The following is a 61100-nucleotide window of genomic DNA, read 5'->3' on the forward strand; positions in this document are numbered from 1 at the left end:
GCACCCTGAACTCCCCAGAGGGATTCAGTAAAACCTTTTTAAGGCCAGGTAAGGGAGGGGTTTGGTTGTTGTTGCAGACTTGCTGGCACAGGCCGCAGAGCATGGGGTTAAACAAAGAAGCAGATGTAATGTGGAGTTAGATTTGTTTTTCCCTGTCACACTGTAACCCTGAGACCAGCAGGATTTGAGCCTGAAATGTTGTTGAGCCTCCGAACCTGGCAACCCTGGAGCCCTCTGTCTGGGCTTCCCGTTACTTGACACATTAATTCTCCTGGGAACTTGGGGGGGACTCTCTTGTGGTCCAGTGGTTGGAAATCTGCCTGCCTTCTCAGGGGACAGGGGAGTCGATCCCTGGTCCGGGAAGATCCCCGTGCCACAGAGCAGTAAAGCCCGTGTGCCACAATTACTGAGCCTATGCTCTAGAGCCCAGGAGCTGCAACCACTGAGCCCACATGCCTCAACTACCAAAGCCAGCGCACCCTGGAGCCCACCGTCCACAAGAGAAGTCACTGCAATGAGAAGCCCAAGCACTGAAACCAAGAGGAGCCCCCGCTCACCACAACTAGAGAAAAGCCAGTGCAGCAATGAAGACCAGCACAGTCAAAAATTGTTTTAAAGAGCTTGTATTCCTCCTTGGAAGTACATTTCTTAAAAAACATAAAAATTCTTTTCATTATAAGAAAAAAAAAGAGGAAGAGGACAGTGATGGTGTGAAGGATTCAGGGTGGGGATTATAGACGGGGACATTACTGGTAATGTTCTCGTTTGTGGGTGTTCTTTACAGTATGAATGAGTGGATGGTGGGATGGATGGGTGAATAGATAAGAGAGGGTCACATATACACAAATGAACTTGTCTATGAAACAGAAATGGACTCACAGGCATGTGGTTGCCAAGAGGGGGTGGGGGAGGGATGGACTGAGAGTTTGGGATTAGAAGATGCAAACTATCATACACATGATGGATAAACAACAAGGCCTTACTATATAGCACAGGGAACTATATTCAATATTCTGTGAAAAAGTGTAATGGGAAAGAATATGAAAGAGAATATACATGAATAGCTGAGTCACTTTGCTGTACAGCAGAAATTAACACAACATTATAAATCAATTATACTTTAATAAAATAAAATTTTAAAAATGAGCAATTGCTTGAAATCCCTCTCAAAAAAAAAATGAGGGTCACATAAGGGGAGGGGAAGGAGAGAAGAGGAGAGAGGCAAGCAGTTGGGTGACCACTCTCCTGTCTCTCCAACTCCCTCCACCCAGTTTATTTTGAAACCACTCCACATTAAGCAGGAACCACAGAAAAAGGGCCCCTGGAGAACGGCATGGCAATCCGCTTCAGTACTCTTGCCCCAGAGAATCCCACAGACAGAGGAGCCTGGCATGGGCTCCTCTGGGTCCCATAGGGTCCATAGCGTCCATAGGGGTCCATAGGGTCACAAAGAGTCCAACACAGCTGAAGCGACTTAGCACAGCACAAGCAGAGAAAGGCACCCCTGATTTGGGGAGCACTGAATACATCACTCATTTCAAAATAGGGAAGCCAGGCGTCGGGAGGCAGAATATGGACCGGAAGCAGAATATGGACCAGAATCGAGGGATGCTGCCTGACATGTGGCCATCTGGCAGCTCCCTGCCCCCACTCCCAATCCAAGTGGGGGTGCTTTGACCAGCAGGATGGAGCCGAAGTGAGGCCCTGGGCCTGACTCCTGCCTCTGCCCACTGTAAGGGTCACCAGGGAGGAAGGCTGACTACCCTGCATCCACCACGCTGGGTGGAAGTCCAAGCAGCACACCGAGGTCTGGATCTGGAAGGTCTGGGTCAGTGCCCAGTGAGACTCCCTCCTCCCAGCTCGGAGCCCGACAGTGAGGGGAGAAGCCACATCCAACACTCCAGCCCCAGCAGATATGGTGTGTCCAGACAGACAGCAGTCCCGCTGAGAGCGGCCCAGGGGCCAGACACACAGGAAGTAACAGACTGTGAGTTCAAGTGGCAACTTGGGGCTGTCTGCACCCGACAAGGCATCACTGAAGCCCACCCTCCCCATCCAGTCCTGGGTCCTGAGGGAGTTTGCCGAAGTGGCTCAGGAAGGTCTGCAGGGTCCCTGCCACCCGCCACCCTGCCCCCATCACCCTGCAGGGGCCCCCTCCGTGCCCCTCATCCAACTTTTTGCGGCCCAAGGCCAAGCTCCTACTACCCGCAGCACAACAGGAAAATATGAAGGGTTGGGGCAAGGAGTAGCGACTGTATCTGGAAAGCTAGAGAAGACAGTGGACTGTGCCCCAAGAACCATCTTACCTGAGTTAGGATTCAAGCTTCTTTTCTACTAAAGGGGAGGGAGTAACAGCAAGCATTTCCTGGTTCCCGGCAGCCTCCGACTTCTTCCTCTTGCAGCTGTTCATAGCTGGGCCTGGTCAGGCAGTTTTCTGTGAGCTAAATGGAGGTATTTTGGCTTAATTCTCATTACCTGGGATGCTGCGCTCCCAGAGATGGACCATTGTGTGTAATTTAAGTTTAGAGGCAACATCCTGCAGTGATTAGCTTGTAATAGAATATGAAGTTTCTCCCCTATTCCACCAACCTGTGCACTCATCCTTCCCTTGGTTTTCATGTGAATGAGTTCCCCAAAAGGCACCTTAGATATCACCTCCTCCAAGAAGCCTTCCTGGTCACCCTTCTCAAGTACAGCTTCCTTGTTTTCCTACCTAAATTTGTTGCTGTTGTTGAACGGCATTTACCATGACCTCACATAGTGCATTTTTAACACAACTGTTGTCTTGTTAGCCCATTAGGATTGAGGTTCCACTGGAGCCAGATGCTGCCTGGACTCCCCGCAGCAGAAACAAAGCTCCGTGAGCGCAGGGAAGAGGCTGCAGTATGATGTGATGGACACAAGATGTCGCTGCTCTCAAGGGCACGTTGGTCCCTCCACCCGGGCGTTAACATTGGACCTCATGGACTTCCCAGTAGCATCTCCTTGAAGGCCCACCAGCCACCCCCCCACCACCTCCCATGCGCACACACACACACACACACACACACGCACACAGTCCTTGCAAGGTACGCTTTATCATCATCATCCCCATTTCGCTTTCACCCAGAGAGAAACAGGATCAGAGAGGCAAAGTCATTACCTAAGATGGCACAGGGACTTGAACCCCCAGCATTCAGAGCTAAGCTACTTCCGGTGGTGCCTCCAGCTGGGGCCGCATTTGCAAACTTCATGGGTGGTGCGAAATGCCCTTGACCAAAGATCAAAGATGTATGGGCCTTCCTGAGGCTAAGTTAATCTCCCTGGAGACCAGCCACACTCTTCCCCTGCTCAGTAACCTGCCCTAGCTCCCACCTTCTACAAGAATGTTTCCCAAAGCAATGACAGGGGGCTTAGTGTCTTCAAGGTGCCACTGAGTGGGATACAGTCCCTCCTTCTTCAAGAGATGCGAATACCAGACCACCTTATCTGCTCCTGTGAAACCTGTATGTAGGACAAGAAGCAACAGTTAGAACCAGACATGGAACAATGGACTGGTTCAAAATTGGGAAAGGAGTACATCGAGGCTGTATATTGTCACCTTGCTTATTTAACTTATATGCAGAGTACATCACGGGACATGCCGGGATGGAGGAAGCAAAAGCTAGAATCAAGATTCCCAGGAGAAATATCAATAACCTCAGATATGCAGATGAAACCAGCCTTATGGCAGAAAGCAAAGAGGAACTAAAGAGCCTCTTGATAAAGGTCAAAGAGGAGAGTGAAAAAGCTGGCTTAAAACTCAACATTCAAAAAACTAAGATAATGGCATCAGGTCCCATCACTTCATGGCAAATAGATGGGGAAACAATGGAAATAGTGACAGACTTTATTTTCTTGGGCTCCAAAATCACTGCAGATGGTGACTGCTGTCACCTCAGCATGATGACCAAAATCAGAAGAAAGTAGCACTGATACGTTCTTGTTCAGATTTCACAGGTTGTCCAGTAATGTCCTTTACAGCTATTTCATTTTTTGTGTCCTGGCCCGGGAGCCAGGCCTGGTGTGACAAGATGTTTCTGTCTCCTTGGTCTCCCCAAATCGAACAGCGCTTCACTCCATCTTTCATGATCTGAACCATTTTGAGGAGTTCTGGTCGTTTATTTTACTGCCCTGGGTCTTAATTGTAGCAAGATTGTTGCAGCATGCAGCATCTTTAGTGGTAGCCTATGGTATCTAGTTCTCTGACCAGGGATTGAACCTGGGCCCCCTGCATTTGGGCGTGGAGTCTTAGCCACTGGACCACCAGGGAAGGCTCCCTGGGCAGTTATTTTAGAGGAGATCCTTCCACCTGGGCTTCTTTCTTGTCATCTCGCGATCAGTGAGAGGTGTTGTGTGTACTGTGCCCTCCCGGGAGGATGGTGTCCAGAACACCGGGTCCCCTCACTGGAAGGGTGACTTCATCCTCTGAGTTAGGTGGTCATCCCGGGCTTCTCCACAGTCAAGTAAGTGCTTCCCCTTGAAATTAATGCCATCCTTACAGAGCCACCTCATCAAGTTTCCTCCACTAGTTTTGACACCTTGGGAGTTGGTGATGGACAGGGAGGCCTGGCGTGCTGCGATTCATGGGGTCACAAAGAGTCGGACACGACTGAGTGACTGATCTGATCTGATCTGATTTCTTCTTTTTAAAAATATCTTCTATTTTTTTATGGCAAGTGGTACTGGTTTTCCATTTATGTAGACAATACACTCCTTTTTGCACATATTTATTGAGGTGAAAGATTTGAGGACATATAACAGGCCATAGGTATACAAGTGGACATGGCCAAAATCATGACAGGAAGTCAGAATTCAAACGCAATGCATCAGGCCATGAGATACAGGTGAACATGGCCAAAACAGGGATTCAGAATTCAAAGACTGTGTGCTCCCCTCCCAAGGCTCCTCCTGCTCAGTGGCCACATCACTCCCAGACTGCAGGCATCCCTGGGGCAGTTCCGTACTGCAAGAAAGGGTGATGGGTCACCATGGAACCCGGCACCTGGTGACATTGCACGCGTCTCCTGCAGTTGCTGTAAGAAATCACCCCAAATGTAGTGGCTTCAAAACAGACATGTTCATTGTTTTTACAGGTCTGGGGTCAGAAGTCCAACTGGGTCTCACGGAGCTAAAGATAAGGTATGGCGGCACAGCTTCCCCCACACAGATCTGAGAAGGAAAATGAGGTGAGGAGACAACTCAGAGATTAGCTCCATCCAGGAGATATGACCACCAAGAGTGGTGTTGGAAGGGTGGGAGCAGAGGCCACCTGGTGGGAGCTAGGACCTTGGCCGGCCGCTCCCGGGAGCTGGAACCACAGGGGTGATGCTGTCTAAAGCAAGGAGAAAGGGAAACGGAGACCTTGAGGGAAAATCTGAGCTACAGTAAAAAATCCTCAGCGTTTTTGCCTGTGGCACGATTGCATTTTGCTGAAATAATTAAACTTGTCCTGCCCCACGGCATCTTTTACAGACCTTTATGCCCACGGAACATGGCCTGCACAAAGGCCCAGTGCTCACCCTCCCCTGCACCCACACCCTCTGTCATGGGACCTTGGGGCTCTCTCCCTAAAGCAGAATACAGTTCTCCCCTCTGGACTAGCTCTGGCAGGGTCAGGTGGAAGGGGTGGTGTGTTTCCTTCGCCATCGCCATAGAAACGTGTCTGGAGAATGAGACATGGACCACGGGCAGGCAGGCAGCCGGCCAGGCCCAGGCACGTGGGCCAGCCCAGGTCAGGCCAGGCCAGTCAATGGTCACTGAGTTGCAGGTGCCTGTTCTGAAGGCAGCAGCACCCCAGGGAGGCAGATGGCTTGCCTCGCACAGTTTAGTGACAGAAGCTGAGGGACCCACTGCCCTTCCTGCTTCTGGGGGGCTGGACTGTGCAGTGTCCATCTCCTCGGGAAAGGGGTGTCCCAGAGGAGGCAGAACTGAGGTTTCAGGGTCCCAAGCCCTCCACATCAGGATTTCAAAGTGCAGTCCAGTTCCTACAGAGATGCAGGAAAGGAAACATATGACCAGCAAAGCTCCTGAACTCCACCCCCTACCACCGAGACTAAATTAGTTTCTCATGAGTTAGAGGGTCAACAAGTCTGGTGAGAGTCCACCCTGGGGGCCCTGGGAAAGGCAGTCCAGTCCTCCTACCTGCACTGGTGTGGGGGAGATGATGGGGGCGCGGACCCGGTAAGGCTAGGGGTGTGTTGTTGTTGTTCGGTTGCTCAGTCATGTCCGACTCTTTGTGACCCCATGGGCTGCAGCACAGCTGGCTTCCCTGTCCTTCACTGTCTCCCAGAGTTTGCTCAATCTCGTGTCCATTGGGTGGTGATGCCATACAACCATCTCATCTTCTGTCATCCCCTTCTCCTCCTGCCTTCAATCTTTCCCAGCATCAGGATCTTTTCCAATGAGTCAGCTCTTCGCATCAGGTGGCCAAAGTATTGGAGCTTCAGTTTCAGCATCAATCCTTCCAATGAATATTCAGGGTTTATTTCCTTTAGGATTGACTGGTTTGATATCCTTGCGGTCCAAGGGACTCTCAAGAGTTTCCTCCAGCACCACAGTTCAAAAGCATCAGTTCTTCAGCATTTAGCCTTCTTTATGGTCCAAATCTCACAACCATACATGACTACTGGAAAAACCATAGTTTTGACTATATGGACCTTTGTCAACAACGTAATGTCTCTACTTTTTAATAGACAACTCAGTGACCATTGACTGGCCTGGCCTGACCTGGGCTGGCCCACGTGCCTGGGCCTGGCCGGCTGCCTGCCTGCCCGTGGTCCACGTCTCATCCTCCAGACACGTTTCCATGGTGATGGCGAAGGAAACACACCGCCCCTTCCACCTGACCCTATCAGAGCTAGTTTAGAAGGGTCTAGGTTTTGTCATAGCTTTTCTTCCAAGGAGCAAGTGTCTTTTAATTTCATGGCTGCAGTCATTGTCTGCGAGGTGGGGCGCAGATGGTGACCAGCATCTGAGAAAAGCCTGAGGAGGTGGCGTGGGGCCTTGCATCTGCTGTGTGTTTCATTTGTACGTAGCAGGGTCTCCTGGGCACTGTGGACATTGGGTCACCCTCTGTGGGGCTGTCCTGACTCTGTGGGTCTTGAACACAGCCCTGGCCCCACCTCCTCCATGCCAGAAGCTCCCAGTTGTGACAACCACAAATGTCCCCAGACATGACCCTGCATCGTCTGGGGCAAGACCGTCCCCAAGAGGAAATGACTCATGACAGTGAGGCCCAGTGAGTGGTGTCCTCGTGGCAGGATCCTGCCATCTGCTCATGCCTCAAATAGCAAACATCCTCCACTCGTGCTTAAGAAACTTAGTCCTTCCTGAAACGGACGCTGCTCTTGGCTTGACTTCTCATCCCTGAGGAGGAGCATCTGACTTCTTCCCACGGTGAAAAACTCTGGTGGGAGGTGTGGTTGAGAGATCACAGCAGGCCCCCTGCACACCCGCTGGTGATGGGTGACACGCATGCTTCCTGCCTGACTGGAAAGGGCACTGGTGTGAGCAGAGAGAAAGTCGGGCCTCAGCAGACAGCATGTGGAGTCTGGTTCCTGGGAGCAGCCAAGACCCAGAAGGTGCTGGCTTATTCAAATAGCAGCCTGCTTCTTCCCACAGACGTCTGGGAACAAGCAGCCCATCCCCAGCTTGAGCTGTGGCTGTGCCCTGCCCCCTTGGTACTTTTCTACTTTTTAGAAGGATTGAAGATCATCTGTCCTAAGTGTGGAGCACAAAGAACTTTCACAGCAGACCACACCCAGCTCACAGGACCCCCTCAAGCCCTCTCCATCTCCTCCCTCTTTCCTACTCCCCTCCTTGCCCTCCACACACATCTCAGTATTGGAACTTAGTCACGTGGCCACACCTGGCATACCAAGGTGGGCTGAAGCAATGAGGTTTGGAAGCTCTCTCCTCCAAAAAGAGGCTCCTGGACTCCTCCCAGCAGGACTCCCTCTTCAGAGCCTCCTGGCTCTGCTTCTGCCTTGACTCTGCCTCCTTTCACATTTATTCATCCTAAGATGGTCATCAGGGCTACAGATGCTCCAGACATCTCATCATAAAGCTGCAGTGGCCACAGGCAGAAGGGACCATTTTCCTGCCCGCCCCCCCCACCTTAGGAGCAAGGAAATGTTATGTGGCCAGCAGACTTACAGCCTCCAAAATGTCTACGTGGGAATCCCCAGAGCCTGTGAATATGTCATGTTGCTCCACCGAGGGGTGGAGGTGGGGGAGGGGTGGATGGAAGCAGACTTCTAATCAGCGCCTTTAAGGTGGGGAGATTATCCTGAATCATCTGTGTGGTTCAGCGTGATCACAGGACTCTTGTAAGTGGACACAGGAAGCAGAGGAGAGAGACCCAGAAACTGCAGCTGGAAGGATCAGTCCATGTCTCGGGGTGGTGAGGGGTCAAGAACCAAGGAGCCCGCCCCTCACTGCCCTCACATCTCGCTGGCCAGAGCGGGGCGCACATCCACTCACAAAACAGTCTCCCGCAAAGGGGTAGGATGCCTACAGGGATTCATGCCAGCACCCAGGCAGGGTGGGGAGTGGGTGCCAGACAGTCGCCAGGCTCCTCCACAGGAAGAAAGGCCAGCAGGCATGTCTGCTCCGAAAGCACAAGGGTTGGCGCCAGGGGGGCAACATGGTGTGCAAGGGGCATAGTGGGGGCTACCAGGCCAGGGACAGCTTGGAGATGCCCAGGGTAGATGCCCACCCATAGCCTTGCCCAGCCATGCCTAACCTCTAAAACCCATCCCCCAGGAACTTAGGCTCCACTTGTGCTATCTCCCCAGAAAGACATGCTCAGGTCCTAGCACCACCCTATGATCTGAGAAGACCAAGAGGAGCCTCGCTCTATAAAAGCTCAGTATTGGAACTTAGTCACGTGGTCACACCTGGCACACCAAGGTGGGCTGAAGCAATGAGGTTTGGAAGCTCTCTCCCCCTCCAAAGCTCTATAAACTCTCTCCCAAGACCAGCACCATCTCCAGGATTGGGGAGGGGTGCTTTCCCTTCCTCCCACCAAGGCTGGCTCCTCAGAGCTGGTGCCTGGTGACCTGGCTGCCAGTATCCACTGCCATGGCAACCTGCTCGGGTACCAAGCCCCCCCTCCCTGTGGGGCATCACTGGAGCAGCTGGTGACATTTTGAATATGGACATGGGCTGGATATGAGTACCGTATCAATGTGAGATTTCCCCATCTTGAGAACTGCACCAGATTATAAAGGAGAATCCTGGTTTTTAGAAAATACAGAGTGATGTGGTTATGGATGAAGGCGCACCACACTTCTAACACAGTCGTAAACAGTTCCGAAAATGTATATAAATATCTGTATATGCGTATAGAGCACAGATATAGACACAGGTACAGGTAGTAATGGACACAGAATGTGGCAAAGATAACTGGGCAAAATGCAACCAATTGGTGAAGACTCTGGTAGGCTGCAGTCCATGGGGTTGCTAAGAGTCAGACACGACTGAGCGACTGGGCAGACTCTATAGGAGTTTCTGGCATTAATCTTGAAATTTTCTCTAAGCTTGAAATTATACCAGAATTAAATGTTATGAAAACAGTATCCAGAGTGCAGCATTCTAGACTCCCAGAGACTTGACTCTGCTGGTCAAGGTGGGCTCAGAATCCGACTTAACCAGCAACCAAGGACCAGGAGAGTTCGTGGGTGAATTGTGTCCCCAAACAGACAGGTTCGAGTCCTAGCTCCCAGCTCCTGTGAATGGGACCTTATTTGAAAATAGGGAGTTTGACCATAACAGAACAAAAAGACAACCTATGAACTGGGAAAAATATTTGCAAATGATATGACCAACAAGAGCTTAATTTCTAAAACACAAACAGTCCATACAATTCAATAACAAAAAAACAAATAGCCTAATCAAAAATTGGGCAGAAGACCTAAATGAATACTTCTCCAAAAAGGACAGACAGATGGCCAATAGGACATGAAAAGATGCTCAACATCACTAATTACTGCTGCTGCTGCTGCTGCTAAGTCGCTTCAGTCGTGACCGACTCTGTGCAACCCCATAGACGGCAGCCCACCAGGCTCCCCCGTCCCTGGGGTTCTCCAGGCAAGAACACTGGAGTGGGTTGCCATTTCCTTCTCCAATGCATGAAAGTGAAAAGTGAAAGTGAAGTCGCTCAGTCGTGTCTGACTCTTAGCAACCCCATGGACTGCAGCCTACCAGGCTCCTCCATCCATGGGATTTTCCAGGCAAGAGTACTGGAGTGGGCTGCCATTGCTTTCTCCCACTAATTACTGGAGAGATGCAAATCAAAACTACAATGAGGTACCACCTCACGCCCATCAGAATGGCCATCATTAAAAACTCTAAAATAATAAATCCTGGAGAAGATGTGGAGAAAACTCTCCTACACTGTAAGTGGGAACCCAAACTGGTGCAGCTACTATGGAAAACAGTATGGATGTTCCTTAAAAACTAAAAATAGGGACTTCCCTGTGGTCTAGTAGTTAAGAAGCCACCTTGCAATGAAGGGGTCACAAGTTTGAGCTCTGGTCTGGGAACTAAGATCCCACATGTGTGGGGCAACCGAGCTCAGGCACTGCAAATACCGAGCAGGCGTGCTCCAGAGCCTGCACACAACAGGAGAGTCCGCGTGCCAAAACGAAAGGTCCTGTGTGCTGCAGCTAAGACCCAGTACCCCCTAATTAACTTTTAAAAAACTAAAAATAGAATTGCCATATGATCCAGCAATCCCATTCCTGGGCATATATTCCAACGAAATCATAATTCAAAAAGACACATGCACCCCAATGTTCATAGTAGCACTGTTTACAATAGCCAAGACATGGAAACAACCTGAATGTCCATTAACAGATGAAAGGATAAAGAAGATGTGGTGCATACACACAATGGAACAATACTCAGGCATAAAAAGAATGAAATAAAGTCAGCGCAGCAACATAGATGTAACTAGATATTATCATACTAAGTGAAGTAAGTCAGACGCAAACGAATACCATATGATATCACTTATACGTGGGATCTAAAATATGACACAAATGAACATATCTATGAAACAGAATCAGGGACATGGAGAATAGAATGATGGATGCCGTGGAGGAGGGGGTGGGAGAGGGTTGGATTGGGAATTTGCAATCAGCAGAGACAAACAATTGTACAGACAACAGGTAAACAACAAAGTCCTACTGTAGAGCCCAGGGAATTACATTCAATATCCTGTGATAAATCATCCTGGAAAAGAATATGAAAATATATGCTTGGTTGCTCAGTCATGTTCGACTGTTTGTGATCCCATGGACTGTAGCCCACCGGGCTCCTCTTCCATGGGAATTCTCCAGGCAAGAATACTGGAGTTGGTTGCCACGCCCTTCTCCAGGGGATCTTCCCAACCCGGGGATGCCACCCAGGTCTCCCGCATTGCAGGCGAATTCTTTACCATCTGAGCCACCGGGGAAGCCCATATATATGTAAAACTGTCACTTTGCCGTATAGCCGTAATGAACACAGCATTGCTATTCAACTATACTTCATTAAAAAATAAATTTTAGAAAGAGGTTTGGTACGCATATACAATGGAATATTACCCCGCCCCAGGCAGTCCGCCCCTCCACAAGCAGCCGCCCCCGCTCCAGGCTCCTGGAGCACGTGTCTGGGAAGGTTTCCCCTGCAGGCCGCGAGCGTGGACACGTGAAGGACCACGAGGGCCGGACTGCCCCCGCACATGGGCTGCGCGTGCTGATGTAATTTTAGGTTTCCTCGCCCAAGGCCCGCCACTATTATTGTGCAATTATAGCACAGGAGGCAGCGGATCAGGCGGTAGAAAATAGCCCGTCCCCGTCAGCCAGAGCGGGGAGAGGTGGCGGGAGCCGCCTGCAGCCGCCTCGCGGGAAGGAGGAGGCCTGCCCCGCCCCTGCTGGCGACTTCCCCATAAAGTCCGAGAACGGGGCCTCTCGGTGGTTCCGAAGGCTGGGGACCAGCAGCCTGGCCCTCCTGGGGGAGAAAATAAAGAGGGGAAAGTGGGCGGGGGTGCATCTTTCATGAATGTGCACCAGCGACGGGGGACCAGCAGCCTGGCCCTCCTGGGGGAGAAAATAAAGAGGGGAAAGGGGGCGGGGGTGCATCTTTCATGAATGTGCACCAGCGACGCCCTTTCTGCGGTGAGAGCCGTGAAGAGACCAGTGGAGAGTTTAGGGGGTGCTACTGGGACAGCCCTGCGCCCGGCGGGTGGGAGAGGCCGCGGGGAGGCCCGCCCGTGCGGGCCGGAGTGGAATCAGCGGGGGACGGGGGCAGGAGGTGAGAGCGAGGACAGGACGGGAAGGAGCAGGGCTTGTAAAGCCCGGGGGCGCGGAGGGCTCGACTCCCACCAGAGAGACACGGAGGCCCGTGGGCCAGGGAAGGGGGCAAAGGAAGGACGCGACCCGCTCGTTGCTCACTGGCGCCCTCTGGCGGCTTCGGGGAGAACAGGCCGTGGGCGGCACTGGGACACAGGCGAGGGGACTGCGGGGGTCCCGGATGGGTGGGGGTGGGGGGAGAGGGATGATGGAAACGGAGGATGGGAAGGTACGGTGCAGGAATGGTGGGGAATGGGGTGGGAGGTGGGGATAATGGAAGATGATGGGTGTTGGGGTGACGAGGGGGAAGGATGATGGAAAGGGCTGATGGGGTGGATGTGGGGGCAGCGGTTGGGAGTACGTCCGTCGTCCGTCGGGGAGGTATGGGGGGTACGACGGTGGCATGGTGGTTGGATGGTGGGGGGCCTGGCAGGGAGGGTGGAGGTGGATAGTGGGACTTGGGTAGGGGCCAAAGAGAGAGCAAGAAATGGGCAGGTTCTGGGAAATGATTTTTTTCATGTCCTTTTGTAATATAGCTTATATACATAATGCACAAATTGTTAAGTACATCAAGCTCTGTCAGCTTCTTGTTATTTGATTTTATTAAAATTCATCTATTTTTGGCTGTGTTGGGTCTTCATCGTTGGGCAGGCTTTCTCTAGTTGCCTCTAGTGGGGGGTACTCTGAGTTGTGGTGCACAGGTTTCTCACAGCAGTGGCTCCTCTTGCAAAGCACGGGCTCCAGGCGGCCAAGGACTTCAGTAGTTAAGGCACAGCACGTGGGTTCAGTAGCTGTGGCTCCCCGGCTCTAGAGGCTCAGTAGTCCTGGCACACTGGACCTAGTTGCTCCACAGCACATGGGATCTTCCTGGACCAGGGACTGAATTCATATCTCTTGCTTTGGAAGGTGGATTCTTCACCACTGAGCTGCCAAGAAAGCCCTCAATGAACTTCTTAAAAAATTAAAGTACAAGTTACACAAAATACAATCATTTGGGGAATTTCCTGGTAGTCCAGTGGTTAAGACTCCTGCTCCCAATGCAAGGAGCCGGGGTTCAATCCCTGTTTGAGGAACTAGATCCCACACGCTGCAACTAAGGCCCAGCAAAGTCAAATAAATGAATATTTAAAAACACAATCATTTTAACATGAATAATTCAGTGTCATTTAGTACAGACACAATTTGCAACCACTACCTCTAATTCCAGAACATTCCATCACTTCAAAAGAAAGCCTCATCCCCATCAGCAGTTATCCCATCCCCTGCCCAGCCCCTGACAACCAGAAACCATCCCCTGTATCTGTGGATCTGCCTGTTCTGAACGTTTCCCATCAGTGGAATCACACCCTGTGTGTCCTTTTGTGTCTGCCTCTCTCACTGAGCATCAGGTTCTCAGGGTCTGTCCACATGGTAGTGAGTGTCAGAGCTTCTCTCTCTTTTATGACTGAAGAATATTCTAGTGTGTGGAGGGACATGCTGTGTGTATCCACCATCTGTTGATGGACACACTGGCTGCTTCCACCTTTTGGCTGCTGTGAACAATGCTGTTATGAACACTAATGTCCAAGTTTGGGTTTGAGGAACAGTTTTCAAGTCTTCTGAATATATCTAGACATGGAATTGAGGGTCATATGGTAATTTCATGTGGACATTTTTGAGGAAATGGCAGTCTGTTTTCTGGAGCAGCTGCATAATCTCACATTCTCCAGGCAGCATGGAAGTTTCCAATTTCTCCACATTCTCACCACCCTGTTTTTAGCTTCCATTTTCCTGATCACAGCCATCGTATGTGTGAAGCAGTATCACCTGTGCTTTTGATTTTCACTTTCCTGATGACTAATCATGTCGAGCATCGTTTCATGGAGTATTAGCCATTTGTGTATCCTCTTTGGTTGTTGTTCAGTCATGAAGTCATGTCCAACTCTTTTCTACCCCATGGACTGCAGCATGCCAGGCTTCCCTGTCCTTCACTATCTCCCAGAGTTTGCTCAAACTCATGGCCATTGAGTCGGTGATGCCATCCAACCATCTCATCCTCTGTTTTCCCCTTCTCCTCCTGTCTTCGATCTTTCCCAGCATCAGGGTCTTTTCCAGTGCATCAGCTCTTCACATCAGGTGGCCAAAGTATTGGAACTTCAGTTTCAGCTTCAGCATCAGTCCTTGCAATGAATATTCGGGACTGATTTCCTTTAGGATTGACTGGTTTGATCTCCCAGCTGTCCAAAGGACTCTGAATTCAGAGTCTTCTATAGCACCACAATTCGAAAGCATCAGTTCTTTGGTGCTCAGCCTTCTTTAGGAAAGCTCTAACAAACCTAGAGAGCATATTAAAAAGCAGAGATATCACTCTGACGAAAAAGTTCTATACAGTCAAAGCTATGGTTTTTCCAGTCATCATGGACCAATGTGAGTTGGACCATTCTCCTCTCTGGAGAAGTGTCTTTGTGGGTGCCCCACAAAGAAGCCTCAGTGGGCTTGCCCATTTTTAGCTGGGCAAGCTGTCCTCCTGTTGTTGTAAAATTTTAAATGTCTTCTGGATAGTTGACCCTTAAAAGCCCAGTGAACATTTATAAACTCACTGAGCAACTGTCACCCAGTGGGAATGTCAGTGGGAGTGACAGCTCCCCAGAGGCCATCATCACCCCTGCTGGTCACTACCCCCCAGGTGGCCATCACCTTGACTTCTGTCTCTGCAGACCGTTATGGCCTGTTCTTGACCTTCTTTCTTACCCACAGAATAGCACAGTGTCCTTCACATGACGCCATTCCCACCGAGACACCCCTGGCTACCGCATGCAGCAGTCCCCTCTCTGCAGTGAGGTTTCTGGGTGTTAGAAGGCAGAGCTGGGTTGGCTGGTGGCGGGACTGAGTGGAGCTGAGAGAGATGTTCCAGCAGATCGCCCACCCCACAACCCTCATGTCCAAGCCCAGCCAAGCCCAGACAGTACATGTCACATGTGTCCCATCTACCTCTGCCCAGCCCAGTCCAATGCACCCCCCTCCTCTGGACCCAGCAACAGCCCCAGCCCAGTCTCCGTGACCCCCACAGTGTCCCTTCCTCCCAGACGCTGGAGAGACTAAAACATGAACCAGAGCCCCTGTTCCCCGAGGCTCCCCACCCCATCCCAAGATAAAGTCCACCCTCCTTGCAGGGTCCACTTCTCCAACAACCAGCCTCCTGGATGTTCCTGACCTCGGACCCACACAGCTCTTCTCCTCCCTATCCCTTCCCTGGGCCTCCTCCTCCAGGAAGCCCCCCCAGGGCAGAGTTGCCATGACTTGGACCCTTCGGCTTGTGGATTCCACAGGTCAGGAACTAGGCGGCTACAGTGGAGCAGAGGTCAGGGGCTGGAGGCTGGCAAGCCAGGTGATGACTTGAACATTCCACTGTGCCATCAGCCCAGCCTCTAGAGTTGAGCCCAAGTTCAGCACCCCCTCTTACACAAAGGGAAATGGAGGCTCTGGAGGGGAGGGGCTTGCCCAAGGGTCTCCTTAAGGAGTGTGGGAGCCAGCGAGCCACCATGATCCCAGGGTGCCTCCCTGACTTCAAGGAGCAAGGAGGGAATTTCTGCTACTTGGCATGGGAGTGGAGGACATGGAGGAGGCAGAGTGGGATATGGGGGGCTGGGCACCTCCGGATGGCCTTACTCAGGTCTTGGGGATTAGGGAGGTGAGGAGGGGTGACTGAGAATGACTCAGGTGGCAGTGGGGAGAGGGGGGGCAGTTCTGCATCACCATAGCAACCCAGGTAGTGAGCTCCTAGGAAGGGCATGGGGTGGGAGTGGGGAAGTAGCCAAGTTGGAAAGGTCAGAGGGCACAGTCTCCACTTCTGACACCAACAGCAAGTTTGGGGTCCCCCAACCACCCTTGGGTTTGCTGATTCTATGGAGAGGATTCACAGAACCCACTGAAGGCACCTGAGGGGGCCACAGGTTACAGAAGGAGGAGCACATGTAGGGAGAGTGGGGGGAAAGTCACAGCAGCCTCTCCATCCTCGTGGTCCACACTTGCCACCCTCTCCACACCCTCCCCCTCAACACACACACGGCTGGCATCACGGGTCCCACACGGGGCGGGGAGTGGGGGGGTCCAGCGCAGGTGTGTGCAGGCATCCTCGGCAGCCCACCTCAGGCTCCAGGTCCACTGACTCCATCCCCCAGGCCACCCTAAACCAGGAGGCTGGTCTTCCTGGAGTGGCCTGTCCTGTCAGGCTGGACTGGGGCAAAGCTATATAAGGCAGACCTCACCCTCCCAGGAGCCTCGCAGGGCCAGGTCGGGGCACCTTGTCTGTCTGGATCTGCACCTCCAGCCCCCACCACCACGGGGCGGGAGACAGGGTGCTGGAGGGGGAACTCGAGTCACAGAGAGGAGGATGACTTGTCAGGATTCAAACCCAGGCGTGCGGCCCAGGAGGAGCCTGGAGTGCTCCCATGGGAAGGAGGAGCCTTCTGGCATGTGGGAAGGCAGACCAGGCGGGATGGAGGGCTTGGGATCTGCTGCCATCGCTGCTTCGTACTGCATCCTGTCCATTCCCCCCTCGCCTCCCCCACCCCCGCCCCAGGGAACTGGGCAGCTTTGGGAAGCCCCCACCTCCTTCCCGGGCCTCTGTTCCCCTCTGTTGGGGGGTCGGGGGGCGGCAGCGTTCTGCAGAGGATTCGGAGGGTCCCCCCTCTCACCCAGCACGGGCTTCTTAAAAGGCCCCTCCACGGTGGTTTGTGCTTACCTTAGGGGTCCTGCGTCAAATGTCCCCATTGCACGGGGATGCAGGGTGTTAACTGAGGCCCCAGAGTGAGGCCAGCGGGTGCGCAGGGCAGCCAGGACCGGGGACGGGGGGCGCGATGCGCGTCCCTTCCTCGTCCCACGCTGCGGGTTTTTAATTGAAGTCGTTCCCCGCCCCCCCTCCCCCAATGTCAGAGGAGCCGGCTGCGGGCAGGCCCTCCCTCCGACCTGCGGAGGAGCCGGGAAGAAAACAAAGGCTTAATTGAATCCCTCACTGGGGGAGTCGGGGGCGGGAGAAGAGGAGGTGCGGCTCCAGAGAGAGGCCCACGGCACCGAGAGGCCAGCCGAGCCCGCACCTCGGAGGGTCTGGCGGGCCTGGAATTACCACTCAGATGTGGTTAGACTCACACGGTCGCTGTGCTGCGCCTGCGGTCGCGGACGCGCCTGTGCGCTCGGCTCTTTTCACATGCGACCCTGGGTCTCAGCACAGTTGCGCGTGGGGAGCCTGAGAACCAGACAAGCCGCGTGACTTGTAGACAAACACAGGGCGAGTGGAAAACCGGGGGCTTGAATTTCGCCGTGGACGCTCCCCGCGAGGGTCGGGGTTCAGAATCCCAGCCCCTCCTCCAGATGTGGGGTGCGGGTGAGGGGGGCGCGCTAGGCCCAAGGAGGCGCACACGACGTGCGCGGCTGGGAAGGTGCGGGGGTGGCCGGGCGGGGCGCCCCGGGGAGGTCTCCAGTGCCAAAGTGTGTGGAACCATGAAAGGTTATTCAGAGCAGGAACAGCAGGTGAAGGCAGGGGGCAGACGAGATGGGCAGTGCCGCAGGGCTGTGGTGGGGTGGGATGGCGACCGTCAGGTGCTGGATTCCGGAACCCCTTCCCCACCCCCACCCCCCGAATGCCTCTGCTCCCCCAGTGCTCTTTCCCTGGTTCAGATTCTGCTCCTTCTGCAAAGCCTTCCTTGGCAAATGCCCTGATGGAAGCTCACCCCTCCTTCCAGGGCCGCCTTCTCTAGCTCTTTGGGAGGTACAAATCCCAGGCCTTCCCATGATGCCTTCCTTCTCTGCTTCTCTTTCCTACATCAGATTGGGGCACCCCAGGTCCCGGGAGCCTCCTTCCTGGGGCTGGAGACTGTATCAGCATTCTTTGGCTGAAAATGACAAAGAAAAGTGGCTTAAGCAAAGAAGGGACGTTATTGGCCCCCTGACCTGAAATGGTGTGCAGTTATGGACTTCAGGCATAGCTGGATCCAGGTGCCCACCACGTTGCCAGGCATTTGATTCCTCCTCCTTTGCTCCATTCTGAGAAAGGGGCAAGGTTCTGTGATCTGCACCAGATCAGGTGCCTGGTGCCAGTGGTGGCCCCTGATGCCCACCACCCTCCTGAGAGTAGGAAAGTGTTGGACTTTCCAGGATGGAAGGAGAGAGTGTTGATGCACCTTCATTTGTATCCTGGTCTGAGTTGGTTGTGGACAGGGAAGAGGGTGTGCTGCAGTCCATGGGGTCACAAAGAGTCAGACGTGACTGAGCGACTGAACTGAACTGAACTGAGCACTGGGATGCTCCAGGTGCAAACAACAGACCATTCTGATCAAATCAATGTCACAAAGTTGTATATGACACTAACAAGGAATACTAAAGGGGGGGTCTGATTCAAAGGAGGGGCTGGTTCAAAATTGGGAAAGGAGTAAATCAAGGCTGTATGTTGTCACTCTGCTTAAATTATATGCAGAGTATATCATGGGAAATGCCGGACTGGATGAAGCACAAGCTGGAATCAAGATTGCTGGGAAAAATATCAATAACCTCAGATATGCAGATGACACCACCCTTATGGCAGAAAGTAAAGAGGAACTAAAGACCCTTTTGATGAAGGTAAAAGAGGAGAGTGAAAAAGCTGACTTAAAACTCAGATAATGGCACCTTATCACTGGTCCATCATTTCATGGTGAGTAGATGGGAAAACAATGGAAACAGTGACAGACTATTTTCTTGGGCTCCATGAAATTAAAAGATGCTTGCTCCTTGGAAGAAAAACTATAACAAACCTAGACAGCCTATTAAAAAGCAGAGACATTACTTTGCCTACAAAGTAGGCAATCCTACTTTGATTAGTCCATCTAATCTAAGCTATGGTTTTCCCAGTAGTCATGTATGGAAGTGAGAGTTGGACCGAAAGAAGGCTGAATGCCGAAGAATTGATGCTTTTGAACTGTGGTGTTGAGAAAACTCATGAGATTCCCTTGGACTTCAAAGAGATCAAACCAGTCAATCCTAAAGGATATCAACCCTGAATATTCATTGGAAGGAATAATGCTGAAGCCCCAATACTTTAGCCACCTGACACGAAGAGCAGATTCATTAGAAAAGACCCTGATGCTGAGAAAGATTGAAGGCAGGAGGAGAAGGAGATGACAGAGGATGAGATGGATGGATGGCATCACTGACTCAATGGACATGAATTCGAGCAAGCTCCAGGAGATGGTGAAGGACAGGGAAGCCTGGTGTGCTGCAGTCCATGGGGTCGCAAAGAGTCGAAGATGACTAAGCGACTGAACAACAATGACCTCATTGTGGTGGAGGCTGCCCTGGGGAAGAGACAGTGGTTTGAGACCTCAAGGAAGATGGAATGAATGTGGCAGAGGGCATTTCCAGTGGGGAGCCAGGGTGGAGAGAGGTGGGGAAGAAGGGGGTCCTCTTGAATCTTGTTTTATCTTTAGGGGCAGTCTGAGGCACAGTGGCCCCAGTGCACACTCATGAACACACAATACACATGTGCACAGCCACACATGTTACACAACAACACTTGTACTCACACAGTTACACACATGCACAGGGTGCACACATGGAGACAAACACACACAGTACACACAGATGTGCAAGTACATGCATGCTAACACATACGCACTCACATGTTTATGCCCACGCTGTGACACGTGTGCACACACAGCTACACTCTCATGTGCACGTGGCTACACTAACATTCACACAGTATGCACAGAGGCAACAGCACACAGTTACACATGTGCCCAGAGCGCCCATAGCTATGTGCATGGACGCATACATGACACACACACTCACACACCAGCTGCCCACCCATGAAGTGGCTGGTGGGGAAGAGGCAAGACGGTGCCCGGTTGCCCTGGCAACACATCCTGGAACCCAACCAGGCCTGGTGAGCGCAGCTCATCTGGTGGGCTGTCAGCAGGTGGGGGTGCTCAGGACCCCAGCCTGCACAAAGCCTCCTGGTGATGGTGAGGCCCTGAAGCTCTGGGCCCCACCAGGATAAGGCAAGAGGAAAGGGCTGGGGATCAGGGCAGGAGACAGCGCCCTATACTGGAGATCTATGCCAGGGACCAGTGTAGGGGGAGACACAACTCAGTCCTGGGGGCTGTCGTGTCCCCTCCTCCTGCCCTGTTCTGGTTTCTCCCCCTGTGATGGGGAGAGAGGCATCCTGGCAGGGCTTTTGCAAGGTTTGCATTGTTGGCAGTATACAACAGGCAGTCAACATATCCCTCTCAGCCCAGGGATTGGAGGCTCCAAGGCGCCTGTTTTCCCTGTAACCCACTCTACCTGGTAGGGCCACCCAGTCCCAACTGGGTGCCATGACCAGAGCAGGGGGGCCAGGATGGCTGCTGGTACAGGCTCTGAAGAGGAAGGGGTGACAAGGACACAGAGCAGCACAGGGCCACCCCAGGGCTGGGCTGGGGCCCCATTCTGGAGCAGCCTCACTAACACTATGTATCCTCTGGTCTGTGGCTCAGACGCCCTGTCCTTCCCAACTCTGTCCCCAGCATGATGAAAGGACTCTGTCCTGGTTCCCTGAGCCCTGGCATCCCATCATAAAAACCCAGTGTGGTCCTTGCTTGGGCACAGCTGCCCACCCCTCACCCCCAGAGCAGTCGCTGTGCAGGAAGCACCCAGCCCTGCAAAATGAATCAATGAAGGCACAGCTGGCCTGCTTCCAAGCCCTGGGCCTCAGTTTCCCATCTGTCAAATGGAGCAAATGCAACCCATGCCAGCCACAGCTCCGACACTCCTGAAGGCTGAGCAGTCCTGGGCTGCAGACCTGCTCTGGTCCTCAAGCACTGCTGCGCCTCCCAGGTCAAGGACACCACTTCCCAAGGGGGTGGGGGAAGGTGAGGTCAACACAAGTGGGAAAAGCTGGCGGTTCTTCAAGGGCAAGCAGGGGGAAGGGCTGGGACACTCGGGCCTTCACTGTTAACTCCCTGGTTCTCCAGCAACCTTGCAGGAGTCCAGAGACCAGGCCAGGCCACAGCTTTCCACATGCTGTCAGTAGGTTCCCTGGGACTGGAGATGGCCTTTCAGGGAGATAAATCTGCAGGCCCTGGAGTTGGGGACAGACAGGACCTCAAATGGCCTATGAGCTGAGATGGGAAGGGAAACACAGCAGAGAGAGGCTTCCTGGAGGAGGTGCCACGTCAACTAGAGTCTGAAAGCAGGTGAGTGGGGGTGGGGCGTGGGGGTAGGAGGCATTCCAGGCAGAGAGAACAAGATGTGGGAAGGCACAGACGTGAATGGCTTGGAGCCTCCCTAGCTGCCCTCTGTCCCCAAGTGGACAGAGCACAGAAGGGGCAGCCCTGGCATCTCTCTTGCCTGTGGTTGCAGGGAGGGTACGGGTTCACGTCTAGGCTGAGGGTGTGGCCAGACTGTCTCGGGTGGGCAACCAGACGGCTAGTCTCTGCACCTGTGAGGGGGACGTTCATGGCCTCAGGGGGTGAGAGCGCTGCCTGCATGCAGGTGTCCTTATAACAGGGCATGAGGGTCCCTGGGAACATTGCCTGCTGCAGTCCTGCTTCTGTGCCGCCCCCACGAGCAGGAGAGCCCCATTGGGTATGAAAGGGTGGGGAGGCCTTTACGGATCTTGAAGGTTTCTGCCACCCTCCCTGGAATTCAAGGCAAAATTCCTCTCTTGTTATTAAACACCAAAGCCAGCAGAGTTCCACCCCCACATCCCCAAAACACCTTTATTGCACTAAAAACAGCATTTATAAACAAACACTTGGGGGAGGATGTCTTCAAGATGTACCCACAGTCAACTCCAAACACAGAGATATCAAACAGTGCGGGGGCCTAGAAAATGAGGGTCCCCAGGGATAAAGCAGGGGGTGGGAGCGGTTGGGGTCAGAGAAGGGGGCGGCAAGTCTGAGCATCTAAGTCCATGCGGGGCTTTCTGTCCACCTTCTCTGCCCACAGGCCTGGCCTGGGTGGTCCCCAGGACCAGAAAGCCTGAGGGGCAGGCGGAGGACAGAGGCCAGAGGGTGCGCAGCTAGGGACCCCAGCGCCAGGGGCCTTCAGTCTCGGGCTCAAGGGCATGAGTATGTCTCACCAGGTGTGCAGAAAGGAATGTGTGCTTCCCCTCCAGCCCCGGCTCCTTCACCCCTCCCCCAGGGTAATTTGGAAACCCAGAGCTGGAGGGGGGGGACAACTTCTGGACTGGGAGGGGGACCCCAGGATCCCCACAAACCGGCCTGGTCCATCGTCACCCAGCAGGCAGCCCAGGAGGCCCTGTTTAAGAGTGTGTCATTTCTGTTTGGCTGAGCCACAAAAATCAGTTGAGGATACACATACTGACAGGACAGTTAAGCCCATGCAGCTGTGTTAGCAGCATGAAAAGCCACAAGCAAGGTCTCCCCAGCCGCCCCTTGCCCACCCACCCTAGCCAGAACCTATGTACACCAGTGGAGTAAAAGCGGAAGCCGTCTGCTCCTAAACAGCACTTCCTGGGCTGCTGAGGACCATGCTCAGGAGGGGTCGGAGACAGAAAGGAGTAGGGGCCACCAGCTGGTGCTGCTCTCTGGGCACGATCTGAGCTAGCCTTCCAGAGGCTGAAGGCTCTGGACGTCCAGCAGGGCTGCAGGGCCGGATAAGAGAAGGTGATGGAGGGCTGTCCCACTTGAGGGCAGAGCCATCATTCTCCTCTTCTTCTGGGACTTCCTCCTCAGCTGCCTGTCTTTGCCCGGAAGTGGCTCTCAGACCGGGTGGCATCCTCTGACCGGCTCTCACCTCCGGAGCCTGGGAGGACTGAGGGCTGCCCAGAGACAGCCTAAGGCAGGAGGGGGTCCTCCCACAGCCCCATGGGGCCCCACACTGCCTGGCACCCCTCTCTAGGGGGCGTCCGTCGGGCCTGGGGCAGGAGGACACTCGTGCCGCAGAGAAGACCTGCCTGGTCCTCAGGACCCGCAGTCTCTGGGTCTGTGGTCAGCCTCTGCTACTTCCCAGCCCAGGTTCCAGAACTCCAGAATCAGTGACTAGCTGCGGTGGGGGCATGAAACTTGGGGTATAGAGGGACTCAGCCCGGCAAGCTGGCCCTTTCTTTTCCCCAGCAGCCCTCTCTCAAGTAACCCCTGGAAAAGAACATGACTCAGGACACCCCCAAAAGGGGCCGCAGCAACAGGGCTCACTTGCAGGGTCCGGAAGGGGGCGTGGCCGTGGCCTCCCCTGCAGGACCCGGGAGGGAGCGGGGTCTCCGCGGCCCGAGGGAGGCAGGGGGTCTCTACAAGAAGGGCAGCAGGGAGGTCAGGGGCAGCTCCTTTTCCCCGAGCAGCGTGTCCCGCTTGAGGCTGCTGCCCTTGTTCACCACCTTGATCCTGAGAGCCAGCTTCCGCACGCTGGCCGGACCCAGGCCGTCGAAGAAGAAGTCCTCGTTGAACACTGGGTGGCGGCTGTTCTTGACGATGGTGCTGCGCTGCTTTTGCAGCTTGCCCGGCACAAGGCACAGGCCCACACAGCAGTTGATGCTGCGGGCGTCGCACATCCGGTCATAAAGGCCCTCGGCTGCCAGCAGGCGCACGCGCAGGCGGGCCTGGGCCGCCTCGTACTCGGCCAGCAGGTGCACGCTGCCCCGCGGGCCCATGCGCACGGCGTGCTCCGCGCGGGAAGCCGGACCAGACTCCGGGCCGGGCTCCGGGGTGGCCCTGCGGTGCAGGCGGCGCCGGGCCCCGGGGCTGGTGTCCGGCGTGCTGTCATCGGCCGACAGGGAGCCATGGCGGCCCACAGAGTGCTTGAGCTGGCTCACCTTGGCCTGGCTGTCCTGGGCGAAGCCTTTGAGCAGCGACACGGAGCGCGAGAGCAGGGGGGACCCGAAGGGTGAGGACTCGGCCGAGGACCCCGTGTCGCTCTCCCCGCCGCTGACGCAGCGGCCGGGACTCATGAGGGTGCCGCCGGCCTCCCTGGGCCCCCCGTCCCCCCCGTTGGCCTTGACGCCCCCCCGACGGCGCCGGGTGCCTGGGGAGCCCACCTGGGCCAGAGCCCCGTGCTCGCTGTGGAACAGGGACTCCTTGCGCCGCGTGTGGGGGCTCTCGGCCAGCGTGGCAAAGCCGTAGGACGTCTGGGCCTTGGGCACCGAGGGCAGCGACATCGCCCCCTGGGCCTGGGGGTCGGCGTTGGTGGCAGTCTCCTCGGCCGGCCAGTCCTCCGCACTCTCGATCTGGATCACGTGCCGGGTGGCCGCCTTCAGTAGGCTCTTGCTCTCGGCGGCCAGCTTGGCGGGCAGCCGGGGGCTCCGGGGGGCGCGGCGGGGCGCGGCGGAGGCCAGGTTCTGCTCCGAGGTCGAGGGCCCCAGCTCGGCCTGCGCTTCGGGCTCGGCGGGGCCGGCGGGCAGCTTGGGGGGTATGAAGAAGTCCGGGATCTTGTCCGGCGTGAGCACGTTGCTGTACAGGGGCCCCTTGGCGGCCTTGTCCCCACCCTCGCCCCCCGCAGCTCCATTCTCCCCCGATCCCCGAAACCTCTCCAAGAACCACATGTTGGTTTTCTTCATTGGGGCGCAGTCAGGAGCCAGAAGGGATCTGCGAAGCCTGGGAAGAGAAGCGGGGGTCGGGAGCGGCAGGCCCCCCGGCACCCGGGGGCTGGAAGCAGGGCTTGCGGCACCTGCCTAGGGAGCCCTGTGGGGGCCAGCGAGGTGACGAGGCGCTGCGGCCCAGCACGGGGGCGGGGTGGGCTCGCCCCTCGTCTACCCTCCCGGAAGGAATCGCGCTTAACTTCCAAGCACCGAAGCCGGGCCTGGGAGGTGGGGGCGGCGCTGTCTCCAGGGAAGCCCCCAGGGGACAGCGGCTCCACTCTTGCCCCGACCCCTGTATTGAGGATCTCAAAAGCGCTTTCTAAAGGGGTCCGCTCTTAGTGCACAAAGAAGACACCCCTGGGTGTCCCAGCTCCGCCCCCCCTCAAGCTCCCACCCACCTGTGGCTTCTCCCAGGTTGAGGGTCCGGGTATCCGGGGTTGGGGAAGGGAGAGGAGGTGAGTCTGGGGGCTGAAGGCGCGGCGAGCCGACCCCTCCCCTCCTCTCCACCCTCCCCCCCGCCCCGCGGGACTCGGCCGGGGGCGGGGGTTGGGGTGCGCGTAGGGGGTCCTAGCAGCCCCCGCGGAGCGTGGCGAGACCCGAACTCACCTGCCCGGGGGCGGGGGCCGAAGCTGGCTGGCCCGCGGACACGCCGGGGTCTCGGCGCGAGGGCTGGGGGCGCGGGGACGCGGGCGCAGCCTCGGTCGGGCGGCGGCGGCAGCGCAGTCGGACTCATTCACCGGCGGGAAACCGCCCAGCTGGCCGCCGCGCCGCCGTATTCCTCCTAGTACGGCCGCCTTCCGCCCCCGCCTCGCCCGCCAGGGGCCGTCTGCGCCGTCTGCGCAGCGCCCCCCGCCCCCCGCGGCTCCACACAGGGGAGCCTCGCCGCGACTCGGGGGACTGAGCGGGGAGAGAGGCAGGTGGTCGTTTGGCTGGCGCCCCTGGAAACCCCAGGCTCCTGCCGCAGGTCGTCTGCGGGCCTTTTCCCTGGTGAGCATCTTTCCAGACTTACGATGACGAGTAAAAGAATAACAGTAATAATAACCGCAGTTGAATTTATTACTGGGCACTTTCTCAGTGCCAGGCTCTTAACATTCTCGCCCCAACTCACTGTCACAAGCACCAGTGGATATGTCCATGACCGTCTCCAGTTTGCAGATGAAGAAGGTGAAGGTGTCCTTCTAGAAATACGGAACTAGCCTCTGACGCTCGGTCCTCTCAGTGCAGCCATCCAAGGAGCCGACCAGGGTGCTCCTCCTTTATTTCATGGAGAGAGGTTTGTTAAGCACCTACTGGACGCTGGGGAGAGTGCTGTGGCTTGGATGCAGCTGTCAACTTTGTGATGTGTCCCAGGGGGAAGGAGGAGGACAAGAGGACACCAGGACAGAAATACACAGGTAAATAGTAACTGTAGGCTTGATGGTTCCCGTGACAAAATGTAACAGGAAAAATGTGATTTGGGATGAGAGGATAGTCCCCCATGCATTTCGCAGGTGGGGAAACTGTCAAGGGCAAGACCAGGAGACCCAGGCATGCCAGCCCCAAAACCACGGGCATCCCTCAGGATCCCACAGGCCACCCTGTGATCTGCCAGCCCCAGCCCCCTGCTTGCTCACAGCTTCCTCGCTCCCAGTCTCAGTTTCCCCTCTGCAACACAAGGCCAACTGACCAGTTCCCAGTCCAGCAAGATAACCTATCAGGACCGACACACAGCAGGGAATGCCTGGACCTTATTAAATTATGATATCCCAGGAGCCACCCATGTTCCAGACATGTCCCGATCATCATCGCTGGAGCTGGATGAGGGTTGGTCTGGAGTGGCCACTGGTTCAACAGCACGAGGGGGACAGGGGCAGGCTGAGCTTGAGTTGGGTGGAGCCCCTCCAGCTCTTCCATCTGACCTTGGAGTGAGGTGGGGCTCAGAGTCCCATTGTCCAGATGGGGGAAGTGAGGCTCCCTCAAGAGGCTTTTCTCAACTTTGCTCACCTAACAAACATCCAGCCCGCTACCGTTTGTTCTAGGGGCAGCGCTGGTGTGGCCACATAGGCTGACAAAGTAGGCAGGTACCAATGAATGCATCACCTCACTGCCACCTCCAGGAAGCCTGCCCTGCCTGCCCCATATCACAGCCAGACAGAGCTCACGGAACCCCAGCTTCAGCTTTCATGAGGAGCGCGGTTACTCTGAGAAGTTATTCCATTAATGTACATCGCCCCTGCTGGGCTTGGAGCCCAGGAGGAAAGTGGTGGCCCAGGATGAGTGAGTGCTACAGTGGGAAGAGCAATGCCGAGTACAGTGAGGCACCTTCCTCCACTGTCCGCGCCAGCACAGGGGCCCAGGACAGCAAGCTGACCGGCTCAGGTGTCCTGCTGACAGGCTGACCTGGTACTGTGGTTTCACTCTCCACATGTCCTTGCCACGCTGGGGTGGGGTCTGTCCTCCCAGCTGGGTTGGGGAGGAGGCAGTGAGTTTATTCAGTAGCCCCCACCCCCCACCCAGTGCCTTCTCCCAGCCGTCTCTTGGCCCCATCTTGTCCCCATAGCACAACTCCTACTTGGGACTCTTACCACCTCTGTGCTTAAAAGGCCCCAGGCAGCTCTCCCTGGCACCAGGCTGCACCCAGCTGTGTCCCCGACTCCACTGCTGTCTGACCTCCCTTCCAACCTCTGGCCATCCTTCTGTCCCTCAAAAAAGCTGTATTCTACACACCTGGGGCCTTTGACACGCCATGCCTTCGGCCCAGATCTCTCCTCCTCATTCAGGGCATCCCTGCTCATCCTCCAGAAACCCCACAAAAAAACCCACTTAGATTTCTAGGGACCCCCAAGTTCCGAGGTGCATTCCTTCCCACAGCTGTCATCATACACTTAGTGGTGACCTGCTGATGATTGGGTTTTGGCAAACTCCACAAGAGTGGGTCTGTCTTGGTAATGTTGCATCTCCATTATCCACCAGGGGATATCCACCAGGGGTCTTGGTCAATAAGAGGAAGTCATGAAGGAAGATTAAAATATATGAGGATGGGGGTGTGGGTGCATGGACCAATCAGTGGAATGAATGATGAATGGGCGGTTAGAGGGATGGATGTGATGGTTAGGTGGACGGACTGATAAACGATGGATGGAAAAGTGGGTGAATGAACAGATGGATAAACGGATGAATGAGTAGATGGATGATGGATGGGTGAATGGATGATAGATGGATGGATGGATGGGAGGGTGAATGGATGGATGGAAAAATGGATGATGGATGAATGAATGGGAGAGTGAATGAATGGATGATGGATGAATGGAAGAGTGAATGAATGGATGATGGGTGGATGGATGGATGAATGGGAGTGTGAACGATGGATGGATGGATGGATGAATGGGAGGATGAATGGATGGATGGGTGAGTGGATGGATGGACAGATAGACTGGTAGCTCTGTCTCTAGATCTCTGAAGTAAGAAACAGGGCATCAGAGTCCCCTATCTTGCTCTGCCTTATGATCGCTTCCACCCTACTTACAGGCAGATCAGAGTGACTTTTACTTCCCCACACCCTTACCAGATCCCCCCAGGCCTGGAGCAGGGCCTGCTGACAGCAAAGAAAGCAAAGCCCCTCCCCAGAACCTGGGCAGAGATGTAACACCAACCAGTGGTGAGACTGGTACCCCCTTGGGAGGGAAGGTTCCATGTTTGTGGGAGGGTTGTGAGGAGGGTCCTGGGGAGAGATGGGGGTCTCCCTGGACAGGAGACATCATGTGAGGAAAGGTCAGGAGCAGAGAGTCAGAGTGAGCTCAGGAAGCTGGGCATGTGGTAGAAGTAGGTGCTTTCAGGTGGATAAAGGGGCTAGAGTGAGAACTGGGTGCTTCTCAAGAAATGAGGATGAGAACCATTGGGAGACTGAGAAGCCAGACCATCCTTCAGGACAAGTCAGGAACAATTTGGAGAAGAAAACAAGCAGTGTTTTGCCAGATACCTGGAGTATCTCGAGTCCACAGGTTTGTAGCATTTGGGAGATAAATTCAGGTGTTTCCAAAGAGAGGGGTGGATATTTAACAGAGAAGTTGGTGTGTGCTTTCTCTTGGGAAAAAATCGAGGGTCCCAAAATGTCAGGGGACTCTGCCCCCAACTCTCTCCCCATAGCAGGGGCACACCAGGGCCTGGCTCTCTCCTCCCCAGCCCTGGGGGGCCAAATCTGGTGCTGCCCTGGCTTCCCTGGACCCCAGACCCCCACTTCTAGAGGACCCCCACCCCAAGAGGGCCCCCACCATGAGATGACACCCACCCAGGGAGGGTCCCCACCCTGAGGAGACCCTGACCCCAAAAGGGCCCCCACCCCAAGAGGACCCCAACCCTGAGAGGACCCCTGCTCTGAGATGACACCCACACAGAGAGGACCCCTACCCCGAGAGGACCCCAGCCCCAAGAGGACCCCTGCCTCTAGAGGACCCCCGCCCCAAGATGACATCTACCCAGAGAGGGTCCCCACCCCGAGAGGCCTTGTAGATCACAGGAGGTTTCACGCGCCACACGGTCATTCCCACGTTTAATTACAAACAGATTCCAAGCATCCAGTCCAGGCTGACAGCTGGGAGGGAGGGGCCTCACAACAACCCCCTCCCGGGTCAGTGGTCATGGAGCTGACAGATGACCCCATCAGCCCAAGGCTTTCACCCACTTCAACACCCTCATCTGCCCCGGCCTGAGGACCCACAGCGCTTCAATTCTACCCTCAAAAGACAACTATGCTCCGATTTTTCAGGTGGAAGATCTGAGCCCAGCGGAGACGGGAGCCCGTCTGCATGCCAGGGAGCTGGGAGCCTTCATTCCCCAGGAGGTGAGCTGATGACCCTCCAGGAAGGAAAATGGCGCCCCCTGGCTAATCGGGGACCTGGGCCAGGCTCCAAGGCGGATGGCTGCTTTTCGATATATTTTCTTTAAAGGCGAGAAAAGGTTCTGTCTTTGGTACATACATCTTCACTCCAGGTGAAGGTGGCAGCAGGCAGGGGTGAGAGAGAGGGGTCATGCACCCCGTGTCCTGGCCAGGGTAACCCATCCCAGCCCCAGGACCAGCTAGAGAAGGAAGACTCCTGAGACCCAGGTGAAGAAGGAGAGACAGCGGCGGTTCCGGCCTGACCAGGGTCCAGAGAAAGGCTGAGGGGCCCCTAAGGCCACAACAGGAGCATCTGGGGAGCAGGGACAGAAGCCATAGGCTGAGAACCATCACCTGGGGAAGAAAGTGAAGCAGAGGTCAAGGGTCAGCAGAGACAGCAACAGGAGACCTGGGTTCAGGTGTCACAGACCTCAGTTACAAGGTAGCAAAGTGACCCAGTGACAAGCCTCAGGTGGAGGGCCAGGGTTCAAGTCCCAGCTCCTCCATGGTCTTGCCCGGTAACCTCTCTGTGCCACTGCTTCTTCCACAAAATGAGAACATTGTTAACAGTGCCTGTTGGGAGTTGCGTGGGAGTTAGTACAGATGTGGGAGGGTCTGAGCATAGGGCCAGGACACAGCAACTTCTGCATAGGCAGCGATTATTACTGCCATCGGTGTTATTTCTCAGGTCACAAACAACTCAGGGTGTAGAAGGCAAACAGGTCGGACCCTGGCACGTGCACATACACAGTCCATGGCACTGCATCATTTCAGGTGATCCGCAGGACCACCTCCATCCCTGGAGCCCTTCCCCAGGCTGGGAACCCTGTCTCTGCCTACAGCTGGGCCTGGCTGGGGGCAGGGAGCAGGCCAGCGCTGACAGAGGGAGGAGGCAGGAAGAGACTGTTGTCATGGGGACGAGAGAGCAGCCCAACCTGGCCCAGAAGGCCTCTCAGCCTTTGGGGAAATTCCACGGCCTGTTTCCCTCCACGAGCTGAGCCCCCAGCTCCCAGCTTCCTGCCCCCTACCCCCGCTCCAGAGCCTGCCTCTGCCTCCTCCCACAGACTGCCCTGGTACCTCAACCCCTCTGCAGTTCAGCTGCCTCTTCCCAGCCTAGACAGGCTCCCATCTCACCCCAGACCCCCCACCAGAGGCCCTAGAACCATGGGACCTGTCTGTCCCTCCCCCACTCAAGACGTCTGAGGCTCCAGAACTGATGACCCAGGTGGACCTTCTCACCCACCTGCCTTGCCTCAAATGCCAGCCCTGCTGGACCCAGCCCTACTGGGCCCACCTCCCAGGTGGCCAAACACTGCCTCTCTGAGGGATTTTTACCACCAGTTAAACACAGAGTTGCCATAAGAATTCAGGAAGTGAGTGCTGATGGGGACAGGGTTTCCTTTGGGGGTGATGGAGTGTTCTGGAATTAGATGGGGAAGGGGGCACAGTTCTGTGAAGAGACCCACTGAGTTGTGCCCTGTAAATGGGTGAAGTGTGCAGCATGTGCACCCATGTCAATTTTTCAAGATGCGAAAAATCTGGCACATTGGGGCCAGACGCACCTGGCTCAGGGCTCCCGCTTGACGACGCCTCGCAAGTGCAGCTCACTCTCAGCGGCTACAATGGGCTGCCCATTCTGCAGGTGGTAGTCGATCAGGTGGCTGATGCTCTCAAAGAGCACGTCCTTCGTCCGCACCTGCGGGGCCAGAGGCCACAGCATCAGCACCACTGGGAGAGCCGGTCGGAGAGGCAAACTCTTGGGCCACCCTAGACCTGCTGACAGGGCACTGAGTTTTCACAATGCCTCCTGTAGCTCATGCTCAAGTCTGAAAACCACTGGGTCAAAGACTGCAGCCACAGAACTACAGGTAGACACGTGCTTCAAAGCTCCAGCACCCAGGGGCCGTGGCTTCCTATAGTGGATTGAATGGTTCCCCCTCACCAAAAAAAGATATGTACACATCTTAACCCCCAAAACCTGTGAAAGGGCCCTTATTTGGGAAAAGCCTCTATGCAGATATGATTAAGATGAGTTCATCCTGAAGGATAAAGAAAATGTGGTATATATATACAAATGGAATACTACTCAATCATGATAAAGAATGAAATAGTGCCAATTGTGGAAACATGGATCATCACACTACGTGGAATAAGACAAATACCACATGTCATTTATATGTGAAATCAAAATATGACACAAATGAACTTATTTACAAAGCAGAAACAGAGTTACAGATGTATAGCACAGACTTGTGGTTGCCAAGGGGGATCAGGTTGGGGGAGACACAGATTAGGAGTCTGGCATTAGCAGATGCAAACTATCATATACAGGATGGATAAACAAGGTTTTACTGTAGATAGAGCACAGGCAACTGTACTCAATGTCCTAGGATAAACCATAATGGAAAAGAATATTTTTAAAAATGTATATATGGAAACTTCCCTGGCTAAGAACCTGCCTGCCAATATTCAGGAGACATGGGTTCAATCCCTGGTCCAGGAACTAAGATCCCATATGCTGCAGAACATCTAAGGCTGTGTCCCACAACTACTGAAGCCCAGACACCCTAGACTCCATGCTCCACAACAAGAGAAGCCACCACAAGGAGAGGCCTACTCGCCACAACTAGAGAGAGAAAGCCTGCACACACAGTGCAGACCCAGAGCGGTGAAAAAGAAAGAAAAGAAATTCCGGAAAGAAAAAATGCATATATGTGTATAACTGAGTCACTTTTCTGGAGAAGGCAGTGGCACCCCACTCCAGTACTCCTGCCTGGAAAATCCCATGGATGGAGGAGCCTGGTAGGCTGCAGTCCATGGGGTCGCTAAGAGTCGGACACGACTGAGCGACTTCACTTTCACTTTTCACTTTCATGCATTGGAGAAGGAAATGGCAACCCACTCCAGTGTTCTTGCCTGGAGAATCCCAGAGACAGGTGGGCTGCCATCTCTGGGGTCGCACAGAGTCGGACACGACTGAAGCGACTTAGCAGCAGCAGAGTCACTTTTCTGGTCAGCAGAAATTAACAGAACATTGTAAATCCACTATACTTCAGTTAAAAATTAATTTTAGAAAAAGAGTAAAAAAGGATGAGTTCATCTTGAATTACTCAGGTGACCTCAAATCCAGTGACCTATGTCCTTATAAGAAAAGAAGGACTGGGACAACACAGAGACACAGAGAGAAGCCAAGAGAAGCCCTGAGAAGCCAAAGGCACTGGGGTGATGGGTCCACAAGCCAGAGAACAAGAATTTCCAGCAACGAGGAGAAGCTGGTGGGGGGCCCTGAACCAGATCCTTCCTCAGAGCCACAGAAGGAACCAGCCCAGCCAGCACCTGGATGTCAGAAGTCCAGCCTCCAGAACTGGGACAGAACAAATCTCTGTAGTTTGAAGCTGCCCAGCTGCTGGTGGTCACTGGGAAGGCAGCCCTAGGAAACAAACACACCTCAGAAATCTTGTGGACACAGATCCAAAACTCAGAACCACCAAATCGAAACACCACCTGCATCTTAGAATGCTGAGAAAATCTCAGCAGACCTGGATGCAACACAGACCCCCCTGGGAGGCTAACGCCACTTCAGACAGGGGACACAGCAGTGAGCAGTGTGATTAGGTATGAAGGAGGAGGTGGAGAAGGGAACTGACAGAACACTGGAGCCTGGAGCCACCTGGGGCCTGGAGCCGTGGTCCCACCTGGGCCAGGCTGCACAGTAGCCACTGGAGTGTGCCCTGTTCAGGGCACAGAGCACACACAGCCCCCAGGGTGGTGTGGAGGATTCAGCTAGATGACATAAATTGTTGCTGTTGTTCAGTCTCTAAGTAATGTCGGACTCTTTGTGACCCCATGGACTGCAGCGCTCCTGTCCTTCACTATCTCCCAAAGCTAGCTCAAACTTATGTCCATTGAGTCAGTGATGCCATCCAACCATCTCATCCTCTATCGTCCCTTCCTCCTCTTGTCCTCAATCTTTCCCAGCATCAGGATCTTTTCCAGTGAGTCAGCCTTGTATTTATCACTCAAAGACATCACTGTTTGTAAGATGCATTAGTGATGATAGAATGTGGGGGAAAAGTACATCTTACAGTTGATGAAATATGGTACTTTGTAAGCCCTGAAGGCCTTGAGATTGGAAAAGGTTCTCTAATCCCTCCAAATGCTTTATAGACTGGGAAATCCTTTGTGAAAGCTAAAATTCCTCTAAAACTGGAAAATACTTTGTAATTTTGAAGTATGTAGTAAAGGGAAACAGGATCTGTAAATATAAAGGGCTCTGTAATCTGAAAAATGCTTTATTAAACCTAAAGGGTGTTTAGAATGTGGGTGCCCCGGATCTTGGACAGAGGAGAGAGGCCCGGCCCTTCCGGCAGACGCGACACCCCGGTAAGTCCCCTCCCCACCCCTACCACACGCAGCCTCCAGCCCCGCCCCACACCAGGCCCCTGCGGGTCTATCTCTGCACTCTTTCCCCCGCACCCTCAGCACCTGCCCCCACCCCGCCCCCAGCGCCCACCTTACCACGCCCTCAGGGTCCACCAGCAGCAGGTGCTTGGGCTGCCCCCCGTGCATGCCGGTGAGGACGTACTGCCCAGGATTGGTGACGCTGTCCCGCACGAGGAAGTCCCCGTCTGCCCGAAGCAGTTTTTCCGCCGCCCGGCGGCTCATCTGGCCATGGTACCAGGGCTCCTGACGCAGCTGCTCCTCCGTGGGGGCGATGGGGGCCCGGCGGGTCGGGGGGCTGGGCCACTGATCCTCCACGGGAAGGGGGGCTGCCACCGAGCCAGACGCCACAGAGCACTCATGCAGCCTCAGGGCATCCTCAAAGGGTCCTGCGGGGGCGGGGGTGGGGACAGTGTGGGCGGGAGGGGCCTGGGCTACGGGGACCTGCTCCTTCACCCCTTACTGGTCCTGTTAGTAACTCAGTATATTCTCTTGGATTTTCTAAGCATATCCAAAGATATTTCTTTTTTTTCCAATGTGCACACCTATTTCTTTTTTCTTGTCTTGTTACACTGGCTTCCTTCCCAATGTTTATTATGCCTCTTGTTTCATCATCTCGTTCTGACTGCACTGGCCAGGACCTCCACTACACGTGCCACCTCTTTGGTAGGCAACAGGTGTCCCTTTCTTTTCCAAACTCTAATGGAAAAGCTCCTGATGGTTTGTACAAGTTCCCTGTGGATCCCAGCAGGCACCAGTGTCGCCCTCCCTGAGACGGTACCACGTAGCTCAGACACCCTGGAGTGCGCAGTGACAGCCCTGATCCCTGCCCTGGTGTGTCTGCGCTTGCTTTGCAACCCGCCTTTCTTCACTTCTGGTCCCTTGGGAATCCCTCCTCCCTAACTTCTCCAGCGATGTTGACCCAGCCTCCAGCTCCTAAGACATGTGACTAGTCCTGGCCAATCAACATACGCCTCTCACACTCCTAGCCTAGTGATTGGCTGCGGGAGGTGAGACCATGACCCAAGGAGGGCAAATCTGAGGCAGCCCCAGGACTTCTAATGGGAGCCTGGCAACAAGCATCCCTTTTCGTACTAGGGTTGCTGGACCACCTGGCTGGGCGCCCAAGCGGACAGCCTGCCTCAGGAGCTCACACCTGGTACACCTCCTTTCCCATCTGAGACTTCTCTGAGGAGCCAGTGGGGCCACAGCAGGGGTTCATGTCACTGCCTAGCATGTCATCAGGCGGTGGGGGAGCGGAGCTTTGCAAACTTTGTGAAAGAAGGGATTTCCGGCTGGCTTGGGAGTTCCTCAAAGACCTCACCTGGGGAGGTGTGCTGGGAGTAGGAGACGACCCTGCCTGGGCCAGCACGGAGCCAACACGTCCAAAGTGCTCATGCAAAAGGATGGAGTTTGATGTTGTGGGAAAGGAGGGTGTTCTGGACACAAACCTCCTCCATCCGATCAATCCCTCCCTCAGGCTGGGGGAGGGGCTTCACCATCTGCTAGATGTGGATCAGGCCTCCCTTTTCAGGCGGGATTTCTGGCAACAAGCCAGAAGGGGCTTGAGCCTCCTCTCTCAGATCATGGATCACATGAAGAGGGAGCTTAAACTCACTCATCAGACTGAGACCCAGAAACAGGGAGCTAGGCACGTCCACCCTGCAGACTGAGTCCCACGGCTTCCCCATCACATTCTTCCAGGATACGAACTAGCCCCTCCCGTCAAACTGGGGACCCCATGGAGGGGAATCTGGGTTACCCTCAGGAGACCGTAAGGTCTCACGGAGGAGGGAGTCCCAAGGGAAGCATAGCACACAGCCCATCCCCCACCAGACCACAGGTTGCTCGGGCGTGGCCCCACCCCACAAGCCGGCCTGCCCCCACTTACGCATGTCGAACAGATCCTTCTTGGGGCTGTCCTCGGGCTGAAGGGACTCAGGGCCGTCCAGACCCTGCGTGTTGACATACAGATGGTCCTCGTAGTCTCGGGGGCCCCGGGCGTCCGCCTGCACATAGCCATCCCCGGGCTGGGCTGGGACTGGGGAGTCAGAAGGGTGTGAGTTCAGAGGAGCACAAGGTCACGCGGGGAAGCTCTGGGGAGAGGTCCAAGAGGGGCGCCCCGCCCACGCCTGTGTCCCTCCAGGAAGCCTGCCCTTTAACGCAGCAAGGTCAGGAGTGAAAAACCCCATGAGAGCCCAGCTTTGGGGCTGTGAGAGGCGCAGAGGTCTACCAGAGCCCCCTACACACACACACAGCCAGGCCCGCTAGTCTACCAGGCAGGAAGGTGGCCCAGGGACCAGAGCTTCCCAGTTTCAAGAGAAGGCAGAAACCCCGATGTTTATGTTAAATCTCCACATTTAAAAAGTAACAGCAATAAGACTCTGCTCTCCCTGTAATTATGTTATCAAGTGAGGCACAGTCGGGTCATTCATTTGCTTGTTTCTATTTTAGAGTTTCCTTTCTGTTCTTTTCTAATTTTGTTTTGAATGTGTGAAGCATTTAAATGGTTCAAAAGCTGCAATTTCATGAAACTGGTATCATTGGGTGAGTCTCTTCTGGGGTCCCTCAGTGTTCTGTGCGGATTCTACTGGGTCCTCCCCAGTTGGCCTCTGCCCAGCTTCAAGGCCTCACCCATGGTGTGTTATCAGACTGTTGGACTCGTGCTGACCTGATAGGTGAAAAATGGCATCCAGGGGGACTTTAATTTCCATTTCTTTTATTTTGAGCAAGGTTGAGCATCTTTTCCTAGGTTCCATGGACATTTGTATATTTTCCCCTAGATCTATCCGTCCATTTCTAAACATCTCCATTTTTAATCCTTGGCAGGGAAATGATGATCTTTTAGTACACTGTGGCCAAATCCAACCCAAGGGCCTGAAGCTACAATCTCTGCTTTGTACCAGTTAAATCCTTAACCCTCATAGGCAACTGGGCTCACATACAGCTCTACCCTCTGTGGGCATGACAGGTGAGTAACCTTTCAGTGCTTCAGTCTCCTCCTCTGCTGAATGGGGAGAACAGGAGTAGCTTCTTCACAAGTAGGGGTGAAGACCAAAACCTCTGGCAGAAGTTATGATTCAATAAAATTGCTAACACCATTACATCCCTGGGTGGTTGATGGGGGCAAAGGGGCCTTGGCCCAGCCTTCCCAGTCTGCACAGAGGAGGTGCAGATTCTCCCAGCTTTGTACAGTCACGGTGGGATGAGAAAAAAGAAATCTCAGTTGCAGGGGTCCAGAGAGTGAAAATTCCTGGACATTGGAGTTGGGGCACTGATGTATTGGTAGGAGTTCTTGGTCAGAGACTTGGGAAAATGTGATATGAAGCAATAACTTCGTGTGCAAAAGCTCAGGGGTAGGAAATGCTAATGAGCTTGGGGGTCAGGTGTGAGTAGCCCGTGTCCCAGAGAAATAGCTGACCACAGCCAGATGATGGCTGGGCATCTACTTGGCACCCAGTGCCACATGTGTTCTTTAACCACAGGTGCTGGGAGCAGTAGGGTTCTGATGCTCATCAGTGAAATGCCCAGATTGTTTGGGAAAATCTTTTTTTAAAAAAAAGCCCAACACAGATGTCAGCATGGCTGTAAGGAAACAGGCAGCCACGGCAGGGCTGGTGGGCAAACAAACTGCCAAACCACGTCAGGGAGCCATCTGGCAGCTTCCCCTACTGTGACAGAGGTGTGCATGCTGTCTACAGCTCAGCATCTGTGGGAGGGACACATGAGGGGAGCCAAGGGGGCATCTGCCGCTGATCAAGAGGGGACCACGTGGACAAGCAACTGCAGGGACAGGGGACTGGCACGTGGCCATTCAGAAGATCCCACTGAAGCAGCCAGAGCCCCTGAGAGACTGTGGGTACTCACAGCCTGTCCTTATTTCTTTGGGGGGTCCATTCACATAAGTGCTGAAAAGAGACACACAGGTGCCAGGGGGTAAGCTCAAGACCTCCGAGCTGGGGGCTAAGGGTATTTTAGCCTCCTCTGTCTTTTTAAATGTCGTATAACAGGATAAAATGCTCACGGGCTGAAAACTCAACCATTTTGTTAAAACCTCATGGTACCTGGTGGGCAGCTCTGTGATTTCCATCACATGGATCAGTGGCTGCTGTCCTGGGCACAGACTCTACTGAGACCCTGAACACAGCTGAGTGGTGGACAACTGGGGCACTGCTGTCCTGGCAGAGCCCTAGAAAGTACCCGGATGTCTGTGGGTGAGGGGGGTCCTTCACGTGGTGGGGACTACACTGTGGTGAAAAAGGAGGGGGGCAGCTGCCTAGCACTGGTGCAGGGGTGAGTCCAAGATGGGCTTTTACCTGGGAAAGCCAGGTAGAGGGATAGAGAGCACACTACTGTCCAAAACTGTGAAAGTGACGTATGTCTGAACTGACTTGAACATGCATGAAAAATCTAGAAAAACAAGGGAAACTACTACCAGTGGTTACCTGATCAGGGAGGTGGATAAAGCAAATAGCGGCAGGAGACTGACTTCTCAGTGGATGCCTTTTTATATGTTGGTGCTTTGAACCACTAACTGCAGTGTCTCTGTCCAACATGCAAGAAAACTGGTCACACAGACAAAAAGCAGATGCTGTCAAATCTCTAAGAGCCCAGGGAGTGACACGATCTCACAGGCCAGATGGAGTGACCCAAAGAGGGGAAGCGATGTGAGGGACAGTGGGGACTCAGGGACACTGGAGCAGAGTGTGCTGGACGGTACCTGAGGGGCCTACATCCCACTGCAGGCCGCGGGTGTCTCTTCGAGCAGGAGAGGCTCCCTGAAAAAGAGAGCAAGGGTCCCCCTGCAGTGTGCAGGCCCAGACCCCCAATCGCCCACACCAACACTCCTGTAAGTCAGATTCCAAGCTCAGCTCTGTACCCATCCCTCCCTCCTGGGCCTCAATGTACCCACAAGTCCCCACCTGCTTCTGCTGTAGCTGCATCCCCCAGCCCAACTTGGAAGGCCTGCCCCCAGCACATGCTGTTCCGTACACCTGGAGGCCCTTCCCTACACTGCTCTCTGGGGCAACTCCTATTGACCCATTAGGGCCCAGCCCAAGTTCTGCCTTGGGGACATCCTCCTGACAGGGACAGTCAGTCCCCCATGGACATTCTGGTCACCCTCCTCAGAAGCCCTGATTCAGTCACGGCTGTGGTCATCGTATCGTGTCTGAGATGGGAACCTTGTCTGGTGTGTCTGGCTCAGCAGACCTGGACAGTTTAGGGAGGAAGGAGCAGGGAGCAGGAGAGACCCTCCTCTAGGATCACGGAGGCGGGGAGCAGAAGGAAGAGCTAGGGGTTGAGCCCCAGCTCTTGGGCCCCCCTCCCCAGAGGTGTGCTGAAGCTGACCTGGCCAAGGGCACCGAGGACCCCCAGGGCACAGGGCTGTGTGAGGGCGAGCCTGGAGTCCACCAGCCCTCCTGGGGGCGGCTCCTTCCCGGGGAGGCTGTTGTAGTAGTTGTGTTCCACCTCCTCTTCATCCCCCCAGGCCGAGTCCTCCATCCCGGTCAGCCTGCAGACACATAGCCAGCAAGAGCACGGGCCCCAGCACAAGTTGTGGGGGGACAGATGGCGCCGAGGCCCCCAGACTGAGTTGTGCACCATAGGGGACAAGCCTGACCCAGGGATCCTGACCCCTCCTCTATCTTCTGGGAGGGCAGTGGCGCCAGGAGCCATTGCTGATGGAGGAACTAGGTGTCCCTTTCTGTCCACCAACAGGGGCTCTACACACATCTCAACGGTTTGGCTAAACTGAGAGGGGCCTCCACCCATCCCAGCCACCTCAGCCCCACCGCGCAGTCAGGGCATGACATCAGGCTTGCACCCTGAACCCGGAAGCCTTAGGGTGATGACACCATCAGCGTTTAAAATGCCCTCACCCACTGGCCATGGATGGTGCCTTCGAAATGTGTGCTACAGATGCTTATCCAGGCAAGTTGGCTCCTAAGAGCAAACGGGGGAAGCCACAGCCTGCCCCTCAGTCAGGGGTGGACAGCAGGTCTCAGGGGGGCTCCCAGAGGAGGGCTTTGCAGCCAGGAGAGGGGAGGGTGTTGAGGTGGCCCCAGGTAAAAACCAGCGCTCATTCATGTACTAGGGGCACATGATCCTGTGTGAAGGCCAAGGGGCAAGCTCAGCTGTACACTGCTGGCTCTCATCTGTGCATATGGGACTCTGTTAACATGTCCATTCATTCACTCGCTACTCTGACCAGTTCCCATCTGTTTAGATATTTAAATAGCCTATCACAGGCCACTGCCTGAATTTGCCAGCCAGGAGCTCAGGATGGCTTCTACCCTGTTAAGCCACAGAACTGTCAGATGGTTAAGAGAACATCAGAAGAACTGCATCTGACACGTGAAAGTCAGATGGAATTCAGATGTTTGTGTCCATAAATAAAGATTGGCTGGCAGGCGGCCCACCGACTGCTCACACGTCCTTCTTGGCTGCCTTCCCGCTACCATGGCAGAGGCAGGCAGGCAGCCTGGCCCTTTGCAGAAGTGCCGGCCGCCCCCATGCAGACTAAGGATGACAGCAATGACAGTCACTGCCTGCCGATCGGCTCCCTGAGTCCTCTCCTCTGCTAGGACTGGAGATGTTGTTATCCTGGCATCCTCATGGTTGAGCAGTAGGCCATGGAGGTTGGCGGGCACAGAGCAGGGAGGGGGCAAGGATCCAACCCCAGGGAAGGGGAGGGGCAGGACCAGCAGGGGTGCTGGGGAATGGGGATAGAGGGACAGGCCAGTACCTTTCCGGGGGGACGACGACCCTGGGGGGGCTGTGCAGGTACTGTTTGAAGCGCAGCTCGAAGGCTTGGCCCACGGTGCTGATGACGCTCTGGGCAAGGCCCTCACAGCACTCCAGGATGTGACAGGCTGGGGGTCGTCAGGCAGCATCAGCGGGGTCTCGACTGGCTGCGGATCCAGCCCGCGGCCCCACCCGCCCCCACTGGCCTCACCTCTCTGGTTGATGGGGTCCTTGGCCACGTAGGCCACATAATCCGCCATGTCCTGGGGAGAGAGGGCAGCAGACACAGAAGTCCCAGCAACGTGGGGGTGGGACTGATGTGCATGGGCAGGGCATCTCAGGGCTTTTGGTGACAGAGGCTGGAAGTCCACCACCACCCATCTGGGACCTTACCGTGTCACCACCGGACGCAAAGGAGATGGACTGCATGTGATGATTGGCGATGATCTGGCCAGAGAGAGACCACCAGTCATGGAGCTGCCGTTTCAGTTGGGGGAGGAGAGAGGGGCTTGGGCCAGTCACTAGAACAGGGCCACAGTGGGGACCAGAAGGACAAGGGCATGGAAGTGGAGACGTCCCCTCGACGGAATGCCAGGATGACCGAAAGCCCTGCTGGATGGGGAGCCCTGAAGCCAGGGCAGGATGCAGAGACCCACAGTCACACGCCCACATACACGGGAAGACAAACCTGCCCCAACTGGTGGACATGTGCACACACGGGCACAGACATCCAATACAGATACACACAAAGGTACATGGGCTAAAAGCCTCACACAAACCACACCCTGCACACACACACACACACACCTTCATTTACAGACACACACACACAAATTCCCCACTCCAGCTGTTCAGAGACACAACCACTCACACACTCACACACACTCCAGCCCACCTTCACACCTTGATGCATCACACGTTGGCCCTCACACCCTCCCACACAGACACCCAGGCACAGCATATGCACACCCAGACACTCACCACTCTCACATTCAGACACATGCCCCATGCCACCATGGAGGCACTGAGGAGACAAAAGCAGGACCCACTGGAGGCTCCTGACTCTGCACTGTCAACCCAGGCAGCCTCACCTGTGTGCTCACTTGCATCTATTTGCAACTTCATTTGCAACATCTGCTAATCAGTGTGCTCATTTGCATGAGTGTGCTGGGTTGCATATTTGCATGTTTGTTTGTGTTGATGTGCTCACTTGCGTGCTCAATTAGCATCTATTCGCCACCACCCACTGCTGCCCTAAGTGGTCATGTCCATCCAAGACCCAATAAGCACCAGAGACGCCCAAGCAGGGTTCTCTCAGGGTCCCCCATGATTCACTCAACCTGTCACCCCTCGGGGATACTCAGGGCTCCCCCTAACCGGCCCCTGCCCAGGGAGGCCCCCACTGGCATCCTGCTCAGGGTTAGCCCAGTGTGTTCCAGATAGAGTCCATGCAGAGGTGGACAGGGAGGTGAACGTGCTGGCAGCTCCCCGCCCCACGGCTTCCTCCCCAGGGGCAGTCTGAGCCCCCTCCCTGGGGCCCTGGCTTCAGCTCATCTCCTCCACGCTTCCCACTCTCACACCAGACCACAAATCACAGCACTTCCTGCTCCACACTTCTGAGGAGGATAGCAGTGCTGTCTGGAAAAATCCCAGTTCCTCACCAGGATCCTTGCTAACCTCTCAGGCTCTATCTCATCAGGTGACCTCTGCTCAATGTCCTCTCACCTCTCCACTCAGCGCCAGCATCACCACCTCCAAGAAGCCCTCCGTGATGCCCCTGCTAGGTCACAGTGCCCTGTGCATGCTCACAACCCATGCCCAGCATCACAATCCTCCTCAGAATTCATAGTTATTCCCTCCTTTCTGCAATTTTATTTTGGTTGCTTGTTTCCACCAGAAGATTCCAAGCCTCGGTCTCGCCTCCTCAGCAATGCAGACAATGGGGCCGAGACCTTCTTTGGGAGGCCGTCCTAGGAGCTGTGGAGTGAGGAGCAGCTCCCCTGGCCCCGCCCACTCGTCGCCCTGGTGTCACCACAGACCCTCAGCCAGGCCCTACTTGGGGCTGGGGGGGCCTGAGGGCGGGGCTGGAGGAGGCTGAGGGCGGGGCTAGAGAAGGCCGAGGGCGGGGCAGGCAGCGCTCACCTGGCGCGTGGCGGGCACGGAGAGGTTGAGGCCGTCGATGGAGATGCTGACCGCAATGCTCATGCCCGCGAAGCGCAGGTTGCTCTTGCCCAAGATTGAGGCCAGGGCCTTGTTGGGGGCCTGGGGGGGCAGACGGCACAGGGGTTGAAGAGGGCAGCCTGGCCTTCAAGAAGGTGGGACCACAGTGGAACTCCAGCTGGGGCAGGTCCTGGGATGGTCAGGCGTCTCCCCCCTCACTTCCACCCGGGAACCACAGGCCCCTCACCCACCTTCTTCTTCCAGGAGCCCCGGACGCCAGGCACCACCTCATGGAGCCGGTTGATGGCTTCCCTGTGTGGGCGGAGGGGGAGGGGGCTTAGAGAGCTCGGAGGAGAGCGGGCAGGAGCTCAGAGGAGGGTAAAGGCTCAGAGAAGGCAATGGGCTAAGGAAGGGGTGCGGTGCATCCTGAGGGGGGAGGGGCTCAGAGGACAGAGGGATGCTGGGGCAACTGGTGGCCTAGACGGGGACTCCCAGGCTGCCAGAAGCCCACGCCATGTCCCCAGCAGGTGCCCTTGCCCTCAGCTCTCCCCTTCCTGCCTTTTCTTTCTCAGAGACCAGGGGACCCCTGAGCCACAGCCCACTTGAAGGCACTGGGGTCAGATTTGGGGATGCTGGCACAAACCTTGAGCCTGGACCCCAAGTTCTCTGTGACCACAGGCTGGCCAAGATTCCCACCTGAGGCATGAGAGGATGCCCTCTGCTCTGGGCCCCCCAAGACAGGGGCTGATACTGACCCCCCAAACCGAATGGGAGAGACTTTGTGAAACGGCTCATCCCTGGGGAGGGACTGGAACTTTTATAGAATCCTGAAGGTCAGGCGGACACACAAGTTCTTAACAATGTTGGTGCTGCAAGGGGAAACCAAGCCCTCAGCCTGACAGGTGGGAAGGTCAAATGGAGCAGTAGCTCCTCAAAATGGGTAAGGCAGTCACATCCCCAGGTGCACACCCCGAAGAACTGAAAACACAGGCGCACACAAAACCTGCATACATAGCCACAGAGCACAACTCACAAGAGCCCAAAAGGCAGAAACCACCCAAACACCCATCAGTTGAAGATGGATAAACAGCCCATGGTCCCTCCTACACATGGGACCATCATGCAGCCCTGAAAAGGAGAGAAGCCCTAACACTCCCTACCATGTGGATGGATCCTGAAAACAAGATGCTCAGTGAGAGAAGCAGACACAGAAGGACATACAATGTGTGATACCATCGATGGGAAAGATCCAGAACAGGCAAATCCACACACAGAGAGGGTGGGTTCCTGGTTGTCAGGGGTTGGGGGAGGGGGTTGGAGATGGCTGCTCATAGGGGCAGGGTTTCCTTTCAGGGTGATGGAATGTTCTGCATTAGACCATGGTCATGGTTGCACAGGGCTTCTGGGGTGGTACCAGTGGTAAAGCAATGGCACTAGTGGCACTACCAATGCAGGAGACGCAAGAGACCTGAGTTCAATCCTTGGGTCGGGAAGATCTCCTGGAGGAGGGCATGACAACCCATTCCAGTATCCTTGCCTGAAGGATCAGGTGGACAGAGGAGCCTGGCAGGCTACAGTCCATGGGGTCTCAAAGAGTCAGACATGACTGAACGATGGAGCACATAGTACACAGCACCACCGCCTCCACTCCCGGCACTGAGTGGCGCCAGAACCTGCCCCAGCCAGCCTCACCTGGTGACCTGGGTGCGTGTGCTGAAGTCCAGGGAGCGCATGGAACGGAGCACCTCGATGCAGCCCATGTACTGAGGGGAGAGAGCACAGGTCAGCAGCAGCCCCGCAGAGCCCAGCTGGGGGCCACCATGGACCCAAGCCCCTTCCAGCGAGCACCCCCGTCAGCCTCCCCTCCTGCCACCTGGAGCTGGGGGCCCACTGTGGACCAAAGACCCCCTCCAGTGAGCCCGCAGCCCTCCCCTCCCGCCACCCGAGCTATAGCCCCCACCTCCATCCTTAGGACGATGCCCAACCTGGCCGCCCCACACCTTCCTGTCTGTCATTTGCAGCCTGGCTCCTTCCCCAGCTCCAGGCTGCTGGTTGCCTCCTCAGAGCCACCCTCTTGACTGTGAGTTGTTCCTGGAAACTGGTAGATTCCTTCAACTCAGTCTCTCCTGCTCATTCTCTTTCTGCTCCACTAGAATGCCAGCCCAGGAGGACCGTGTGGGGGTAACCCTGCTCACTTCTACATCCCAGGGCCCAGGGCAGGGCCTGAGAGCAGATGGTGGGTGGAAGCCATCTGGCCCTTTGCAGGGGGAGAATGCTGACTCCTGCCTGGACCACCCTTTCCATGCAAGGGAACTCAATCTCCAAGAGATGTTGTTCAGGGGAAGCTGGTGCAGGGGTACCAGAGATGAGGGCCACCAGTGCCCCCAACATGGTGTCTGCGCTGCAGGAGGGACCTGGGCCGGCCACATGCAGCAACCGTCACGTGATCACTGTCATGGATGGGAAAACGTCCAGGACAGGCGGGCCCGCAGGGACAAAGACTGGGTTCCTGGTTGTCAGGGGTTGGGGAGCGAAGGGGTAGGATTACTGATAATGGGGACGGACTTCCTTTGGGGTGATGGAATGTTCCAGAACAGATAGCGGTGGTGATTGTACAACCTTGTGAAGGTACTAAGTAGCACTGAACTGTGCTCCAAAATGACTCATGGTTAAGTTAGTTACGTGACTGTACCTCAGCTTTTAAAAAATGACTCACACACACATTTTGACCTTGAAACTCCATTTCTAGGACTTTATCTCACAGAAGCACCAGCCCCTGGGCTCCAGGTGTGGGTACAAGCTGCTGTGTGGGAGCACACAGACCACCCATCTCCCCAGGGCTCCAGTGGTCTGGTATTTACCCCCAGTCACTCTTAACTCTGCAGCCCAGTGCAGGGTGGCCAGAGGGCCCACTGATTCGCTTTGCCCTCCTGGGCTGGTCCCAGGGTGCCAGCCACCAGTCTGGTCCCGACACCTGATGCTGCTCTGAAGTCCCGCCAGCCCCAGCCTGCCCCTCCCTTCCCATGAGAGCTACAGCACTGAAGGAGTGAGTAAGGAGTTGCAGACACCCCAAAACTTGACACATTTAGGGTTGCAAGGTCCAACCCAGGAGGCCAAGGTTGGTATTTCCAATAAACAACAAATATTTTCTTAGTGTAATATGTCCTAAATAATGCATGAGATGTGCTTAGGCCATTATCTGTGCTTATGAGAACTTTACATTTAACCGGGCAGCTTGCATTTTTGCTAAACTAAATAAACCATGGTGCTGGGAATGAAAGAGCTTACAGTTGTAAAAGGAAACAAAATTTTAATATATTTATACGCAAATATCTCTACAATATGGCATTAAGCGACAGGAGCAATGTGGCTATTAGAGCTCAGTGAGTGCCTTTTGTGTGGACAAGGGGGCCAGGAAAGAGCGCACAAGTGTAAAAACAGCCACCAGCTCCTGCCCTCCCCCATCCAGGTCCTGAGCTGGCCTAGACGGAAGCAGAGGCTGGAAAGGCACCTGTCGCTTGCTCCCCCACTGCTTCTGGGGCCCCGCAACCCTGTCAGGCTGGCCTGCCTGGTGACGAGACAAGGTGGCCCCAGCTGACATGGAGCCCGTTCTGAGGGGGTGTCAGTGCAGCAGGGCCCCAGTGTGAGGGGTCTAACCACCACCCCCCAACTAGTGTGCAGCCCACCCTGGCTCTGCAGCTGAAATGTGGCTGAAATCCTCCCGTGCCCCAGCCCCTCCTTGGATGAAGTGGGGACACAACTCAGCTGTGCAGGAGAGGAGATGGGCTAGGGGTCCTATCCTGGAGGACGGAGAGCAGACCACAAGGGCACAGAAAGTGAGGAGGAGGCTAAGGGAGCATCAGGCAGTGATGACATTGGTAAGTCACTTGTCACATGCAGGCCTGATCGAAGCTCACTTCACCTGAACCCCTGTGATACAGTGACAAACCACCCCCCGGAGACAGAGCCCCAAGGACATGAGGCAACCTGCTCAGTCACTACTTATAGGCTGCAAGGGCACAAAATGAGCCCACATTCTGGGCTCCAGGATCACCTGCAGTGTCACCCAGAGTGTCACCTGGTGTGTTACACAGAGTGTCACCTGCAGTGTCACCTGGAGTATTACACAGAGTGTCACCAGCCACGCAGGCAGTTTTGTTGTTCAGTCAGTAAGTTGTGTCTGACTCTTTGCAACCCCACGGACTGCAGCACTCCAGGCTTCCTTATCCTTCACCATCTCCCAGAGTTTGCTCAAACTCATGTCCATCGAGTCGGTGATGCCATCCAACTGTCTCATCCTCTGTCATCCCCTTCTCCTCCTGCCTTCAATCTTTCTCAGCATCAGGGTCTTTTCCAGTGAGCTGGCTCTTCGCTTCAGGAGGCCAAAGTATTGGAGCTTCAGCATCAGTCCTTCCAATGAATATTGAGGATTGATTTCCTTTAGGATGGATTGGTTTGATCTCCTTTCAGTCCAAAGACATAACTGATGCTTTTGAATTATGGTGCTGGGAGGAAGTGGTGAGGCTGCAGCAGACTACACTCTTGGGGCCAGACCCCTTGGAATCCAGGGCTCCTGCCTGAAATGCCCCAATTTGTAAATGATGACAAGAAATTTTTATTCTTAGGACTTCCCTGATGGTCCAGTGGGTAAGAATCCGCCTGCCAGTGCGGAAGATGCAGGTTCCATCCCCGGTCCAGGAAGATCCCACATGACAGGGAGTAACTAAGCCAGAGAGCCACAACTGCTGAGACCGCACTCCAGAGCCCATGCTCTGCATCAAGAGAAGCCACTGCAATGAGAAGCCTATGGACCGCAACCAGCAAGTAGCCTCCTCTCACCGCAACTAGAGAAAGCTCACGTGCAGCAACAAAGACCCAGCACAGCCATAAATATTTTTTTTTAAGTTTAAAGAACTTTTTTTATTTTCTTCTTTATCTCTTTTTAAAGAAATCCTTATTTTTAAATAGAAGAGAGAAAAAGAAGGCAGAGGTCAAATTCAGCCTTGAGGCTGCCAGGTGGCATGACCTCTGATCCAGAATCCCACACTCGTGGGAGGCCAGCTGTGGAACATGGACAGCGACCCACAGGAGGGCTTGCCCACGCCCCCACCCCCAGAACCTGTGAGCAGAGCCTTAGTGGAACAGGATCTCTGCAGATACAGCCAGGCTCAGGACGTCAAGATGAGACAGTCCTGGATTCAGGACTGGTCCTTAACCCAGTGATCGACGTCCTTACAGGAGGATGGCAGAGGGAGGGTGGCCTGAGACACAGATGTGGGGGGATAGGGCTGGGGCCTGCGGCCCCCAGAAACTTGGAGAGAGGTTCTGCCCAGAGCTCCAGAAGGAAGCAGCCCGCCAGCACCTTGACTTTGGACCTCCAGAACCAGGAGAGAAAACATTCCTGTGGTTTTCATTGCCCAGTTTGTGGTCATTTGTTACAGTTGCCCCAGGAGGCCGACAGAGAAAGTCTGGAGGCAGACCAACCTTCCCCTCTGCAAATGTAGAAGTGGAGGGAACCCAGAGCCCACCCAAGGATGTAAGGGGAGAAATCAAGTTAAACTGGGAAAACTGAGGCCCAGAGAGGGGAAGGGACCTAGGCAAGCTCACACAACAAAGCAGGGCAGACACAGTACAAGCACCCAGCTTGCCACTCTGCCCAAAAGACCCTCCATGGCTCATGGTGCCATCAGCCCCACACCATTATTACTCAGTGTCTTCCTTCTAAATAAACTTCATTTGTAAACAGAACTGAGTTTATTTCTAAAGGCCACTGTAGGAAACCACCCCAAAGTCTTTACACGGGTGAAGGGATAAGTAAAATGTCACCTCCCAGGATACTGGAATATTACTCAGCCCTGAAAAGGAGGGAAGCCCTGACACTCGCTACCACGTGGATGGACCCTGAGAGCATAGTGCTGAGTGAGAGAAGTAGACACAGAAGGACACGCAGGGTGTGATTCCACTGATGGGAAACGTCCAGAACAGGCAGATCCACAGACACAGAGAGTGGGTTCCTGGTGGTCAGGGGAAGGGATGAGGGTGACTGTTGATGGGGCTTCTTTTGGGGTGCTGGAATGTTCTGGAACTAGATTCTAATGAGTGTTTCACAAATCTACGAGTGTACCAAGAACCTCTGAATTGTACAGCTTGAATGAGTGAGTTTTATGATACTAAAATATGTTTTTTTAAATATGCATGAGGAAACAAAAGGAGAAAGAAGAAAGAAAAGGAAATGTGCATGAGGTAAAAAGGAAACTGCATATTGTTACCATAAACCTCGGGTTTGATGCCTAGCAGTGCTTCCTAATAACCATTAAAATAAACATATAATTATCAAAATGAAAAGACCCATTCAGGATGAATTGCCCATTTTTGCTAAGCAAGTTAGTGGAAGTTCGTTGGGCTCCAGGCCATTTGCAGAGTCTCAGAGTCTCCCCGCTCCTAGAGCAGGTTGAAGGACAGAAAAACTGGACTCTGGTGAGAGGGGCTGGAGGGATGCCAGCAAGGGAGCCCCAGGACTGTGCACAGGACCACCTTGCAAACTTGAGCACATCTATGTTATTCTTCCATTTGAAGTCTGTCCCCAGGAAAGTACATCCCTGTGTGCGTGTGTGCATGCTCAGTAGGTCAGTCATGTCCAACTCTTTGTGACCCCACGGATTGTAGCCCGCCAGGCTCCTCTGTCCATGAAATTTCCCAGGGGAGAATATTGGAGTGGGTTGCCATGCCCTCCTCCAGGGGAATCTTCCCCTCCCAGAGATTAAATCCGAGTCTCCTGCATCTCCTGCATTGGCAAGTGGGTTATTTACCACTTGCGCCACCTGGGAAGCCCACAGGTATGTGTTAATTTTAACAGAAACAAATGAGGTCTTTACCAGGGAGAAACGTCCCCTAACTTAGTGTGTTAGTCTCCGGGGGCAGCCGAGTGGAGCACCGCACCCTGGGGGGCTCAGAACAGCAAGAGGTCTGGCATCTCCCAGTCGGGGGGATCTGGTATCCAATGTCCAGGGGAGGCCCCAGGGGAGGGTCCCTCCTGCCTTCTCTAGCTTCTGGCAGCAGCTGGCCTGGTCTCACAGACATGTCTCTCTGGTCTCATCCTCTGTGGTCACACAGCCCTTCTCTATGTGTCTGTGTCCAATTGTCCCTCCTCTTATAAGGACCCCTGTCACAGAAGGTCCTGGGCCTCTCCTGACCTAGAACGACCTCCTCTTGACCTGATTACATCTGCAAAGACCCCATTTCCCAATGAAGTCATATTCTGGGGCCCGGCGGACATGAACCTGGGGACGCCATCCTCGCCCGTACACCAAGCGATCCCGTTCCCAGCAGCTGCATCGGTGACAGAGTGCGCCTCCAAGCCCCCTGATGAAAAGGCACAAGCTGAGCTGGCCCACGAGCATCATGAGCCCCATTGAGGGCCGACACAAACTGAGGGGCAGCCTGCAACATAGCTGGGGTGTGCTCCAAAAGCTGGGGAGCCCCTGGCGTTGAGCACTGGGACACCCTGCACTCACACTCATTGTGGGTCCCCACAGAGCATCCTGTCTCATGTCTGTGAAAAGCCCTTTCCAGTCACCGCTCCAACCTAACTCCTTTTTACACAGAACTCGAAGCATTTAGGGCATTTTTGTTTGTTTACTTTTCTACTGTGGGCAAAATATCAGTTCAGTTCAGTTCAGTCACTCTGTCGTGTCTGACTCTTTGCGACCCCATGAATCGCAGCACACCAGGCCTCCCTGTCCATCACCAACTCCCGGAGTTCACTCAGACTCACGTCCATCGACTTAGTGATGCCATCCAGCCATCTAATCCTCTGTCGTCCCCTATTCCTCCTGCCCCCAATCTTTCCCAGCATCAGGGTCTTTTCCAATGAGTCAACTCTTCACATGAGGTGGCCAAAGTACTGGAGTTTCAGCTTTAGCATCATTCCTTCCAAAGAAATCCCAGGGCTGATCTCCTTCAGAATGGACTGGTTGGATCTCCTTCAGAATGGACTGGTTGGATCTCCTTGCAGTCCAAGGGACTCTCAAGAGTCTTCTCCAACACCACAGTTCAAAGGCATCAATTCTTCGGAGCTCAGCTTTCTTCACAGTCCAACTCTCACATCCATACATGACCACAGGAAAAACCATAGCCTTGACTAGACGGACCTTTGTTGGCAAAGTAATGTCTCTGCTTTTGAATATGCTATCTAGGTTGGTCATAACTTTCCTTCCAAGGAGTAAGCGTTTTTTAATTTCATGGCTGCAGTCACCATCTGCAGTGATTTTGGAGCCCAAAAAAATAAAGTCTGACACTGTTTCCACTGTTTCCCCATCTATTTCCCATGAAGCGATGGGGCCGGATGCCATGATCTTTGTTTTCTGAATATTGAGCTTTAAGCCAACTTTTTCACTCTCCACTTTCACTTTCATCAAGAGGCTTTTTAATTCCTCTTCACTTTCTGCCATAAGGGTGGTGTCATCTGCATATCTGAGGTTATTGATATTTCTCCCGGCAATCTTGATTCCAGCTTGTGTTTCTTCCAGTCCAGCGTTTCTCATGATGTACTCTGCATATAAGTTAAATAAGCAGGGTGACAATATACAGCCTTGACATACTCTTTTCCCTATTTGGAACCAGTCTGTTGTTCCATGTCCAGTTCTAACTGTTGCTTCCTGACCTGCATACAGATTTCTCAAGAGGTAGGTCAGGTGGTCTGGTATTCCCATCTCTTTCAGAATTTTCCACAGTTTATTGTGATCCACACAGTCAAAGGCTTTGGCATAGTCAATAAAGCAAAAATAGATGTTTTTCTGGAACTCTCTTGCTTTTTCCATGATCCAGCGGATGTTGGCAATTTGATCTCTGGTTCCTCTGCCTTTTCTAAAACCAGCTTGAACATCAGGAAATTCACAACTCACGTATTGCTGAAGCCTGGCTTGGAGAATTTTGAGCATTACTTTGCTAGCGTGTGAGATGAGTGCAATTCTGCGGTAGTTTGAGCATTCTTTGGCATTGCCTTTCTTTGGAATTGGAATGAAAACGGACCTTTTCCAGTCCTGTGGCCACTGCTGAGTTTTCCAAATGTGCTGACATATTGAGTGCAGCACTTTCACAGCATCATCTTTCAGGATTTGAAATAGCTCAACTGGAATCCGTCACCTCCACTAGGTTTGTTCGTAATCATGCTTTCTAAGGCCCACTTGACTTCACATTCCAGGATGTCTGGCTCTAGGTCAGTGATCACACCATCGTGATTATCAGGGTTGTGAAGATCTTTTTCACGAAAAAGATAATATCTTTTTATATCTTTTTAATATCTTCTAAATAATAACTTAGAGTATATTTCAGTGTATAGGGTGTGGGCTTCTCTCCCCTTGACACACAGGGCACAGAACTGCCCTCACGCAACAGCTAGAGACTGATCCCAGGCATTACTCAGGCAGCTCCAGTGCCACTGCGGGCGACGTTATCTTCCACAACAGTGGACAACCCCAGGAGAGCCTGAATATCCGAAAGTGAAGCCTTGCTGTCCCTGTGTTTCTCCTTTTTATTGTTGTTTTATTACATCATGGTGGTTTGGGGGGAAATAAATCTGCAGGTAGATGTTATATTTATATTTGATGTTCATTTCAGTGTGTTTAATCATTCAGTTGTGTCCAACTCTTCGCAACCCCATGGACTGTAGCCCACCAGGCTCCTATGTCCATGGGATTTTTCAGTGCAAAATATAAGTAACATTAAATTTATCATTTTAATCATTTTTGAGTGCACAGCTTGATGGCATTAAGCACATTCACATTGTCGTGCAACCATCCCATCATCTCCAGAACTTTATCACCTTCCCAAACTGAAACTCTGACCCCATGAAACACTGACTCCCCGTCCCCTTCCCCAGTCCCTGGCCCCACCATCTGCTTCCTGTCTCTGTGGATCTGATGCCTCTAGAACTTCCTGTGAGTGGAACCAGACAGTGTGTGTCCTTCTGTGTCTGGCTTCTCTCACTGAGCATCACGTCCTCAAGGTTCATCCAGGTTGTAGCAGATGTCAGAACCTCCTTCCTTTTTAAGGCTGAGTAATATTCCACTGTGTGGATGGACCACGTGTATCTATTCATCCATCAATGAACACTTGGGTTGTTTCTATCTTTTGGCTGTTGTGAATCATGTTGTTATAACTATGGGTGTGCAAATATCTGTTTGAGTTCTTTCTCAAGTCTCATAACAGGAAAGTAGTTATTTTCTATCCTAGATGTACACACACACTCAACCTTACTCATGTATCCAGCCATACATGTTTAGGCCTCCTGCTTTTTGGGGTATTTACCAACCAATAGAATTTCTAGATCATGTAATAATTCTATGCTTAACTTTTTGATATAGTGCTTTTATTTTTATTTTTTGGCTTCACTGCATGGCTTGTGGGATCTTAGTTCCCTGACCAGAGACTGAACTTGGGCTCTGAGCAGAGTCCTAACCACTGGACCACCAGGAAATTCCCTTGGTATGGTTTTAATACACACTGAATTTAATGAAACTATCTCATATGCTGACAGAAGGCTTCATTTGCTGATATTCAGGCTCTCCTGGGGTTGTCCACTGTTGTGGAAGACCATATCGCCCGCAGTGACACTGGAGCTGCTGGAGTAATGCCTGGGATCAGTCTCTAGCTGTTGCGTGAGGGCAGTTCCGTGCCCTGTGTGTCAAGGGGAGAGAAGCCCACACCCTATACGTTGAAATATACTCTAAGTTATTATGAATTGCTGTCCCTCTGTTTCTCCTTTTTATTGTTGTTTTATTACATCATGGTGGTTTGGGGGGAAATAAATCTGCAGGTAGATGTTATATTTATATTTGATGTTCATTTCAGTGTGTTTAATCATTCAGTTGTGTCCAATTCTTTTCAACCGCATGGACTATAGCCCACCAGGCTCCTCTGTCCATGGGATTTTTCAGGCAAGGATACTGGAGTGGGTTGCCATTTCCTTCTCCAGGGGATCTTCCCAAACCAGCGATCAAACCCACATCTCCTGCATTGCAAGCAGGTTCTTTTACCACTTGAGCCATCAGGGAGGACGGAGGGTTAAAAACACTGATGATAAATGAGCTGTGGCTAATCTGACAGGATTGCAAGCAGTTGGCTTAAGCTGGTGGTTCTCAAACATGAGTGGGTGTCGGAATCACCTGGAAGTCTTGTAAAACACTGATCACCAGGCCCACCCCAGAGTTTCTGACTCTGCCTGAGAATGTGCATTTATAATAATTTCTCCGATGTCTGGGCACCCCACTCTGCTCAGCATTGGTTCAAGCCAATTTGGTGGCCCATCTCCCTTGCCATGAATGGAGTTTGACACTCCGGCAGGTGAGGTATGGAGAGAATGGAAGGAATGCTTTCTCTTCTCCCAGTGGACATGGTTGGATCTGCATATGATACCTGGTGCTGTGGCTGCTCTTTTGTGACCATGAAGACAGCTAAGCCAGCAAGCTGAAGATGGCAGTGTGAAAAGACAAAAGACCTGGGTCTGCAGGGATATGGTCAAGTCATTGAATTAATCCACCCTGCTGCTGCTGCTGCTAAGTCACTTCAGTCATGTCCAACTCTGTGCGACCCCAAGACGGCAGCCCACATGGCTCCCTCATCCCTGGGATTCTCCAGGCAAGAACACTGGAGTGGGTTGCCATTTCCTCCTCCAATGCATGAAAGTGAAAAGTGAAAGTGAAGTCGAGCAGTCGTGTCCAACTCTTAGCGACCCAATGGACTGCGCCCATCAGGCTCCTCCATCCATGGGATTTTCCAGGCAAGAATACTGGAGTGGGGTGCCATTGCCTTCTCCGTAATCCACCCTGGAGCCATCCTACTCCTTGCCTGCAAGGAATCAGCTGTATTTGCAGCTAAAACACCTGAGACAAGTTAACCTCCCACATTCTCAGTACACACCCACTTACAAAAACCTGCCTTCAGGAAACACCGGGTGGCCCAGAGGCAGCCAGTCTGGGGCCCTGAGGCAGTCGTCAGTCTCTCTGGGCCCCACTGAAAACTTTCTTTGAAAAGAACTCTGGAGAGGGCATGATGACAGCACCCCGAAGAGCAGAAAGGGCTTGTTGTTGGAATTTTCGTGAACATGTAAGAGTGCCACATGCCAGGCAACCACGTGACCTCAGCTTAAAATGGAGCAAAATTAAAGGTGAGTTCTTCAGCTGCACCTGCCCATTCAAGTATACGTGGCCACATGTGGCCACCAATGGGACAGCATGGAGCCGGAACATTCCACACTGTGGAGACCCTCTGGGCAGCACTGGTCGGTGCCAGTCGCACGGGCAGTTTAGGGAACATCACAGGACACAGTCTGGGGCTTTCCAGGAGAGGCGTCCTACTCACAGAAGGACCCAGCAGTCAGGAGGGGCCTCTCTTCTGCAGCGTGAGGGGGCAGAGGGTCTAATCTGGGACAGAAAAGGCGCACCAAGGCCAGACGCCTCTTGCCCAGGTGAGACAGGGGTGGGTCCTCCCTGCCTCCTCCAGCCTCTGGTGGAGCCACCCTCCTGCCTGCCCTGCCCCAGGGCTGCATGGCCGGTGCCTACCTCTCCCTCCTCCACACGTCTCCACGGGGCCTTCTCTCATGGCCACCAGTCTCTGGATCCAGGGTGACCCCATCCTACCTAACAACACCTGTGAAGACCCAGTTCCCAAGTGAGGTCGGGAATGAGAAGAACTCATGATGAGGTCACCGAGCTGGGAAATTAACCAGCCCCAGGCCCCAACCACCAGGGCCTCTGCTCCCACGAGAGGATCCACGTCCTTCTGGTTCTAAGCCACTCTGAGTTGTGCCTGTGGTGAGGCTGCTGATGGTGCCACAGCGGCCATGACCCTCACCAGGTTCCTTGACATGGCTGCGCCTCCAGGTCCTCACTTAGAAACTGAGTAGATAAACCTCAGGATGGGGGAGAATTCAACCGGGGGCTTGACTCCACACTCATGTCTAGACCAGATGCCCTGACGGCATCACTGCTCGCCGAGCCTCCGTTTTCTTGTTTTGACACAGGGACCGTTACAGGGTTTCGTGAGGGTTCTATGATATCAGCTAGGTGAGTCAGCTGCTGTTTTAGCTTCCTTTTGCTGCTATAACAAATTAACACAAATTTAACATAAATGTATCCCCTTAGAGTCCTGAAGGTCTGGAGTCCAGCTTGGATCTCACGGGGCTAAATCCCAGTGTGGTCAAGGCTGGTCCCTCCAGAGGCTCCCCGCTTTTCCAGCTTTTTTATACGGCCCCTCCCTCCATCCTCACAGCCAGCAGAGCAGCATCTCCTGTCTCTCTGCCTCTGAGCCTCCCCCCTCCCTCTTCTAGGGACCCTTTGATGATACTGGGCCCCCTGAGAATGCAGGGTCGTCCCTATCACAGGGCTTTAACTTAATCCCTCCTGCAAAGTCCCCTCTGCCCTGTGAGGTGACATGTCCACAGGTCCTGGGACCAGGACAGGGGTGTCTCCGAGGCTGCTGGTCTGGTACTCTGCCACTCAGGTGGCAGCAAGTTCGGGCTAGAGAGTGGCTTCCGTTCTGGGTCTGGTGCTGGATTCTCACGGGGTGACAACTCTGCCTCTCTGGGCCTTGGTGTCCCCAGCTTACATAAGTGGGGACAGCACATTCTCTCTGGAGGACCCGGGTCACCCCCGTCGGCCCCTGCATGATTTGGGGCACAGCTGCTCCTGCCTTGACCTCACACTTCTCTGTGAACCAACCTGGAGAGGACTCATGGCTCTCAGAACACCTCAGGGGTGTGGGTGCAGAGACTGAGGCTTCCAGGGGAACAGAGCTGGACAGTGGGGCTGAGTCAGACCCCCTGCCCATCCCCCCTTCGGGGCAGCCACACCAGGGCTCATCTCCAACACGGACGCTGTAGCCCCCTTCTCCCCACCCCCACACTGCCCTGCTCCAGGGCATCTCTGCTCCCTCAACAGTGCCCCAGCCTCCCCTGGCTCTCTCTGCTGCCCTGCCAGCCTCACCCCAGCCCACTTCCACAGGAAAGCTCCTTTCAGCACCAATGCTGCTCTGCAACCCTGCCTAGAACCATCCAAAGCCAAGCTAGCCCGCACAGCCCCCAAATCTTACTCCTATGCTCCTCTCTCTGCACCAGCCCCACCACATGGGTCTCCGGCCAGTCCCCAAACCTGCCAGCTGAGCCCCTGCCTCGGATTCTCTTTCCCCAGTTGTTTCATGCCTAGGGCCTCTGTGGTTTTAGGGCTCAGTCTTAATGTCATCTCTGAGGGGCACCCCATCCACCAGCCCTGCTAAGAGCAGCCAGCAGTCTCTGACATCACTTGATTGTAATTTCTGCACAGCACCTGCCAATATCTGCCACTTTCCTGTTTGTCTGTCTCTTGTTTATTTACCATCAGTCTCTCCCTCTAGAAACCTGAGCCCCGTTAAGAGCAGGGATCAGATGGGCCGCATTTCCTAGCATGCCATCAGCACCTGGCAGGCTCTGGCACGCATTATTAATAAGTGTCTGCAGCATCGATGGCAACGTCCAGACCACTGGAACAGTCCAAAAGCCTGCACCCCAACAACATGAGCATCTGAATTCTGAGCACTTCTAATCCCCACAGCCATGGCCCCCGAGGGCATGTAGTGCGAAGCCCAAGGCATTGCCGGGGAAACATCTCGCTACAAAATCAGTGTTGAATCCAGCGAAGCTGAGATTCAGCAAAAGAAGGGGCCGTGACCAAGTCAGAAGACTCCAGGAGCGAAGACCAGGTCCAGAATATGAGGCAGCCTAAGGCCCGCTGGCCGGTCCAAAGCTCTTCCTTTCTAACCCACTCCCAGGGAAGCTGCGGGCCTGCCTGGACCACACCTGGACATGCAGAAAGTCAAGGCCACTGCGAGCCGCCACCAACTGGGGACTTAAAACAACAGAAATGTAAGCCTGGCCCCACAGTTCTGGAGGCTGGAAGCCAGGGATCGAGGTGTGGTGGGGGCCCTGCTCCCTGAGGTAAGGGTACTTCCAGCCTCTTCCAGAGTCTGGCAGTGGTACGCGGCCACCGTGGATGTCCCTTGATTTGTGGACGCATCACTCCATTTCTCCCTTTGTTGTCACGGGGCCCCTCCCTGAGCGTTTGTGTCCGAATCTCCCTTTTCTTAGGAGGATACCAGAGATCGCATTAGAGCCGCGGTAATCCAGTGTGACGTCATCTTAACTCGATTATATCGACAAAGACTCCATTTCCACATAAAACCATATTCTCAGGCTCAGAAGGTCAGGAATCTGAGGAATACTAGTCAACCTAGTATGGGGTGGGTGGAGGGAGACTGTAAAAGAAGCGAAGACAAACCACCACACGCAAAGACACAGAACTCCAGGATCCTGGTCCCCACCCCAGACTGAAACGCTGTGAATATACATCGGATTCTGATGTGACAATGAACTGTGGGTGGGCGGAGTGGCCGGTAGCCTGGGGCGTGAGGAAGCATTTCACGGCGAGGCATCCCACGGGCCGCTCACCACTTCCTGATGGTTCATCAGAACTACCCACAGAGTCAGAGGTTCATATAAAACCAGAACAAATAAAGACCTGCTTCTCTGCAGCGCCTTCCGAGGCCCCGCGATCTCTCACTTGGAATCAGGGACCTAGCAGGGCTCGGCCCTTCTGCACCCCACGTTGCCCACGGTCTCCGACCCTCCTGTCTAGAGGGAGTTTTCAGTGGGGGATCTGGGTAGCCGGCCGCCCCCACCCGCGTCTTCGGTCCCCAGTCTCACCCAAGAAATGGGGGGCTACGCCTAACCTGCGCATGCGTGCCCCCCTCCCACCAGCCGCCCTCTCCCCGCCCCTCCCCACGTGACTCCGTGGGAACCTGGACCCCAGCGCCTCCTGGGTGGGGGTGGCCAGCAGAGCACGGCTTGGCAGTTGGGGTCTAGGGTGATGGGGAGAGGAGAGATGGACAGACACCTGACTTCCCGGGTCCAGAGTGTCCAAGAGAGAGAAGTGGGGGGTGGGAACCCCCATGTCCAGACGGAGGCTCGGGGGAGGACGCGGTCCCAGGGTCCCGCCGACGGACTCACCCTAACGACGTAGGAGACCCCGGGCCCCAGAACCCTGGAGTCCGGGTGTAGCCAACCGTGCGCTGGCTTGTGGATGAAGCTGCCTTTGCGGATCCACTCGTCAGCGGGGGCATCCGGGGGCCCGGTCGCCCCCCGCGCGCCCCGCGGTCCCCGCACCCCGGAGGCCCGGCAGCGGCTGAGCGCAGGCAGCGGGCAGGGCGCGGCGCAGCGCGGCTCGCAGGAGCCCAGGACCGCGGCCGCCAGCGCCGGGACGCCGGCCGGGCTGGCCGGCTCGGGCTCCGGGTCGGCGGCCCCCGCGCCCCCCGCCGCCCGCGCCGCCGCGGGGCCGCGGCTCAGGAAACCAGCGGGGGCCGCGAACTTCCACTGCGGCATGCGAGGCAGCAGCGCGCAGAAGGTGGTGGGCGCCTCCGGTTCCGGGGGTGCGGGGGGCGCGGGGGGCGCGCGCCCGCCCGGACCCTGCGTCATGGCCGCGGCCGCCGGACCGAGCCCGACCGGGCGCTGCGCCTGGTGCGGAGGAGGCCCTCCCGCTCCCGCGCGCTCGCTCCCCGCCCCCGGCCCGGTGATGTCATCCGTCCGGCCCAGCGCGCAGCCGCGGGGGGCTGCGCCCCTGGGACCACCGGCCCTCGGCGCCCCGGTGCCCGGCGGGGAGACGAGAAACTGAGGCCCGCCGAGGGCACGGGGCTGATTCGGGGTCTGCAAACAGGGAGGGAGCGAGGTTTCGAACCCAGCACCCGGGCGGTGACCCCTTACTTAGCACTCCACACGTCCCCCAAGTTCCTAGAAGGACGGAGGTGGGAGAAACAGAAATCTCCTTTCTTCCCTTTTCGAAAGGAGGAAACTGAGGTCTGGAGAGGAATGAAGCTCAGTCAAGGCAGGAGAGCGCCCCAGACCCCCAGGTCGTCTCCCTCCCTTCCCACCGCTCCTGAAGGAGGAGGTACATGAAAATCAGGCCCTGCTAGATTTTCTAACTGGGAACCTGAGATCAGCGAGGGGCAGGGGTGTGCTCTGGGGCACACAGCGCACACTTGGAACCAGTCCGGCTGCCTGCGTACGAGCGAGCCGAGTCCCCGCTACGCGGCCTCGCCCTGGGCCTCAGTTTCCCCGGCTATAAGCCGGGGGAGTGGACCAGAGGGTCACGGACTCCTCCTGCTGCGTTTCTGGGGAGCCGCTTCCAGCGTCCACCCAACAGAATCCCAGGACCCAGCCTCCCGGACGGGGGCTGGCCGGTTCCCCCCGGCCTCTCCAGCCCCGCCCCGGGCAGGGCCGGCTGCCGGGAAACAAAGGGAGGAGGCCGGAGCCGGGCCGGTGGGGATGGAAGCAAAGGAGTGGCGAGGCCGCGCGAGACCGGATCGATAAATTAGAGGGGTGAGATCACCGCTCGGCCGCCACCCGCGGGCCGGGGGAGGCGGCTGGGATGCGGGCTGGAGGCGCGCGCGCGGCCGTGATTGGCCGGCGGGCGGGGCGGGGGCGGGGATGCGGCGGGAGGCCTGAGCCTCCAGCCCCGAGAGCTATTGTGCTCCTGCGGCCCGGGAGGGGCGTGGCCCCGGGTCAGTGAGGGGGTCGGAGGACGTTTGTCGTGGTCTGCAGCCCTCACCTGGGCTCTGTGCTGTGTCTCTGTTGCGGGCTACAGACTTGTGGACTATGTGAGAGTTGGATTGTGTGTATATTCTGTGCGGATGTGAGTGTGTGTGTGTGTCTGTGTGTGAGAGAGGAGGGAGTCTGGGTCCCCGCCCAGGTGTGTGTTGTGGGGTCCTGGTATGTTTACCATTGTGTGTGTAGGGGTCCAAGTGTGTACACAGGTGTGTGTGTCAGGAGTCCTGGGTCCTGATGTGTACAGAGGTGTGTGTGTCGGGGGTCCTGATGTGTACACAGGTGTGTGTAGAGGTGGTCCTGGCACGTGTCCACCTAGTCTGGTGAAGGGTGTGTGTTGAGGTTTGGCACCCAGGCTGGGGAAGAGGGGCCAAGTAGGAGAGAGCTGACTCCCAACTC

At 54.7% G+C, this 61100-nt stretch overlaps 2 protein-coding genes across 3 annotated transcripts; both read right to left on the reverse strand.

Annotated features, from left to right (window-relative positions):
- Positions 1-22778: 22778 nt before the first annotated feature.
- Positions 22779-24861, reverse strand: C2CD4C (C2 calcium dependent domain containing 4C). Its single transcript, XM_070374856.1, has one exon. It carries the CDS (start codon positions 24853-24855, stop codon positions 23593-23595), a length of 1263 nt encoding a protein of 420 aa, XP_070230957.1. The 5' UTR covers positions 24856-24861; the 3' UTR covers positions 22779-23592.
- Positions 24862-25924: 1063 nt separating this feature from the next.
- On the reverse strand, positions 25925-59597 carry SHC2 (SHC adaptor protein 2). Of its 2 annotated transcripts, none has more exons than XM_070374225.1 (13): positions 59112-59597; positions 44768-44838; positions 43327-43387; positions 43058-43177; positions 41309-41362; positions 41127-41178; positions 40917-41043; positions 39521-39683; positions 38892-38949; positions 36063-36212; positions 34250-34560; positions 31294-31427; positions 25925-26130 (listed from the first exon to the last, which is right to left on the reverse strand). In XM_070374225.1, the coding sequence occupies exons 1-12, from the start codon at positions 59574-59576 to the stop codon at positions 31299-31301; spliced, it is 1761 nt and encodes a 586-aa protein (XP_070230326.1). In that variant the 5' UTR covers positions 59577-59597; the 3' UTR covers positions 25925-26130; positions 31294-31298. The 2 variants fall into 2 exon arrangements, with proteins under 2 accessions (XP_070230326.1, XP_070230325.1); XM_070374224.1 differs by lacking the exon at positions 25925-26130 and adding an exon at positions 29363-30085.
- Positions 59598-61100: the final 1503 nt, after the last annotated feature.

This window comes from Bos mutus, chromosome 7, assembly GCF_027580195.1.
Source record: "Bos mutus isolate GX-2022 chromosome 7, NWIPB_WYAK_1.1, whole genome shotgun sequence".
In the NCBI taxonomy this organism is placed as follows: Eukaryota; Metazoa; Chordata; class Mammalia; order Artiodactyla; family Bovidae; genus Bos; species Bos mutus.

Coding starts and splice junctions, on each gene's coding strand:
- C2CD4C (XM_070374856.1), bottom strand. CDS start 24,855: ATGAAGAAAACCAACATGTGGTTCTTGGAGAGGTTTCGGGGATCGGGG.
- SHC2 (XM_070374225.1), bottom strand. CDS start 59,576: ATGACGCAGGGTCCGGGCGGGCGCGCGCCCCCCGCGCCCCCCGCACCC. Junction 43,388..44,767: donor ACACGCACCCAGGTCACCAG/GTGAGGCTGGCT, acceptor CCGCCCACACAG/GGAAGCCATCAACCGGCTCC. Junction 41,044..41,126: donor GGACCCCATCAACCAGAGAG/GTGAGGCCAGTG, acceptor GACGACCCCCAG/CCTGTCACATCCTGGAGTGC.